The sequence below is a fragment of the Dermochelys coriacea genome, chromosome 2, assembly GCF_009764565.3.
Source record: "Dermochelys coriacea isolate rDerCor1 chromosome 2, rDerCor1.pri.v4, whole genome shotgun sequence".
NCBI lineage: Eukaryota > Metazoa > Chordata > Testudines > Dermochelyidae > Dermochelys > Dermochelys coriacea.
Window position 1 is genome coordinate 246920574 of NC_050069.1, and position 72089 is coordinate 246992662.

The window sequence follows — 72089 nt, forward strand, 5'->3', positions numbered from 1 at the left end:
CCGCGCTGTGCTTTGGAAGTGCCAGCAGCCAGTCTGGCTCCTAAGCGGGGATGGGGGAGCCCCTTCCTGCACCCCAAACTCCTCATCCATGGCCCCACTCCAGAGCCCGCACCCGCAGCCCAGAGCCCTTCCCCCCTCCCACACCCCAACCCTCTGCCCCAGCCCTGAGCCCCTCCCACACCCAAAATCCCTCATCCCCATCTCCATTGGGTCATGGGAATCAACAATTTTCTTCAAGTGGGTTGCCAGAAAAAAAGGTTTGAAAACCACTGGTCTAGATGACTTCTCCATTAGAGTGCTTAATCATTAAAAAAAGTATATCAAAACTTCTTTGGAATACAAAAACTTGACAATTTGATAAAATATAACAAAAGTCTGTCTTAAAAATGGTAGATTTTCCATGGCTGAAGAATCTGGACCTATACTAGCTCATTTAAAGGGGTGGCACAGAGAAGCAAAAGATTGAGGTTCTGTGGCACTTCATTTATATATTTGAGTAAATTCTCTAGCACTTAGTTGCGAGGTTTGGGTAGGACCTTATATATCAACTAGTCATTACAGTTTTTCTTTAAAGGCACTCTTACTCCAAATACAAGACCTTTACAACAATCATGTTATGCAAGAATCCTCTGTTTCCAATGTTCTCCTTCATATGTCTATCATTCTTCTATACATATTTCTGTGGGTCTGCCAGCAGACTATAACCTTGGCTATTGTTTAATATGTTTTTTTCTTGAAACATCCAAAGGCTGCATCATTTCTTTCTAGAAACTGCACTTTAGTTCACACAATTTATTATATATACCTGGGGAGATATATACTTTTCCTTTAAACATTACAGTTTATCCTTTTACACTTCAAAGTTTATTTTGACAAGAGCAAAGACACAACCAATCCCCACTAGAAAACTCTCTTCAAGAGCAAATTCAGAGCAATGTCACTCTTCATATTCAGATTTACAAGAAATTTTGACTCACCAATCTGAACATAGAGCTCTTAACACCCTTTGACCGTACAGGTTCTACCCTTTTCTCAAATTGACAACTAATATTTCAAAGAGAGACATTATTGAGGTTCTACAGAAGAGGACCACTTACAAATTGGTCCTTTTATTGCTAAGCTTTTAACTGTCAACTTGCAAATCAGATTTAATTTTCTCAAAGTGTTCCATTTACTATAGTTACAAGAAACATCAACAATTAGCAAAAGTGAAATGAGGTAGCAAATAGTATTCTCTGTTTTTCAGTTTTACTGTGTGCAATTGAAAAACCATTATTTATTTAATTGCATTAGTGCATAGAGACCCTATTTGCGAATGGGATTCCATTGTTCTAGGCACTGTATAGATATATAATAAGACAGGCTGTACCCCCAAGAGCTTAGGGCCAGATCTTCAGAGATATGTAGGTTCCTACCTGTGACGGGTTCCTCCTGGGGGCCACCTGGGACTGGGCTACCACCGAGCCCCCTGACCCACCAGTCTGGGCTCCCTCTCACACTGTGCTGCTGTGACAAGCTGCAAAGCCCTCCAGCCTGCACTTTCCGTAGCATTCACACAGATAGGGACACACCCAGCTGCAGTTACACACAAGGTCTCTAACCACAAGCTTCCCAGCCTGGAACCCCAAAGCAGTACCATCCTGCCCTGGTCAAATCTAGCCAGTACATGGGTTTAATAGCTGGTTCACCTCTCCTTCAAATGTGAAGAGAATAATGCACCCTTGTGGTAACCAAGGAGAGATTTTCCCCAAGCACTCCAGTCAAATTTCACTGGTTTAGATTAAACAAAAATAAGTTTATTAATTACAAAAGATATATTTTAAGTGATTATAAGTTTTAGCAAACAGATCAAAGCAGATTAACTAGCAAATAAACAAAAATGAAAACTAAGCTTAATATGCGAGATAGATTGGATATAAATTAGTAGAGTCTCACTCTAAGAGATGATACAAGCAGGCTGAAGATTCTTAAGTACTTGCTTTATAACTTGGAATCCCGGGGTATTTCATACACAGGCTAAAAATCACTTTAGCCTGGGTCCAGGACTTCCCCTAGTTCAGTCTTTGTCCTTCAGGTGTTTCCAGGAGTCCTGTAGTGTAGGGAGTGACGAACTCCAGATGATATCACTCCCTGACTTATATAACTTTTGCAAATGGCAGCAACCCTTTGTTCCAAAGCTTGGTTCCGAGACCAGTCTGTGGAAAAATACTGACATCTCAAGATGGAGTCCAGCATCTTGTGGCCTGGTCACATGGCCTTGTATAGTCATAGCAGCCATCACTCTCAGGCTGTCTATAGCATTCTCAGGAAGGCTCACCAGGTGTGAGATAGGGAAAACAAGAGGCCTTAGGAGAAGCCTAATGGCTCATTGCCCTGAATAGGCCCTTCCCAATCAGCTATCTGGACTGACAGCATCTTGTCTAGTGGCCATTACCCAGGTGTAACTACATTTGAAACACAGATACATAGTCAATATTCATAACTTCAGATAAAAATGATATATGCATACAAATAGGATAATCATATTCAGCAAATAACTTTTCCAGTGACACCTTACATGACTTGTACAAAATGCATCTGAATTATGCCATAATCCTATCATAATAATATCACTGTGAGGAATATGGGGTGCAGTGTCACACTACATTCTACTGAAATCAAGTCAAAGGAGGGGAGGGGAAGCAGAGGAATAGAGAGGTGAAGTGATTTTCTCAGTATCAAACACAACAACCAGAATAAAACCTATGTCTCCAGTCCTAAGTATCTGGATAGTGTTTAACCCACTGGACCACAATGTCTCTCACATTTTTTTTTGAGCACACTTCCCTTTTATAGTCCATTTGCCAATTTCTTCCTTGCTGAAAACACTGTAATAAACATCAACAGAAAATAAAAACCCTTCATTTTTTTTTTAAATGGGTAAGTCATTTGGGGCCAGATTTTAAAAAAGATTTAGGTGTCTAAATAGGCAGAGACCAGACAGCCAAGTCCACCAAATCCCCAAGGTGCCTATGTTTCTTCTGGTCAGCATTTTCAAAGCAGTCTAAGAGTTGCTGCCAACTCAAGGCAAAGTGCTGCTCTGAGCGCTAGTCAGAGCTGTGGAATACAATGGTGGCCACTACCACATTCTCAGAATACTGGATGTTTTGGTAGTTCCAGAAACAATGTGGGACCTTGCACTCATGATGTTTGCAAGATCATGCTGGGAGGGGCAGAGCAGTGATCTCTTCAAAATGGTGTCCCCAGGCTTGATACCCAACAGACTACATCCAGTTCTGTATCAGACAAAAGCAGGACTGTCTGGTTTAAGCTGGACTAATGACCTGTCTATCTGGAAGCCTCAAAGCAGGCTTTTTAAACACTGGGACCCAATCCTGTAAGTGTGCCATGAGCACATCTAAGACCTGGTATCTGTCAGATCCTACACAAGCAGGGCAGGATGCATACCACAGAGAGGGGGCAAGGTGGACAGCCTAGGATCCACGCAGACATCTGGGGGCACAGGGAAATGTAGGGTGAGCATGAGGGAGAGTTTAAACTGTTAGGGCATGGGTTACCTAAGCAGCTGACCTGGCTTCGAGGCCCAATTCCAGAAGAAGGTTTGCAGCTGAGGATCGCGAACATCAGGAGGTGCCTATCTCTGGACCATCAGCCACTTATTAGGCCTTGTCTACACTACAACATTTTGATCGCAAAAGCTGCCTTTTGCCGACAACACAGGGAAGGTGTACACACTACAAAACTACTTTTTGTGGCAAAATTCTGCTATTTTGCTGACAAAATAAAACCAGCTCAATGAGAGGCATAAAACCTTTTGCAGCAATGTTATAGTGACAAAGCGTCAGTGTAGACACAGTTGTTTGTTTTGTCCACAGAACTGGCTTCCACCAGTATCCCACAATGCCCACTGTGACTGCTCTGCTCACTGTTTTGATCTCTGCTGCCCTGCAGGCATGTGCCCCTGACCCCCTGCCCTTTCAAAGCTCCAGGAGGTACCTGATAGATGAGCTTGCTGCTCCGTTTGGGAAACAAAGAGCAAATCATAGGAATGCTCCTGTCCTGCCCTGCCCTGCATTAGGAACACAGTAGCTGGCAGACTGCTGCTGCAGGCGGGGAGGAGTCGGGAGGGGAATGGGGCGGGAGCAAACAGACTGCCATGCTGCCTTGACATTTCTCAGCACTGAGAATGCCACTCCCCGCAGCTGAGGATGCTGTAGGAGAACTTGGAGGGAAGCACAGAACCATAGGCAGGCAGGTAGAGCAGGCTGCTTCGGGAGAGACTGCGGTGCAGAGCGGAGCCACAAGCTGATGTGGAGCTGTGTCCCCCTGACCCTGCCTCAGGATAGGTCGGTCAGCCAGCTGTCTCCCCACCTCAGACACACTACTCTCCTCTCCCTCCTGCCACACGCTTCAGTTGAAAAGCAGCTGGCAATCTAGTAGGATATCCATGGAACTATGCTGTTGAGAAACCTGCATCATGTGATGCTGTACATGCCCCATGAGGCACTGCAAAACCCTTCCCAAAGAACCCTGTGGCCAGTTGCATAGTGGGATAGCTACCCACAGTGCACTTGCTAGTGTGGATGTGCTCTGCCGACACAAGGAGCTAGTGTGGACATGCAAGAGCGATTTTAATAAAAGCGGCATAATTTTCACCGACAAAACTTTATAGTGTAGACATAGCCTTATGCACCTCAGCCTCTCTACTTGGGATTTCAATCCAGGCTAGTTTAGGCAGTTATTTGCTCAGCTGACTGACTTCTTAAAATCCCTTAAGAGTTTAACTATCATCAAGCACTCTCTAGGGAGCATAGCTGCATAGCCACCTAAATTTCCAGAAGCAGTGAGCCATCTACAAGTTAGATGTTGCTCACCCCAGCCATGTAACCCCTAAATCCCTTGGAAAATCTGCCTCTGAGTATCTTTGAGCCTCAGTTTCCCATCTGCAAAAGCTAGGTGAAAAGCTAGGTGAGGTGAGTATTGAGAAGTGGCTGCTATAGAACAGGTGACCTATGATTGGTACTGTTGTCATTTTATAGGGCATAACTTTGTAATTTGTAACTAGCTGGCAGTCCCAAAAGAAACAAGATTCATTGGGAGAAACTATACAGTAATAAGCAGTATTCATAGGCATCAAAAATAGACACCAGGTTTGCAAGGAATGCCACTAAAGTTCAAACAAGCTTTTCATTTACCTGCATGTTTTCATCATCGGAGGTTAACCTGGTTGTATGCCTGACAATTTCCAAAACAGCCCTTTTTGAGGTGTTTTCATTTTTTCACTCTTTCCTTTTCCAGTCCTCTGTCAGTTATTGCCCACCTATCGCACTCTCCTTTCTGAGCTAGCTATGGTTAATGAAATGCTGATTGGGGATTCTAGAATACACTTGCTGATGATTATGTGTTATTTTAACAGGAGAATGACAATAATTTCCTGTAATGCCACTTGTTAAGGTAATTATGCTGTAATTGCCTTATCAAGGTGTCATAGAGGAGAGGGGAGAAACTCCTAGATTTCACAGCTGCTGTCATGCTCCTGTTAAGTGTTATCTTGAAAATGTATTATCAGGCATCAAGCTAAATTTCTATCAGTTGTTCTAAATCAGAAAGGATCTGTCCTAGGTGGGGCATATGGCCTCTGCATTTAATGTTTCTCATTCTGATAATTATAGAGGATGGATTACCTTTGTTTGAATATGGAAGCCATACAGTATATTTACATAGGTGGGATAAATAAATGCAGATTTATTTATCTGTGTTTGGGACTTGTGTGAGGTGAGAAAGCTGGTTCTCAAAAAAGGTAGATTTAAAAAATGAGTTGGGTTTTGGAGTAAATATGCCTACTAATATTTGGGCATTGGTTCTGCCCTAGAGAGGGAAAGGGTGGGATACAAAAAAGGAGAATGAGACAGTCAAAATTAGAAAACTGGTAAACTTGTTTTGTCTAATTTTTTCCTGGTTTAAATCCAAGGTAAATTCCAGCAGCCAATATCAGAACATGGAAAGAATTAGTAGAGGGGGCAGGAAATGGTTTTCCATCTGCATGAACATTTTGGAGACTTATTTTTTTTTGCATACTGAATTGGGATGAAAAATTGAAATATTATTTTTTGTGAGCTGAAAATTCAAAACAAAATTGGATCAGACTAATCAAAATGTTTCATTTTGAGAATTATGTATCATTTTGATTTTTTTTAATTCTTTTTATATTTACTGTAAATTAAATTTCAAAACAAAATTATTTTGGACAGAAAAAACTGAACTTTTCCTTTTAAAAATGTTGAAATGGAACTCTTAAGAATTTGAAAACTTTTTCAAAACAGAAAATTCATCTAAATCAAACTTTTCCCATGAAAAGTTTGCTTTGATGAATCTGCATTTTTGATCAACAACTCCTCCACCCCCACAACGTTTTCTTGAAAAATTATGAATCAGCTCTAACAATTAGTTGGGAAACTTATAGAAACCATTAATATTCAATGTGGAAGGTTGCATTTCATACATATGCACCTGAGTCTATTGCTTGGCAGTTTGTGTTGTCCTTTGCACCTGTGCAAACCTAAATGTGTGAGGAAACAGCTACCATTTTGATTTGGTGGTGTTTGACACTCACTTTGCAGAGATGAAATAACAACACAGGGTGGTGCAAGGCTGTGGAGAATCAGGTCCATATGACCTGATCCTGTGAGGCATAGAGCCCCATGGTTTTCACTGATGTCAGTGACAATTGAGAGCACCAAGTCCCTTACTGGACCTAGCTCTATAGAGTGTGTGTTGTTTTTAGAAATGTTAAATAAATGTGCATGTCTGGATATCTGCAGTTGTTTCAAACATGAGAGATGATGCAGCATACTATGCTGATGGTAGCATTAGCAATGCACAGACAGAGATGCTAGTATGATAGCATCACCTCTTTCACCAAGACACTGTTCCAGTTAGAAAACTGAGGCTATGTTTACACTACCACAGTAAGTCGACCTAAGTTACACAACTCCACCTACATAGCTTAGGTCAACTCACTGTGGTGTCTACACTGCACTGGGTTGATGGGAGACATTCTCCTGTCGACTTATCTTATTCCTCTCATTCCTGATGGAGTACCGGGGTCAACCAGAGAGCACTCTGCTATTGATTTAGCGTGTCTTTACTAGACCTGCTAAATTGACCGTTGGCGCATCGATTGCGGGAGTGTCCATCCTGCGGTAGTGTAGACATAGCCACTGAAACTAAATTCAGAGGAGAAAATATCTTTTCCCCTATTTTGCACCCCCCCACACACACACTCCCTCTGCCCAGAGGCAGAGCTTGCCACCAAATGCATCCGATGAAGTGAGCTGTAGCTCACGAAAGCTTATGCTCTAATAAATTTGTTAGTCTCTAAGGTGCCACAAGTACTCCTTTTCTTTTTGCGAATACAGACTAACATGGCTGCTACTCTGAAACATAACATCAAAGGTGTGCTAGGCAGTTAGCAGAGACAAGCTCTGCCTCAAACAGCTTGTAATTTAAGCAAACAACATGCAGATGGAGGAAACAGCAAAGCAGCGAAGCAGCAGTGATGTTTAGGTTTTGTCTTGCTGTTTCCATTATTTTCATTTCTTTCTATTATTTATTATCTATTTGATTAACACTTTCTGCTGGGAAGGACTGGGGTTTGTAGGTATCATTGAAGAAGTGTGTTTTAGTAATGGATAATGTATTAAGAATTCATGCAATATATAAGTGCAATATAGTGAAATGTAGACCAGCAGAGTAAAACTTCTAGAAAACCTTATCTTTCTAACACAATATTTATCCAGTGATTGCTGTATTACCACTATATTTCTATTACATTACAGATGACTGTTATGCTGATATAAGGCGATTCATTCATTTACTTGTCTTGCTTTTGGAATATTTAATGTCCTTCGTGTATGTCAAAGCAGAAAGCAATAACTCTTCCAGGGTTATTTTCATCACTTTGAATTTATTTTGTTGCTTTGAAGCCTCACAAATACATTTCAAGAGTCAAAGGTTTTAAGATGTGAGGGATAGTGGCTGTGGTGGTTGTAAAATAGACTACTAGAATGTGGATATTTTATAACCAGAAGGATAGAAGACCATTAGGTTAGTCAGGTTCCTAGCATCAGAATACCCTCACAAAAAACATCCCTGGGAGATATATGCTCTCTTATAGTAGAAAAGGGCTAAAAATATACAATATCCCAATGAGGACAACTAACAAATACTGACAGGGCTTAGTTTTGTTTGAAGGAAAAACATACAGTGATTCATTTCTGCAGAAACCCTTCTCTGTGTCTGAACACTAATAAGATTTAACATCTCCTTGTGCAGAGCAATGTTCAGAAAAATACCTATTTTGATTTTCCTTCTGTGCCAACATATGAGATTACAGGTACATAGTTCAAAGGCCTGACATGGTTCAGGGGGAAAAAGGTGCTACACATGTTTTTGTGGCAAAATAAATGTCATTTCTCACATACCCAGTTTTGTCTTTCTTATATAAGAAGAGACTGACCATCATCATTCATCTTCTCCCAGGAGCAAGCTATACACATCTGTTAACTAAACAGAACAAAAACTGAGAGGGGCAGAAAGTGTCTACAACAACCAGTGTGTTGCCTTAGGCTCAATGAGTCAATATGAACAGAACTGCTGCACTGACCTCCCAGAGTTTATATGTCTTTGACTTCACCCTTGCAGTGAATAAAAGACATTTAATCTCCTCCCCATTAAGATTTCACTTTTCTCCCATTGTGTAACTTTGTTTCTAAAGTCATATTCAGAAATAAAAAAAATAGAGAAAATATCTGGCTAATGTCATTTAAATGTGGAGAGCTAGAAAAGAGATTGCAGTAGAAGTCTGAAAACAGAATGTGTTATCATGCATTATGGCGGAGATTTGCAAAAGTAACTAATGATTTTGAGCGCCTCAGTGTTTAGGTGCTCAATTTTAGTGACCTTGAAGGGACCAGATTTTGAAAGGGCAGGTACTCTAAAAATCTGGACCTTTTAAGACATCATAAGGTGGACCCAAAATCACCAGTTGCTTTTGAAAATCTTTTCTTATTTCTAGAAGGCGGCCTTAACGAAAACCCCAGCTTGAACCCCTTTGAATTGGTGAAGTCCAGAAGCAAACTCTTTAGGTTTTTGCCAAATCTCTAATATAAGGCTTGATCATTCTTTCTGTTCATTCGTTCGTCACTCCTGGAAACATGACTGAGGTTTATTTTAATGAAGTATTTGGTGTACAGTGAATATACTCATGTGCAACTTCATGGTAGGGAACAAATTTTATTTTGCTATAGCTAACACTGATACACAAAATAGTGAGGCTCCAGTGTAATTTTGGTGACCTCTGTATCTCTTCTTATGCCAGTGAGGTTTATATTTATTAGAGTTATATTTTAGTTTTCTTATGTTAAAGATGATAGCTCCTTTTTTAAAAAAAATTGGTGCTGCGAATGGAAATGCTTCTTCACCAGCAGCCTGCAAGATCAAGTTCCTAAAGCCTTCAAAATGGAAACAAGTGCTACTTGTTTCAAGGGAGATGATACTTAGGTGAATGTTAGATATGCCGATATTTAAAATGTAGCATGTGGGCTCACGAGTTCCAAGGCAGCAAGGAAGTGTTTTTGAATGGAGCAATGTTCTCTGGGAAAATTATTCTCTATGTCTGCCTAAAGGTGTTTCTTTTAGTTGGGCAAATAGAGGACCGCCTACTCCCATCCACACCCACATATACAGGGAGAGCAGAATTTGCTGTGGGTCTCCAAGGCACACCCACTCAAGCCTATTGACTTCAGGGGGATTGCATGGGTATAAATGGGAGCAGAAGTTTGCTAGGAGTCTGTATTAACTTATGCCAGGTTGCCTGCTCATGCTGGGTGCATTGTGTAGAGGAGCTGGAGGCAGCTGTAGTAGGAGGAGTAACTGGAACCACAGTTCTGGGAGGAACCATATATTCCATGGACCAGTGGTGTTGAGCATCTGTGTAGATGCCAGTTTCTTACATGGCAGGGTAAATTTCTTCCACTATGGAAAACTCGTAGGGAACTTTGTTAGCTGAAACTGAGAGTTTCCTGTCCCTTACATGGTTATTCCCATTTAAGGGAAAATGGGACTCATGTTTAGCAAGAAACGGTGGCAGAAATAATAACTGAGCAGTGAACACCCTCGTAAGAAATGACATTATCCAAGACTCCTAAATTCCTAGATGTTTTGCAGTCATTTAGTACATCCTCATATGGTGACATTTTCCACTGAGAATAATTTAGTCTACTTCGAAGTGTTTAGAGGCATACAACATGACTGATGTAAAACAAATGTGTACATTATTTTAAATGTGTTAAGGCTTAAAACCAGAAAGTTAATTAGTAAAATTGAAAAAAAACAAATCTAGAATAAGATTAGGGTAGTTGAGTTTTCTGGCAAATAGAAGAGTGAAATAATTCATGAATTGATTTAATTAAATGTCGATGATATACCCTACCGAAAGCATTCCTCCAACTCAGCTCTCAACACTACACCCACACTCTAGTTCTCAGAATTCAGCTAAACTGTCTCCTACCTTATTCTCCCCATCCCCAGCACATTTTCATGTGTGATGAGAGGGTGGCTGGATTTGTTGGGGAATTCCCAGGACAGGTTTAATTTCCCCTCCTGATCAATCACAGCTTAGTTTGGTGTCCGGCTGTACTAAAGGTCACGAATCTGACTCTGAAGAGCCCTCTCACTGGGCAGGAGTTGTACCCACCCATCCACACTTAGACTGAGCTGTAGAGGAGCAAGGGGCCATTCAAGCTCTCCTGCTGCTGCTGCAAGTTTTTCTCTCCATGCTAATTATACTCTTCAGTGGTCAGGGGTCACAGGTCTTGAAACCTGGTCCCCAGGGCACTTAGCAGCTAGTAAGTTCTGACCTACGCCCAGGGACCTGTTACTAGTTGCTAGAACAGAAACTGAACCCCAACAGATAGAGGACTCCAGTCCTGGAATCTGACTGGCAGAATGCTGGGGTGTACTGACTGGTTCACAGCTTCTGTATAAACCCAGAACAGGAAGAGGAAGTTGTCCATGCAACTGGGTTCTCCCTGCTATGGATGGCTTCCCCGTGATACCTATTCCTACTACTGGCTGCTGATCTCCTGATCCTGCCTGCCTCCTGACACCTCACTCTTGAATTGCGCTCTGGCCTATCTCGGACTCTGACCTCCTGGCATCTGATCCCTCCTGACTCTTGATCCAAACACTAGGTCAGACTACCCATGTCCTAGTTCTGATGGCAGACCAGCATTTAGGGCCAGTGAACAGTCCTTATCCTCAGTAGACTGTACTGGTGTTTAATTTTAGAATGCATGTTGTGATATTGAATAACCACTGAGTTATCTTTTCTGTTCAGATGAATCCAGAACCACACTGAGGTTTTCACATATTCCACTACATTGTTTCTCAACTTGGGGGTGGAGTTTTTGCTGGTGGGCACATGGATTCTGTTGTTTGGGCTGGGTTGATAAGTAGGCAGTATGTATCTCCAAGATTTGCATGATTCATGTTTTAGCTGGGACCAAAAGATTCACTTGCAGAGACTGCCTGGAATCTGTCCCAGCAATGGCTCTGACCCTCTCTGAGGGACGAGAATATGGCTCAGTTCAAGCTGGGTGTGTAGGTGGGAATGGGCTGCATGGCACTGCTGGTTGGCTAGCCTTTTTGACTTTGGGGTCTGCCAATCAGGAAAAAAGGCAGTTCACTCTTGGGTTGAGGGGCTACAGCTACCCTCTGCTGGAAAGACTATGTTAATTTCCCTCCTTCATTTCTTTATGTTCTTGTTGTTTGTTAAAATGAAGTTGCAGCCTTTGTGCCATAAGCTGTCCTGGGAGGGTGAGGTGTCTTGTTGAAATTCTCTGTGCGGTATGTTGACTGGCATCACAGAGTTGAACCAGAATGTGGTTCATTCTGACTGTGCCTACTTCAAATTTTTTTTTCTCTTAAATCAGTGGGTATTGTTAGGGGCTTATTCCTTCACCCACTTACTTCCCTAGTCCTTCTCACATGAACAGAGAGCAACAATACCCGAAGCCCAAAGGTGCAAACAATTCAATGTTTATTGGGGTGAACTTCCAGCAAGCATGATTCCAGTTTCTTTCCTTAGTGTCCCCCTTCCCAGCTCTGACACCACAGAGCCTTACCTGTGTCTCTGTTCCCATTCCCCCCCTTAGCAAAACATGATTTCAGTTTCCCATTCCCTGTTCCCATTTCCCCCCTTACTTCCTGATTGACTGCAGACTATACAGTAAAACTTGAGTTCTGCTTAGCTATACCTTGACCAATCATTTTCCTGAAATTTAACTAACCAATCCTAACATATTGTAACATGATTATTTAACCAATTATATCCCACCACCTTAATTAGTTTACACCCAGCAAAATTAATTATACAGCAGACAGAAACAATCACAGAACCAGACAGAGATCATACAGACAAACAATAGGGAAATGGGGACTACAACAACACAGAAATGAGGATTTCACAACTACATCTATAAAGACAAGGGTTTCCCAGCTGTGTCTATCGATAAGTGAGTTCTTACCAGACAGAAAACTATCAATCTAAATTTCCTTTTACATCTTCTAGGCTCTTCCCTTTCTCTGGAGGTGATAGATCAGATCACCTTCCTAACAGCCCCATATTGACTAGTTTGGAAGGTGACCGGTCGCTTCCCAGCTTATGGCTGCCTCTGTTGCTTAGCCAAAGGCCTTAGCCTAAGCACAGGGCCTCAGACTGTCACAGTGAGAAAAGGCCTTATACAGTCAGACAGTGATTTTGATTCTCTTTTATACCTCTATACCTAGCTAAGTGATAAGAATACACCTAAATTAAAGTATAGGCCTTTACAGACAGGCCTGAATATCTATATCCTAACAGTTGTAACCATGGGTGGGCCAAATTTCAAGTTAAACAAGGAGCAATGAGTTCTGTGTAGTCACCAACCCTCCAGGACTGTCTGGGAGTCTCTATAAGTTAAAGCCTCACCCCTCTCTCATATACGCATTTAAGTCTAGGCTGCAGGGAGGTGCCTATGCCTGTCTACAAATTCACAAATGGAACCTGCAGGCTGGAGTCAGGCAGCTTAGATACCTAAGTCACTTTTTGAGGGAAGTGTGAGGTGCCTGCCTTGCTTCAAGCAAAAGGTCCAGTACAGCAGGAAGGAACTCACCTTATAATTTTTAGATCAATGGTCACAGCACTTATCTAGAGTCGGGGAAAGCCAGGTTGAATTCCCCCCTCTCAGGTGTTTGTGTAGGGGAAGTAAAAGGATTTGCACTGGGGTCTCCCGCCATTCAGGGGACTTCTCTAACCACTGAGCGATGGGATATTCAGATGTGGGGCTCCTGCAGGCTCTTTTGATAAAGCTGTTTCACTCTGAATAAATAATGAATGAGTGGCTGGAGCCTGGGGACTGGACTGGTCTCTCACTCCCTAGGTGGGTGACCTAACCAGTTGGACTACAGAGTCATTCCCATTCTCTCACTCTGGCCCAATGACTGGGTAAGTATTTATCCACAGTGTTTTAGATGCATCATCAAAAAATGTTAATGCTTTATGTTTATATCCTGCTTTTATCTTCTCTAGGTCTCTAAAGCACTTTACAAAGGTGTCAGAGTAGCAGCTGTGTTAGTCTGTATCCGCAAAAAGAAAAAGTGTACTTGTGGCACCTTAGAGACTAACAAATTCATTTGAGCATAAGCTTTTGTGAGCTACAGCTCACTTCATCAGATGCATGTAGTGGAAAATACAGTGGGGAGACTTTATATACATGTAAGCTTATGCTCAAATAAATGTGTTAGTCTCTAAGGTGCAACAAGTACTCCTTCACTTTGTATAAGGTGCACTTTGGTATAGTAAGATATGGGTCTACCACTTCAGTTGCAAATATCCTGTTGTAGCTTTTGGCAAGTCACTTAAATAATTTGGATCTCAGGTACTCCATGCTTAAAATCACCTTTGCCTAATTATCCTCAGCCAATGCAATGGTGGGTACAGGACTGTGCTTAATTTTGCCAGATTTTGGAGTTGTTCATTGGAAAGAGGCATTGCCATGCTTTTTCATTTTTTTCCCCTTTCTGATTCATGTCTAGTTTTCAAACAGCAAATGTGTTTTTTTTTTTTGGTTGGTTGGTTTTTTTACAGATCCTGCCTTTGAAAACTGGCCCTTGCATAGCAAATGTCTAAATCCACCTCCCTTGTGTTTCAGATTTTGTGATGAGGTTTCCTTGAGAGGCTAAAAGGACATACAAATACAATAGGTACTGAAAAAAAATTATGTTCACAGCATACACAGAGAGAAGTTAGATAAACACATAAAATACTCTTTCTGGAAGGATGCAATATAACACTAATTAATATTTTAGAATCCAGAACCCTAACATACAAGAACCTATCAAAGAGAGAGAGACAGAGATAAAGCAGGCTGCTCCCGAAAGCAGAGAGGCACAACTCAACCCACCTTGCTTCTAGGTTGGCTCAGACTGACTGTTGAGGTCTCACGTTGCACACCTGCCTGCAGAGGCCCCCTAGCTTGCAAGCAGGACCAGGTAACCCCTTAGAACTTAAAGGAATAGCTTGTAATTTTAATATAGTTCAATACCCCACAGACTATTATTTATTTGCATTACAACAGCACATAGCAGCCCCAATAAAAGCCTCCTTGTGCCAGATACCATACAAACACACAGTAAAAAAGTCTCTGCTCCCATGAAATTAAAATATAGGTCATGAAAAGACAGAAAAGGGACAAACAAACCAAGGGAAGGATAGAGTTAAGGTGGCAGAACAAAAAAAACCCCATCATCAGACAGTAAGCAGAGGTTACAGCTTTCCCTGCTTAGCCATTGACAATTTTTTTAAAAAAAAAAGCCATTTCCAGAAAAACTTTAAAGTTCAGAAATTAAAGAAATACTTTATTCAGCATGCTCAACAACACCTTTAATTGCCAGTGGCCAGTGACACTTAACCCTAAACAAGTTTTTCCCCCCCCCATTTACAAATAGTTGCAACATCAGTCTGAGAATGATGCCTGGGTCATAGTCAAAAATTTGGAGAGACCAGCGGGCTGCATATAGAGTAGGACTCACACTTGGCTTTCTGCTGGCTCAGGATTGGAAACTGTGCTAGGTTGTCATTGTCATTTTTCATTTTCTTATTAATTTCATTTATATTAGATTGGAATGAGCCAAAAGTCTGGAATGTGGTTACCAATAGAGTGGTCAAAATGAACCCAGGGTTTCCTGAATTTGTAGGAAAGATTTTTTTTTTCCAGTCGCAGAAAGTTAGAGGAGCTTTGAAAGTTTTTCTTGTAATCTTCATAGTCAATCTCACTTTTGAAGAAGAATAAACATCATTAAATAACTCTCTAAATGTTCCTGATTTCTTCATTTGGAAAATTAATAAATCCACTTCCACCCACAAAATAAAACAAACAAGTACAATAAATATTGTCAAAGAAAATCCTTTCTACTGAAGACTCGTTCTCCAGAATGTTCTGTCTTGTTAATGCATGTGGGTATTTTAAATTGCTCAGAAGAAATGAAGGGGAACTAGTTACCAAAGGATGTGTCTTTTTTTTCCACTTATAATTTGTCAGCGGCTCTATACATAATTAGCATATACATAATTGCTGATGCAACAATTATTGAGAAACAAAAGGAGCTTGATTGCTACACTCTTATACCGGGAATGAGGGGGAAATTAATTTTTGAATTTTAAATTCATTATTGAATTTACTAATAAATATTTAATGGAATATTCTGTCCTAACACACTTAAACAATACACTGCATGGGGAGCGGGGTTATTGTTAACATACTTAACAATACACTACATGGGGAGCGGGGCTAAACACATCATACATCAAGTTTTTCTTAACTGCATGCCATTTTTTTTTAATTGGACTTCAGTTGTATATATGACTCAAGTCACAAGTGCTTTACTGTGAATAAACACTCTCTCCAGATCCTAGCTCATACACTTTGATTTGTGGGTTTTGAATCTCAGTATCAGTTGGTGGTGATTTTTCACAGCATCCTGTTTGCTGTAACTTAATGAGTGAGTGAAACACAAAATGGTTCATTTACTTTTAAATGTAACTGTTTTTCTCTTTACCATGCTAATATTATCTTTCAGGATCAATGATCATTAGATAAAGGAACAACACTTTAGAGATACAATTGTTTAAGCCCCTCTTCATGAGAGCACTATGCGTGTGCTTAACTTTAAGCCTGTGTTTGTCTCCTGTCAATGAGACTTAGGCATGTAATTAAGGCCTCTCCTGAGTAGCGCTGCATTCCTGAAGCAGGGCTTAGTTTTGCTACAAGTTGAAAATATTTGCCTCATCTCTTAATATTTAAAGAGAAACTATTTTCTTTGTTTCCTAGCTAGCTGTTTGTTTTTGCAGAAGGGCATGTCTGAAATTTATTTCCATCAAACAATACTTAGAGAAGGGAAACTTAGGGACTTAACATAGAGATTGTGAAAAGAGTGGCCCAGGATAGACAGGGATGGAGGATCCTTGCTCATGCACATTCGGGGCACAGCAAGGATTCAGTTGATTGAAATTAAAGCAACTTTACCTGGTGTTTCCAAAATGAATTTCTCTTGGCTAACAGTTCATTGAAAGGGATAAATAGTCAATGGAAGCATTTGTATTATGTTGTTGCCAAGTCATCCTGATGTTCCATCAGAGGAATAGGAAAATATCCCAACTTCATGGCATCAAGATAAATGTTTCCCTTTTAATATAAACAACTATACCCATCAGTTAAAGATGATTCTTCCCTCTTCCTACCTTTATAAGACATCTTGGATTAGTTTAAATAGTTGTAAACGGTGTGATAGAAATTCATGCCAAACTAGGGCACAGTTTGTTCTAAGAAGTTATATACTTGGTGCATCATCTTGTCACATATTTACAACAAATAAGAAACATAAAGCGATGTACTGTTAGGAGTGGTACAAGTTGGAAAATCTCAAACTATACATGGAAATCAATATGAGAAAAACTAGAGTACCTTTGATTGTATAGAAAATTATGTTTATTTGAAGGGAATAAAGACAATTTGGGCCTGATTCACCTCTCACTTAGGCTGATACAAATCAGGAGTTAAATTCATGTAAAATCAATGAGGAGTCCAGTGGCACCTTAAAGACTAACAGCTTTATTTGGGCATAAGCTTTCGTGAGTAAAAATCCCACTTCTTCAGATGCATGGAGTGAAAATTACAGATACAGGCATAAATATATATTGGCTCATGAAAAGAAGGGAGTTACCTTACAAGTGGAGAACCAGTGTTGACAAGGCCAATTCAGTCAGGGTGGATGTGATCCACTCCCAATAACTGATGAGGAGGTGGCAATACCAAGAGAGGGAAAATTGCTTTTGTAGTGATTGTAGTGTAGTACATCCGATGAAGTGAGCTGTAGCTCATGAAAGATTATGCTCAAATAAATTTGTTAGTCTTTAAGGTGCCACAAGTACTCCTTTTCTTTTTGCGAATACAGACTAACACGGCTGCTACTCTGAAACCTGTATTTCAGTAGAATCTGTTACCAATTTTTTTACCAGCAAGGGTTTTAGTTCGGTTTGAATGTATTTAATAATTTAAGAGACCTCAGATAAGTTAAAGTAATTGGATTTATTTAGATAATTTAGTTAGTTAGACAGTACATAACAAAGAGTATAGTTAACACTGTCTGTGAGAACCTTTTACATAGGTGAGGTTTTTCATAGGAGTGGGTGGGTGAGATTCTGTGGCCTGCGCTGTGCAGGAGGTCGGACTAGATGATCAGAATGGTCCCTTCTGACCTTAATATCTATGAATCTATGAAACCAATCTTATAACAAGTGATGGGTAGCTTGTGCTTTTTGTCTAGTTCTGATAATTGCTTATAATTTATAGTCAGGTTGTTTACAATTTCATTAGTTCTTTTTTATGTTATTGATAAAAATACATATTTTTCTGATAGATTTCATAACATTCCAAGTACATTATTTGGACCTCTGCTGCTTACACATGACCTTACCATTAGCATATTATATTTGTATATATTTCTGTTTATTGCAGTTAAAACTCTGCTCATTAAGTCAAAACAACAGTATACGATGTTAACAGTTACTGCATCTATCTCCTACTTTCAGCAAGCTCGTATTTTTCCACTTCTTAGCCTGGTTGCAAAGCATTACCTTACTCAGAAACAAGTTAATAGGCTGTGACAGTGGCATCCATCCAATTACAAGCAAAGAAGCTATAAGTAAGTTATTCAATAACACTATTTTTTAAAAAATTTACATAAGGGTCAACAAATAAAGCATTTGTTTAAAATTTTTGCTTTTTAACCACATATTTTAAATGCAAAACAATATTAACACAATAGCAACTTTAACTACTTGTAACACAATTAAAGCCTTACAGGTTATCTTTATCAAGGTGTGTGAAATTAATATGTTAAAGTCCCCATTATGTATGTATTTAGATTTTTTTCCTTTTTCATATTATTGCCAATTTGTCTGACATAGGTATTTTTTCAGCGTAATAGGTTTTTAGATTTAAAGTCAAGGGTTTGATATGTACATTAAAAATAGGAGAAAGAACGAGGAGTACTTGTGGCACCTTAGAGACTAACACATTTATTTTAGCATAAGCTTTCGTGGGCTAAAGCCCACTTATGCTCAAATAAATGTGTTAGTCTCTAAGGTGCCACAAGTGCTCCTTTTCTTTTTGCGAATACAGACTAACCCGGCTACCACTCTGAAATTAAAAATAGGGACGACTGAGTTTGTTCTGTTCGTCTGGTTCACTATTAACTGTAGACATATTATTAAATACTGGAATAGGAGTCACAACTGTTTGTCCCATAACAGTGTGTGCCTGTGGTATAAAACAAAATTTGGAATGGTGACATCATTTGTTTGGCTCCCATAGATATATTCTTCTCAGTTAGTAACCATGCAGTTCTGTCTGTTTGTTATAGGTTGCCCTTTCCACTGGTCACCTCAACTTGGTTCACCTCACTAGACGTGGGACATTCGCAGCTAACTCATTTATCTCATTGAGCTGGTTTAGGCAGGCACGGCCACACACTGGTGTGTCTATGTCAAATCCCTTAGTGGAACAGCAAGCCATGTGTGGAAACCTTCTATGACTGTATTGTTATGATAGACCAGTAACTGTGGTAGGTCCAAGCGTTGCTTGTAGATGTAGTTTTCCAGGTAGCCTGTCGAATGGACGGGTGCCCGTATTTCAAACTCTGCAGTGTCAGAGTCCAGTATGAGCAAAGATGCAGTAAATGATGCACAGGGGGAGACTAAGGCTGTATATGATGTAGTAGAGCCTTTATTTGGCTGTGGTGTTACTGATCCCAAATTCCTAAACGTGCTAAAAGACATTTTTTTTACAGGATTGTATACACTGATTTCTTTCTTTATAAAAATTGGAAGTGCACTGTGGCTATACCATTTAAGCAGTTGTTTATCCTTTATAATATCTAGGATTTCCCCTTGTTCAATATGTCTCACAGTGCTGGTTATAGGGTTAATACATAGCTCCCATAATCAGAGCAAAATTTCTTTTCCCACGTGGTGAGGTTTTGCTTTTTCATTATTTGCACTTCATAACTCTTAAGTTTCAACAGTGCAGCAATAATGTGTGCATCATAAATAGTGTATTTTTCTCCTGTAGGTAACCCTTCCATTCCTATTGTTATGGGCTGTAAGACCTTATTTGCCTGTTCATGTTCAAAACAACCAACATGTCTTTTTGTACAGGTATGTTTCACATCAGCCCTGTTCCACATAGACATTTCTGAACCAACCCCCCTGAAATACAGCTAGCAACCCCATCTAACTTTTCAATTTCCCACTTCTAAAAATTCCTGATTTTGATATAATTTCTTTCCCTGCTGTTGGATCTCGAGCTCATTCCTAATAGGATGCTACTACATCTGTTATCAGAAAAATATACACAATGATACATTTACTTTGTCATGTAGCTGAAATTCAGCCATATTTCAGTGAGAAAGATTTAAGACAGCAGGTATATGCATAAATTGTATATTATTGTCCCAAATATTGAGATAACAGTTAAATCACTTGTTGGCTCAGGCTTTATGTCAGGGCATCTTTAAGGAGCAAAACAGTCCCAATATTCTCTAGTGTAATGGGTGTGGGCAGGGTTCATGAGTTGGAGAATCCGTTACTACTAAGGTGACCAAGCCGTGTTCTGTACATGTGTCATGGATTGTATGACCATCAACTATAGAGATTGATAAGGTTACATTATACAGTCCTGCATCAATAATGCTAATTGCTTAAACAGGGGTTGTGATAGCAGAGACTGAGCACTCACGGTATGTGAAAAAGTTTACCGCTTCTCCAGTGGAGCACTTTGTTTTAGCAAGAGAATTAGCTATTACATTTTTATGTATTTTTTTTAAGAGTTAATGTATTTGTTACAGCAATTAAACATTTGTTAATTTTATAAATTTTATTAACAATACTTTAACATAGCATAAAAGAAAACAACAAGTTTGTCCTCAGAGTGTTTATATAAACTTATTAACACTATGTTTTATTTTGTTTTAATTTTTATGACACTCATTTATTCTCGGGAGATAAAGATAGAAATCTTTGAAGAAAACTTTTCGGTTTACTTCAACATTTTATAACATAAGTAGCTAAATAATATAGATTGCTTTTTATATTTTTGAACATTTTGGCTATAACATACTTACAGCTATATTTTAGTATTTAATAAAGGTGCATAAAAATTTACAAAACTTAAAAAAGGTTATGATTTTATTAATATAATTTTGCATTAATATTGAAATATTATGGGAGGCACATTCTGTGGCCAGAGTGAGAGATTAACATTGCCCCCTTAAATACACCTCTATTGAGTGGAGGATTTTGTGATAAAAAAAAATGAAGCCAATTAAAGGTCCTTTTAAGACCTTACTCTTTACTGACAGGTTTCAGAGTAGCAGCCGTGTTAGTTTGTATTCACAAAAAGAAAAGGAGTACTTGTGGCACCTTAGAGACTAACAAATTTATTTGAGCATAAGTTTTCGTGAGCTACAGCTCACTTCATCCAATGAAGTGAGCTGTAGCTCACGAAAGCTTATGCTCAAGTAAATTTGTTAGTCTCTAAGGTGCCACAAGTACTCCTTTTCTTTTTACTCTTTACTGAGGATTTAATTGAGGTTTTCCCTAGATCATCTGTGTTTGAGCTGATTGTAGCCAGAAGAGTCTTTTTAATTCTTATTTAAGCCCTGAAATTGAGGTCTGTTATTGAACCAGGTTTTATTGTTTATCATCATATTCCTGGTAATATCAAACAGTTATTTTTCCAAACATTTGCTTTCTACTATTTCAATGATCTCATTTTTTTCCACTTGCCCTTATTAATATCCACAAACAGATCATCTGTGAGGGAATTGTTAATATTCTCCTTATCAAATAAAGATATTAAGGGACTATGTAATATTTCCACCATTTCTTCTGCGGTAATAAATAACTGCTTAACTTGCTGGCCTAAAAATAGTCCCACTGTTTTTCTTTTCTTTAAGTCCTCCAGTATATTTATAGAATTAGTTGTCATTTATCTTAATATCCTTAGCTACTTGGTCTTCATTTTCTTTTTGCTGTTAGAAGCAACTGTAGAAGCTAATTCTGGGTTGTTGGGTTTTTTTTTTTTAAGGCCATGCTGCAGTATTTTGCTCCTCCGAATTATTTAGAGTTGCTTTTCCCACTAACATTTAAGTTAAGGCATCACTCATTCCCATTAGGTTTAAAATGTATATCTTTAGTTGTGTGTAAATTTACAGTCCTCTGAGCCAGCTCCACCATATCTGTCATCTGTAGCTCATTTTAATTTACAGTAGCTCTTGTTAACAAACTGTTTGTTTCAGCAGTGTTGTTCATTTTAAGAAGTTTAACTTACTTTTATTTGCATCTGGAATTTTGATATTTTCAACTTTATTAAGACTGATTCAGCAAAGCATTTAAGCATACTATTAACTGTAAACCTATGCCTCATTCTATGCCTATTCAACAAAATATTTAAGCTCATATTTTGATTAATAGGGCCTATATTATGAATACTTTAAACCAAAACCCTCCTTCAAATATCACTTATATGTCCTTGTTTGAATATATCCCCTCTGGTGGCCACCAATAGGTGCAACTATCACAACTGATCCCTCTATATTATTATTAGTAGAATAAAATGTACAAGGACTCCTCTCTCACTCACTCTTTTTTTTTTTTCAGGCACTTGATGATTGAATATTCAAAATGACCTGTGAGAGATTAGTTAGGAGTGTGGCTTCTAATCTAACAGCATCAGTGTCTCCTAAGCATTTCAGAAAATGCTTCATCACCCTGGTTCTGAGAAAGGTAAATATGTCATATAAAGGCATTTGGCTCCGTGCCCCACAATATCTCATTATCAACAGGCTGCACATCAACTGTAGGTGGCTTATCGGTCAGGAACAATTATTGCAAATGGAAGCAAAAATGAAGCCTGTGAACCTGTTATACAAACTGATATGTGAATAAAATGGAGAACTGCATGTCACCAGTGGATGTGTATTTTTGGAAATGTGGCATGCAGCTGTCCTACCATTTGGAAAAAGGACCTAATTTTTTACCCCTTTTGTAAAGGAATTGTCAAGAGTGAAAGGTTACCCTAGGCTTGAGAACAAAAAGAACAGCCTTTTTGTTCTCTGTACAGTAGCTAGAAAAATGGGGTCCTGGCCCAGAACGGGGCCTTCTAAGTGCTACAGTGAAACAAATAATAATTTTTCAGTGAAAAATCCAGATTCAGCAACAGTGAAACATTTTGAGAATTCAGGTAGATTTCACTAAGTTGTTTTGGGGGGAAATATCCTAAACAAATTCTGGAAAAAAATACCCCCAAATCTTTTGTTTTAACATATTTTAGATGGTGGTTTTTTTCAGTTTGAAACAACTTTTCACTAAGGAATATCCTTTAATTTTATTTTCATAAATACAAAAACATTTAAAGATACTCAAGGTAAACAAAATGTTTGTTTAGTTTTTTGATTCACTGAATTTTTTTTTTTTTTTTTTACAAATTTATTGTTGGTCCAACTTGAAACAAATTATTTTTCCACTCTTCAAGGTTGCTAACAAACTAAAAAAATCTGTTATTGACCCAGCTCCAATAATAATAATGGACACCATACTTCTACTTTCTGCTACAATCCAAAATGCAGAAGGAAACATTATGCCCATTAATTATATCTTTAATAAAATAGTAGACATTTTACGTAAAGTCACCGCAAGTTGCTCTGTCCAAGTTTGATCTGAAGAAGCAAGCTCCTTTTAGTCTGTACTCTGAGGGTATGTCTACACTGCAAAGTAAGCCTTTGCTTGAGCCCGGGATCAAGCCTCATCCTCCCTTTCACGTACACTGCAATTGCAGTAACCTAGGGCTCGGACCCAGGATCCTGCAGGTCTGGAAGGTCTGAGCTCGAGTTAAACCAGGATCCAGGGTCTGAGCCCTATTGCTTTGTAGAGTAGACACAGCCCTGCTTGACTCAGGTCCTGAGATCAGCTAGAAATATCCCAGAATTCCAGGCAAAAGTTCCTTACTCCTCTGTATCCCAACAATCTGCAATCTATTGAAAACGGAAGTTGCCCCAGCTTTGAAAATGGCAGCAGCTCTGGTCAGAGTTAACCCATTCTCTTATGACCATTGATCTGCAAGCACACTGTCAGAGAGCCTCCTGGGTTTGCAATGGAGAGTGAACGGATCAAGCCTTTTGCAAAGCAAACTTCTTCCTGGTAATGTGCAGGGCAGGCAGTAAAGTTTTACCAAAGCGCGAGAGCTAGAGTAGCCACATTTCAGGGTGGCAGGGTGCTAAGGATGCTGGGATATGGTTACTTTGTCTCAGGTCTGCATACTGCAGCATGGACATCAGAGCCCTAGGTTTGAGCATAGATTGGGAAAGTCTTAACATAGGGTTAAAATACAATGTAGATGCTCAAGACAGGGTTACCAAACATGGGTCAGCTGACTCAAGTCCCACTAACCCTGGGCTTACATTGCAATGTAGACATACTCTAAAGGATCTTGGATAGCATGACCAGGAGTTCTGCTTAGATGCTGAAATTGATAGACTTTGCCACAAACAGTGAATGGGCATGCTGGTCAACATTTTGCTAAAGTAATGTGACACCCTCACAAACAGAAGAAAGAAGGTGATGTTCCTCTAAAATGATAATTGATAGATTTTTCAAATACTTAGGAAATGTGGATCATCATAGTTGTTTGGTTTTTATTTTAGAAACCTTGTGCATATGAATTGGGAGAGGGGGTTGTTTTTGAAAATATATGTGAGGATATGAATGTAGCTGTGGTACACGTTTGACTTGAGGATATAAATGTGGTTGGGTTCATACATCCAGCTTTGAAATGAGCCAAATGGAATATTTGTTGTTGCTGACTGCCCAATTACTGGTATTTCCTATTACTATGGGTCCACACTCACTAAGTGTGGGTCACAGACAGTATGTTATATGTGGCTCTTTATGGGTTGGTCCAATTTGGAAATGGATTTTCAGCAGCTATTTTATGTGGTGTTGTGTTTCTGAAGTCATGCTGCCAGTGCTGATCTCTCTTGGTCTCTGCCCCCATTTTCCCTTTCAGGACTAGAACTCCATGGCCAAATTCTGCCCTTGCTTACACCCATGCAACCTCAGTGAATACAATGGATTTGAATGGGAGTAACTGAGGGCAGAATTTGGGCCTGTGTTTAGACTGATATTTTTCTTACATGTGAATCAGCCAATATGTGACACTCAGATTCAATTTCTGTGGAGTAGATTGGAACTTTATGGCCTACCCTGAATTATCATATAGCTCTAGTGTCCCCAGATCACCCAGAGGATGAACTATGACACAGTTACCATTCCTCCTTTGCTCCCTCCTTGCTCTGGGAAGTAAGTAAGTTTCATCATCTATATTTCTCCCTGAGCTGGTGTTGTAGTAGCCAGGCAAGGTACTAACAAACTTCAACAGGACTTTATTTTTTAAAGTGGAAACCTCTTTTCCAAGCTGCTGCTGCACCCTCAGTAGCTCTCCCTCAGCCTCTTCAACTCCTCCCCACTCCTTCCTGTTTCCATTCAGACTCCCAACAGCGAGTGCTCCCAAGTCTAATAATTACAAGCAACATCTAAACACCACAGCTGGTGAGTAGTGGCCATGGCTCCTCCTACACTGCTCCTCAGCCCTACCCCTCGCCATCCACTTGCTGTCAGTGGTCAGTGTCAGGAAAGTAGCCCCAGAATCTTCTCTGTGTCTGGAGTCCCAGTCTGAGCATGCACGACCATTCCCCTGCATGGCAGAGTAAGGGCTACAACAATCTAGCTTTAGGTTTGTTGAATTCAAACAGAGCTGAAATGCAAGAGAGAAACTTCAATGTTTCATGGCACAGTGGTCGCACGTAAAAAGTTACAGATTCCAGTTGCATTCCCCCATTCGAATACAGGAAATATCTCACACCAGAATAATCTTTATAAACAGAATAAAATTTAAGCATGATCACTGTATTTGTTAAGGTAATACAAGATATCACCATACTAAATTGAATCCAAATCCAGCCAGGTGTCCTACTTTTGCTTAAGGTGTTTTTCTGCAAAATTTTCACATGATCTTCTGTTAAAACAACAAGAATGGGGATTTTTTTTCTGCCTCTTTTGACCTTCCTGCCTCTCACAGATTGCAGAGCCCACTTGATATTTAAAATAATGCCTTGACATCATCTACACCATTATTTCCAACCAGTTAAGTGGGTACATCAACAACGAGGTTTTATCTTTGTTCTGTCATTTCGATAGCAGAGTTCAGCTGGTTACCAGTGACCTCCATAAATCTATATTCCTGTCACCAAATCATCAAAAGATCACAATCTTCTCATTAGCTCATCTTAAAATTCCAGTCCTCAAAATTAACACCTGAACAGAATTCCATGACATATATTGGTTCAGATAAATTAAATTAATAGAGCGGTATTGGCTTGTGCCTGCTTTGCACAGATTGGCTCAGCAATTAAGTTAGCAACGGGTCTTCTTCATTTATCGAAAATAGAATCCTTCTCACCCTATTGTTATTCTACTATGGAGTCCCAGAAAAGTGAATTTTAATCAACAGTATCTTGCTTTTAAATATCCTATTATCTGTGTTATGAGAAAGTTAACCAATATGTGTTTTATAACCTAAATGAAATTAACTAGATTTCTCACTGTTCTTTGAATTGGTTTTCCTTAGTTAAAGAATTATCATAAATGTATGAGTTTTAGGGGCCAAAATATATTTTAAAACAAACAAGTAATTATAGAAAGTGAAATAAAGATGATTAGATGATAGCGTTTACAATGTAAAAAAATGAACTTAACATGGGATGTTACAGTCTAAGAGGCAATAAATCAGTTCAATTAATTCAAGATCTTATCACAATCTTCTTAAAAAGGCAAACTTTTATCCCATTTTTATATTAGTGTGGGCAGGTGATTTTGAAATCAGCGTGGAACTATGGATCCTTAAGTATAGTCCTTATTTACTTCCAATCAAGTTTATTTGCAAATGGAATTATGAGATTGCTCACATCAGTTCAATCAAACAATTCAAAATGGAAGTTGGAAATTTAGACAAATTAATTAACAATGAATGTAAATTCAGTTCAAAATTACGTTGCCCCTGTTATATTCAGCACCAAGTTTTGCCACCTAGTCATGTGTGCATATCACACATTAAACCCAAAATAAAATATGCAGGCAAAATGTTGAAGGTATTCTAATTTCACAAGTTCTGTAAGCTCGTGTCACTTTAAGCAAAAGTTCTAATAGTGGTAAAATCTTTGACTTACAAGCAAGGGTGAAAGTAACAAAAAGACTTACCAGTACGGGGGCGGGGCTCTGGGGCCCCCAGAACAGGCAGGGCCTTGGACTGAAGGGGCGGGGCTGGGGTCAGTCTCCCCCAGCCAGCCCTTCCGCGCTGCCTGGCCTGCGCCGCCCAGACTCCAGCGATGATTTAAAGGGCCCAGGTCTCTGGCTGCTCCCATGGTAGCAGTGGGGGTGGCCGGGAGCCCTGGGCCCTTTTATATTGCTGGGCAGCTGCCCCTTTTGCCCCACCCGTTCCCCCAGCAGCACTTTAACGCCGGCTGCGTACAGGCCCATATCGGCAGCCACTTCTTTCCGGTACGCTGTACTGGCCTGTACCAGCCACTTTCACCTCTGCTTACAAGCCAAAGAAGCTGTCAACTCTCTTGACCACAAAATCTGTGTGATTTTTACACTGAACTCTGAAAAATTAAGGGTTCTTCCCAGTAACTTTTGCTGTAGGGATGCATAGTTTCCTATTACAAATAGCATTAGGCTTTGTTTAGTAGTCCTTTGATTCATTTATTTAATTCATCTTCAATAGGTTACACGATTAATGAAATAAAACAATTGTAACCACCTTTGTATCAGTGCTTGATTATACCCTCACTTCAGTGATAAGATGAATAGGATCACTTCATATGTGAAACTCTGTGCAACTGCCAGTCAGACAGGCCTTATGACTTCATATCATGGTTCACCTTAAATGCTTATATTTCACATTGGCTTCTCAATATACCATTTGACTGTCTCAACTTCTTTAATGCAAAATAAATACCTTTTTAGATATACCTTTGTTAAAGAGATATATATATATAAATGATCATATTTCTATGTAAAATAGACTGCATGGTCTAAACTATTTGTGCCAACACGCTGCTCCGAGCAGTGTGTTAAGGTTGCTGGGCCTGGGCTGAGGGGTTGCATTAGGGGCAGAGGGTCTTGGGGAGCGGTCAGGGGACAGGGAGCAAGGGGGTTGGATGGGTCGGGGATTCTGAGGGGTTAGTCAGGGGGCGGGAAGTGACTATTAATAATGGAAATGCTTGAAGCCAAAGCAAGTTCGATATAATGTGGTTTTACCTATAACACGGTAAGATTTTTTGGCTCCCGAGGACCACATTATATCGGGGTAGAGATGTAATTTGTAGTCAGATTACCTAGGCAACAAAACTTTCTCAAACTGAAAGGTTTTATTACACAATGCCTTTAGATAGCTTTAATTTTCTGATCTAGTTTCTTAAATCATAACGGCTTTTAGATTTTATCTAGTAAATAACATTATGCCTTAGGATGTGGTATCAAATATCTTAGCATGATCAAATGTATCTCTATTACAAAATAAAATTGTATTACTAAATACAAATGTATTTAGCATAAAACATATAAAATAAAAAAGGAAGATAAAAGAGAAAGCTACTTCACAATTTAGCAAGAGTTTGTGGTTAAGTCTACCTACAGGTGACTGTCTTGAGCCAAAGTTTTGAAAATACTGATGTATTGGCAACATAATTATAAAGATTTGATATAGAATATGGTGATAGTTCAAAAGACTAAAAACATATCTGTAATTAGCATAAAGCCAATAATACTTTGTTAAATTTTACCTTTTTCTGTTAGCAGAAGGTCATTATTCAGCTGATTAGTTATTTGAAATTATTTGCAAATTCCATCATTCTTTCCTCAGTATAGATTGTATAACTCTAGACAGCTTGTTTCAGATAACTGATCTTCAAAGTTGGAAATCTACGATGTGTTGATTTAGTCTCCTAACATCCCTGGTATTGTTTCTGTCCCTGACTGATTTCTTTAACAAATACAGTGTTCTTCTCAAATATTACAATCAGATATACAGGCTGAGATTCTCTTTCAGCAAGTTCATTTAGGATCTGCTGTGTTCAAGGGTTATTGCTCGTAAAGCTCCACTGCTCCAATGTTTGCAGGAAGCAAACATGAAGGGTCATGAACAAAGTCAAATAGAGATTCATTTTCAAATTGAAATGAATATTTCACACATTCTTTCCTCATTTGCTCAGCTTTGTTGATGTTCTGAGCCCTGGATTCAGGACATATCCACTACCTCTAGGCTTGTTTTTAAAATATAGCTAAAATTTATATATATAGTAGATTGGTCACCTTAGACTAATTTCTCAGAAAAGAATATGTATATACATGTGCATGCATGTGAGAATCTTCAATGCCACTGCATTTGTATGTACCTCAAAAATATTTTTTGTATTTTTTAAAGCTAAGTCAATAAGCATTTTGCAAAGGAATGATTTTTTAAAAATACATGGGAAAATCTATTCTTCTGGACAAGGTTATACTTGTTTTGATATGTGTGTATCAGGGTGCTCTAAAAATATGGCTTGAAAGACTCATGTACAACAGTAAATTTTTGGAAGTCTATTTTACAGATGAATTGCAAAGCTACCGCAAACAAAGGCTTTTGGTTGTCTGGATAATGGTTCTTTTGACATGTAAATGTTTTTGTTTCCTATTTTGAAATGTGTTTTGCTTTATTTATCTTTAAATTTCCCTTTCTTAGTTGGGTGGTGGTACTAGAGATATTAATGAGGTGCACCTCTCTCCCTTCTCCTAGATTAGAGTGGGAGGAATAGTGATTCTTTGACTATGAAATAGTTGTAAAGAAAGCTGTATATGTTTGTCTAAGTCAGGAGGCTGCTAAAGTAGCTACTGCCTCTTTGTTTGTCAACTATTCTTTCATTTCATTACATTTCAGGCACAGAAATTAGGACCTGTTTCTGCTGCCCTTACAATGAGCAGAGCTTGCCCAGGAGAAGTCAATGGGACTGTTTGCTTAGACCTAATAAAAAATTGGAAATTGCTTCACACCTTGAATCTGGACAAAATTAAAAAAATCAGAACTTTTCACAGAACAAAAATATCTGTAAAGTGTGATTTTTTAGAAATGTCTAACCACTTCATTTCAACCTTTTTTAGGGTACGTCTATACTATGAAATTAGGTCGAATTTATAGAAGTTAATTTTGTAGAAAGTGTTTTTATACAGTCGAGTGTGTGTGTCCCCACACAAATGCTCTAAGTGCATGTAGTCGGCGGAGTGTGTCCACAGTACCGAGGCAACTGTCAACTTCCGGAGCTTTGCACTGTGGGTAGCTATCCCACAGTTCCCGTAGTCTCCACCGCCCCTTTGAATTCTGGGTAGAAATCCCAGTGCCTGATGGGGCTAAAACATTGTCGGGGGTGGTTCTGGGTACATATCATCAGGCCCCCGTTCCCTGCCTCCCTCCGTAAAAGCAAGGGCAGACAGTCGTTTTGCGCCTTTTTTCTTGAGTTACCTGTGCAGATGCCATACCATGGCAAGCATGGAGCCCGCTCAGCTGACCATCACCGTATGTCTCCTGGGTTCTGTCAGACCTGATACTGCATTGCTACACAGCAGCAGTTTATTGCCTTTTGGCAGCAGACAGTGCAGTATGACTGGTAGCCGTCGTCGAAGTAGTCCTGGGTGCTCTTTTAACCGGGTGCCTGGGCAAACATGGGAGTGACTCAGTAAAGTCATTTCTCTTGTTTCATCTCATGGCGATTGAGTCCTACCGGCAGTGCACTGTCTTTTAATCTGCAGCTAGCAGAAGCACCATCTTCCGCTGAGCACCCAGGAGATGACGATGGCTAGCGGTTGTACTGCACAGTCTGCTGTCAGCAAGATGTATAAAGATAGATGAAGCGGCTCAAAACAAGAAATAGACCAGATTTGTTTTGTATTCATTTTCTCCTTCCTCCCTCCCTCTGTAAAATCAGTGGCCTGCTAAACCCAGTTTTCAGTTCTATCCTTGAGGCGGCCTTTCTCGCAAAGCCACCCCCTTTGTTGATTTTAATTCCCTGTAAGCCATGTTGTCAGTCGCCCCTCCCTCCATCAGGGCAACAGCAGACAATCGTTCTGCGTCTTTTTTTCTGTGCAGCGACAAGCATGGAGCCCGCTCAGATCACTTTGGCAATTAGGAGCACATTAAATACCACACACATTATCCAGCAGTATATGCGGGACCAGAACCTGGCAAAGCGAAACCGGGCGAGTAGGCGATGTCAGTGTGGTTACGAGAGTGATGAGGACATGGACACAGACTTCTCTCAAAGCATGTGCCCTGGCAATGTGGGCATCATGGTGCTAATGGGACAGACACATGCGGTGGAACGCTGATTCTGAGCTTGGGAAACAAGCACACACTGGTGGGACCGCATAGTGTTGCAGGTCTGGGACAATTCCCAGTGGCTGTGAAACTTTTGCATGCGTAAGGGCACTTTCATGGAACTTTGTGACTTGCTTTCCCCTGCCCTGTGGCGCAAGAATACCAAGATGAGAGCAGCCCTCACAGTTGAGAAGTGAGTGGCAATAGCCCTGTGCAACACCAGACAGTTACCGGTCAGTCGGGAATCAATTTGGAGTGGGCAAATCTACTGTGGGGGCTGCTGTGATGCAAGTAGCCAATGCAATCAAAGATCTGCTGATATCAAGGGTAGTGACCCTGGGAAATGTGCAGGTCATAGTGGATGGCTTTGCTGCAATGGGATTCCCTAACTGTGGTGGGGCCATAGACGGAACCCATATCCCTATCTTGGCACCGGAGCACCAAGTCAGCGAGTACATAAACCGCAAAGGGTATTTTTCAATAGTGCTGCAAGCACTGGTGGATCACAAGGGACCTTTCACCAACATCAACGTGGGATGGCTGGGAAAGGTACATGATGTTCGCATCTTCAGGAACTCTGTTCTGTTTCAAAAGCTGCAGGAAGGGACTTTCTTCCCAGACCAGAATATAACCGTTGGGGATGTTGAAATGCCTATAGTTATCCTTGGGGACCCAGCCTACCCCTTAATGCCATGGCTCATGAAGCCATACATAGGCAGCCTGGAGAGTAGTCAGGAGCTGTTCAACTACAGGCTGAGCAAGTGCAGAATGGTGGTAGAATGTGCATTTGGACATTTAAAAGCGCGCTGGTGAAGTTTACTGACTCGGTTAGACTTCAGTGAAACCAATATTCCCATTGTTATTACTGCTTGCTGTGCGCTCCACAATATCTGTGAGAGTAAGGGGGAGACGTTTCTGGAAGGGTGGGAGGTTGAGGCAAATTGTCTGGCTGCTGGTTACACACAGCCAGACACCAGGATGGTTAGAAGAGCACAGGAGGGCACGGTGCGCATTAGAGAAGCTTTAAAACCAGTTTCATGACTGGCCAGGCTATGGTGTGAAAGTTCTGTTTGTTTCTCCTTGATGAAACCCCGCGCCCCTTGGTTCACTTTACTTCCCTGTAAGCTAACCCCCCTCCCCACCTCCCTTCGATCACCACTTGCAGAGGCAATAAAGTCTTGTTGCTTCACATTCATGCATTATTTATTAATTTATCACACAAATAGAGGGATAATTACCAAGGTAGCCCAGGAGGAGTGGTGGAGGAGGGAAGGACAAGGCCACACAGCACTTTAAAAAGTTTAAAACTTTAAAACTTATTGAATGCCAGCCTTCTGTTACTTGGCAATCCTCTGGGGTGGAGTGGCTGGGTGGCCGGGGGCCCCCCCACACCGCATTCTTGGGCGTCTGGGTGAGGAGGCTATGGAACTTGGGGAGGAGGGCGGTTGGTTACACAGGGGCTGTAGCGGCAGTCTGTGCTCCTGCTGCCTTTCCTGCAGCTCAACCATACACTGGAGCATATTAGTTTGATCCTCCAGCAGCCTCAGCATTGAATCCTGAATCCTCTCATCATGCTGCCACCACCTTTCAACTTTAGCCCTCTCTTCAGCTCGCCACCTCTCCTCCCGGTCATTTTGTGCTTTCCTGCACTCTGACATTGTCTGCCTCCACATATTCATCTGTGCTCTGTCAGTGTGGGAGGACAGCATGAGCTCAGAGAACATTTCATCGCGAGTGCGTTTTTTTCACCTTCTAATCTTCGCTAGCCTCTGGGAAGGAGAAGATCCTGTGATTCTTGAAACACATGCAGCTGGTGGAGAAAAAAAAAGGGACAGTGGTATTTAAAAAAACACATTTTATAGAATCATAGAATCATAGAATATCAGGGTTGGAAGGGACCCCAGAAGGTCATCTAGTCCAACCCCCTGCTCAAAGCAGGACCAAGTCCCAGTTAAATCATCCCAGCTAGGGCTTTGTCAAGCCTGACCTTAAAAACCTCTAAGGAAGGAGATTCTACCACCTCCCTAGGTAACGCATTCCAGTGTTTCACCACCCTCTTAGTGAAAAAGTTTTTCCTAATATCCAATCTAAACCTCCCCCATTGCAACTTGAGACCATTACTCCTCGTTCTGTCATCTGCTACCATTGAGAACAGTCTAGAGCCATCCTCTTTGAAACCCCCTTTCAGGTAGTTGAAAGCAGCTATCAAATCCCCCCTCATTCTTCTCTTCTCCAGACTAAACAATCCCAGTTCCCTCAGCCTCTCCTCATAAGTCATGTGCTCTAGACCCCTAATCATTTTCGTTGCCCTTCGTTGTACTCTTTCCAATTTATCCACATCCTTCCTGTAGTGTGGGGCCCAAAACTGGACACAGTACTCCAGATGAGGCCTCACCAGTGTCGAATAGAGGGGAACGATCACGTCCCTCGATCTGCTCGCTATGCCCCTACTTATACAACCCAAAATGCCATTGGCCTTCTTGGCAACAAGGGCACACTGCTGACTCATATCCAGCTTCTCGTCCACTGTCACCCCTAGGTCCTTTTCCGCAGAACTGCTGCCGAGCCATTCGGTCCCTAGTCTGTAGCGGTGCATTGGATTCTTCCATCCTAAGTGCAGGACCCTGCATTTATCCTTATTGAACCTCATTAGATTTCTTTTGGCCCAATCCTCCAATTTGTCTAGGTCCTTCTGTATCCTATCCCTCCCCTCCAGCGTATCTACCACTCCTCCCAGTTTAGTATCATCCGCAAATTTGCTGAGAGTGCAATCCACACCATCCTCCAGATCATTTATGAAGATATTGAACAAAACGGGCCCCAGGACCGACCCCTGGGGCACTCCACTTGACACCGGCTGCCAACTAGACATGGAGCCATTGATCACTACCCGTTGAGCCCGACAATCTAGCCAGCTTTCTACCCACCTTATAGTGCATTCATCCAGCCCATACTTCCTTAACTTGCTGACAAGAATGCTGTGGGAGACCGTGTCAAAAGCTTTGCTAAAGTCAAGAAACAATACATCCACTGCTTTCCCTTCATCCACAGAACCAGTAATCTCATCATAAAAGGCGATTAGATTAGTCAGGCATGACCTTCCCTTGGTGAATCCATGCTGACTGTTCCTGATCACTTTCCTCTCCTCTAAGTGCTTCAGGATTGATTCTTTGAGGACCTGCTCCATGATTTTTTCCAGGGACTGAGGTGAGGCTGACCGGCCTGTAGTTCCCAGGATCCTCCTTCTTCCCTTTTTTAAAGATGGGCACTACATTAGCCTTTTTCCAGTCATCCGGGACTTCCCCCGTTCGCCACGAGTTTTCAAAGATAATGGCTAAGGGCTCTGCAATCACAGCCGCCAATTCCTTCAGCACTCTCGGATGCAATTCGTCCGGCCCCATGGACTTGTGCACGTCCAGCTTTTCTAAATAGTCCCTAACCACCTCTATCTCTACAGAGGGCTGGCCATCTCTTCCCCATTTTGTGTTGCCCAGCACAGCAGTCTGGGAGCTGACCTTGTTAGTGAAAACAGAGGCAAAAAAAGCATTGAGTACATTAGCTTTTTCCACATCCTCTGTCACTAGCTTGCCTCCCTCATTCAGTAAGGGGCCCACACTTTCCTTGGCTTTCTTCTTGTTGCCAACATACCTGAAGAAACCCTTCTTGTTACTCTTGACATCTCTTGCTAGCTGCAGCTCCAGGTGCGATTTAGAACAACGGGTACACTCTTTCACGGTAAACCTTGCTGTTAATATTACATACATAGCACATATGCTTTTGTTACAAGGTCGCATTTTGCCTCCTCCCCCCCCCGCCATGTGGCTAACAGCGGGGAAAATTTCTGTTCAGCCATAGGTAAACAGCCCAGCAGGAACGGACCCCTCTGAATGTCCCCTTAAGAAAAGCACCCTATTTCAACCAGGTGACCATGAATGATATCACTCTCCTGAGGATAACACAGAGAGATAAAGAACGGATGTTGTTTGAACAACAGCAAACATACACTGCAATGCTTTGTTCTACAATGATTCCCGAGTACGTGCTACTGGCCTGGAGTGGTAGAGTGTCCTACCATGGTGGATGGAATAAGGCTGCCCTCCCCAGAAACCTTTTGCAAAGGCTTTGCGAGTATATCCAGGAGAGCCACGAATGCCAGGGGAAATTAATCATTAAACATGCTGGCTTTAAAAACTTTTATAGTATTTTAAAAGGTACACTCACCAGAGGTCCCTTGTCCGCCTGGTGGATCCGGGAGGCAGCCTTGGGTGGGTTCGGGGGGTACTGGCTCCAGGTCCAGGGTGAGAAACAGTTCCTGGCTGTCAGGAAAACCGGTTTCTCTGCTTGTTTACTGTGAGCTATCTACAACCTCATTATCATCGTCTTCCACGTCCCCAAAACCTGCTTCCGTGTTGCCTCCATCCCCATTGAAGGAGTCAAACAACATGGCTGGGGCAGTGGTGGCTGAACCCCCTAAAATGGCATGCAGCTCATCATAGAAGCGGCATGTTTGGGGATCTGACCTGGAGCGGCAGTTTGCCTCTCTGGTTTTCTGGTAGGCTTGCCTCAGCTCCTTAAGTTTCACGTGGCTCTGTTTTGGGTCCCTGTTATGGCCTCTGTCCTTCATGCCCTGGGAGATTTTCACAAATGTTTTGGCATTTTGAAAAAACTGGAACGTAGTTCTGATAGCACGATTCCTCTCCCCATACAGCGATCAGATCCCGTACCTCCCGTTCGGTCCATGCTGGAGCTCTTTTGTGATTCTGGGACTCCATCATGGTCACCTTTGCTGATGAGCTCTGCATGGTCACCTGCAGCTTGCCACACTGGCCAAACAGGAAATTGAAATTCAAAACTTTGCGGGCCTTTTCCTGTCTACCTGGCCAGTGCATCTGAGCTGAGAGTGCTGTCCAGAGCGGTCACAATGGAGCACTCTGGGATAGCTCCCGGAGGCCAATACCATCTAGTTGCATTCACAGTACCCCAAATTCGACCCAGCAAAACCGATTTCAGCGCTAATCCCCTTATCAGGGGTGGAGTAAAGAAATCGATTTTAAGAGCCCTTTAAGTCAAAAAAAAAAAGGCTTCGTCATGTGGATGGGTGCAGGGTTAAAGCGATTTAACATTGCTAAATTCGACCTCAATGCCGAGTGTAGACCAGGGCTTAGTTGAAATGAAACCTTCTGATATTCACAAACTGAAGCACTTCTTTTTGGAATCTTTCTGTCCACCTAAGCCACTAGAGCGACTCATAGGATTTGCAGTTTCAGATCCCTCTTGTCCTTTCCCTCTTCCATGGAGCCTTCTCCACAGCCAGGACTACATCTCCCATGATGCACCAGAGTGCCTCCTTTTTGCTGTACTGCCACACCATGCACACAATGGGAGATATTGTTTGGCTAGGGAACAGGGCCCCCAGGGAAGAATGTGGGTGTGAGGGACCTGGGACTTCCATGAGACACCATAATAGCTCAGGTGGAGATTAATGTTGACCCAACTTGAAACAAAACATTTAGTGTGAGATTCACAAGGGAGATTTAGATGCTTAACTGCCATGGTAGATACCCAAGTCCAAGATTTATTTTCTCAAAACCCAATATCACCTGCCACCTAATTGTATAGGTACCTAAAGTCCCTAGGCATCTAAGTTTTTATTGGTAAAGTCTCCTAAAGTTTCTGCTGGTGATCATGCCCACAGTCACCTCAGTCCCAACACAAGTGAACAGATTAGCTCCTTAACTCATGGAATCATAGAATATCAGGGTTGGAAGGGACCTCATGAGGTCATTTAGTCCAACCCCCTGCTGAAAACAGGAACAATCCCCAACTAAATCATCCCAGCCAGGGCTTTGTCAAACCTGACCTTAAAAACCTCTAAGGATGGAGAGTCCACGACCTCCCTAGGTAACGCATTACAGTGCTTCACCACCCTCCTAGTGAAAAAGTTTTTCCTTATATCCAGTACTCCCAATTTTCCTAATACTCGTGCCTAAACCCTAGGGGGATTCATAAAGTTTCCTTCTTCTACCTTACCCTGATCTGGTAGATGGATCAGGGATTTGAACCAGGTTCTCCCTTCTCCTAGGTGGGTGCCCTACTCACTCAAGTGAGCTATAGAGTCAGTTTCTTTGTCAGTGGTCCAATAACTATTTAAATATTTTGTACAAAGTGGAACAGCTTCAGCAGGAGAGATTAAGAGAGGGCCACCTCAGAAAACCCTATAGCTCAGGGTTAGAGCACTCACCTAGGAAGTGAGGGAGAACCATGTCAGGCTGAGGAGGAAGCTGAACCCAGGTCTCCCACATCCTGGATGAGTTCTCCAACTACCAGGCTAAAGGTTAAAATGGGGGAGGTCAGGGTCTTCCTTCCTCTGTTTCTCTTGAAAAAAAGAGATCACCTGGCTTATGTGCCTAACTCTGGGAGCAGGTTCCCACGTGTGACTCCCAGATGGAGGAAGGTGTCTCCCTTCAGCTCAGAATTAAGTGCTTAAATATTTTTGAAAGGTGGGGTTTAGGCCACACCCCTCTCCTTGGCATTTCCTAAGTTTAGGTGGCTCCGTGATCAGCATTCTGGCTTTTGTGAATCCCATTCTTAGGCACCTAACTCTGTCCATGCTTTGTATAGGGAGCCTGGCCACCTAGCTTGGGACTACGAATACCCCTGGGCAGAGGGCATGGAAAAGTTAGGTGCTGCCATCCTCCATCTTCGTGCCTCTTGTGAATTGCCCCCCCTTAGTTATTACAAAATTGATTGCTTCCTTCAGAAAACTTTGCTTTTGATGAAATCCCATTTTTGATGTGAAAATATTTCATTCAAACACTTTTGACCAGCCACAGTAACTACTACTCTGTATGAGGAGAGATTAATAAGATTGGGACTTTTCATCTTGGAAAAAGAGACGACTATGGGGGGATATGATTGGTGTAGAGAAAGTAAATAAGGAAGTGTTATTTACTCCTTCTCATAACACGAGAACTAGGGGTCACCAGGCACAAGTTTAAAACAAACACAAGGAAGTCTTTCTTCACACAACACACAGTCAACCTGTGGAACTCTTTACCAGAGGATGTTGTAAAGGCAAAGACTATAACAGCATTCAAAAAAAGAACTAGGTAAATTCATGGAGGATAGGTCCATCAATGGCTATTAGCCAGGATGGGTGGGGATGGTATCCCTGGCTTCTGTTTTCCAGAAGCTGGGAGTGGGCGACAGAGGATGGATCGCTTGATGATTACCTGTTCTGTTCATTCCCTCTGGGCCACCTGGCATTGACCATGGTCAGAAGACAGGATACTGGGCTAGATTGACCTTTAGTCTGACCCAGTATGGCCGTTCTTATGAGTAAAGGCTGTCGGACCTGGACAATAGATATTTATAATGCAGTGTAGTAATTACAAAACCCTTTACATTATATTCCTTTAAGGGATGTTTGCTTTTCATGAGACAGATTTTTTGAGCTCTCCCAGCTCTACTTTTAGATTAGCATAATACAAAGTGTGGGGAAAACCTAATATGCATTTCTGTGTAGTAATAACTAGTTAGTATTGGGTAAGAAGAAATACCAAATAAACACAGGTCCATTCCTATTCCCATTGAAACTAGAGGGAGTTTCATGATTAAGTGTAATAAAGGGACCCTGGCCTTTGTGAACATCAATCTACATTGGTAACATCAAAAAGGACATTGTGGTAAGGAAGGAAAATAGTGATCAAATGATATTTAAATAGGTGCTGCAGAGTAACACACAGGAAAAGAGAACTTGTAATCATTTCCTTAACAGCTAATAATTTGGGACAATGCACCAACAACATGATGTAATACACCGGATCTGTTTTATCTAGTTTATTCAAGAGAATTTTTATTTTAAAATAATACTTTTGGGTTGCAATTTTTATTTCAAAGTCACTGAGTCTGGGGCAATGGAGGGATGGATCAACAAAGGTTCTTGCTAAAGGAAATGGCCAAGATTTTTTAGCCTCTAATATTTCTCACTGCTGTACATGATGTAGATTTTCCTGCTCGTTAAAAGCTTTAAAACTACATTGTCAGATGGTGAACTTCTGGCCTTTAAACTTAGCAATTTAGGATAAGGTGACCAAGTTCACTTGAATGATGCAATCAGTTTCAGAGATACCTGAGGATTGCCATGGTAACACAGTAATAAATGTGAGAATTTAACTTAGACAAATTTCACACAGGTTTCTAAGGGAACTGATGTACAGTGGGCATTACTAATCCCACAGAAAGCAGCATCTGTGACTGCTTTTCCTTGGAAATGATACAGGACTCCCACTAAAATACATCATAAGCTGATAACTGTTCAGATGGGACGCTATGACCTTGGTAGCAGACACATAATAAGCCATCAGGGTGTGGCCTCCCACAATTAACTGCATTCCAGGAGATCTCACTTAATTGTTCTATATCAGGCTCATAATTCTGACTCATGGGTATTGGATTCATGAGTATTAAACATGGTCATACTGCATATACTTAGTACTTCTATTATTAACAAAAGGGTTGAGTGCTTACTTAGCTAAATAGGAGAGAATTTAAAAAGGTCTTTGTGGCCTAAAACTCAGTGCAGCTAGAGAACAGAGCTGGTTTGTCAAGAGAGACTAGTCTGCTATAGGAAGTTGTGACATGCAGGAGACAGAAAACTAATTCATCTAATGCTTTTATGCTTTGGAGCTCTGAAAAGCAAAGCCCAGGGAGGGTACTGACAGGGGGCTGTTACAGACCACCACATCAAACTAGAGAAGAGGGTCAATTACTCCTTAAGCACCTGTCTGCAATGTGGGGAAAAATAATTTGCATTATTATGGGGGACTTCATTTAGGGAAATTCATGCTGGAGGTTTTGTGCAGCCAGTAGCAATCATCATTTGAGTCTCTAAAAGGTATGATTTTCTACCACAAAAAAATTATTGTAACCAGTGTTCCCTCTAATTTTTTCCACCCAGTTGTAGAATGAATTTTTTTTATGTGCACCAATATGAAGGTGATGTATGACACATCACCTTCATATTGGTGCACATAACAACATTCATGTGGTGAGGGTGGGGCCAAGAGGTTCGGAGTGTGGGAGGGGCTCAGGGCTGGGGCAGAGAGTTGGGGTCGGGGGGGAGGGCTTTGGCTGAGGGGAAAGGGCTCTGGGGTGGGGGCAGGGATGAGGGGTTTGGGGTGCAGGAGGGTGCTCCAGGGCTATGTCAGGGTGAGAGGACTCTCCCCGTAGCAGCACCTGGGTTGTGGGGGGAGAGGCACCTCTCCCCTCTGCAGCAGCTCTGTGGCTGGGGCCGCAAGATAGGTGCCCCTCCCCCAGCTCCCACAGATCTGGGCCGGGGTTTGGAGAGAGGTGCCCCGGCCGTGACAGATGCAGGTTGGGGCTGGGTTCAGGGAGAAGTGACAGGTCTGGGCGAGACTGTCTGGGCCACTCTGGCTGCGGATGGAGCCAGGCTCCACTGCATTGCCCAGGCTGGATTTGGGCAGGTTGGCACAGCTGGGTCCAGGCCAAGCTGCCTGGGTTTGGGGCCGGGGCCAGGCCATGGCATAGTTGGGGCCACCCCGGCCAGCCATGGCAGGTTGGGGGCTGGACTATGTTGGGCAGGTTCCCTTAACACCTGTGCGATGCTAAATAGGGTGCTGCACGGCCACACAGCTTGCAGGGAACTTAGATTGCAAGCACCAGGAGGTAACTATTTTGGACCTCATTATATCAAAGAAAGTTGAACTCAGCACTGGAATAGAAGTTGATGGTTGCCTAGAGACCAGTGATCATGATCTGATTATACTCAATATGACAAACAGAGACAGAGCGGGTGCTTCTCATCCTGGAATGCACCCTCTGTGGTCAGGTTTCAGAGAAGCAGCCGTGTTAGTCTGTATTCGCAAAAAAGAAAAGGAGTACTTGTGGCACCTTAGAGACTAACAAATTTATTTGTGCATAAGCTTTTGTGAGCTACAGCTCACTTCATCGGATGCATTCGGTGGAAAATACAGTGCAGAGATTTATATACACACACAGAGAACATGAAACAATGGGTTTTATCATACACACTTTAAGGAGAGTGATCACTTAAGATGAACTATTACCAGCAGCAAGGAGGGGGGGAAAGGAGGAAAGCTTCTTGTTTCGTGTTCTCTGTGTGTGTGTATATAAATCTCTCCACTGTATTTTCCACTGAATGCATCCGATGAAGTGAGCTGTAGCTCACAAAAGCTTATGCTCAAATAAATTTGTTAGTCTCTAAGGTGCCACAAGTACTCCATTCCTCTGTGGTCAGGCATTTGGTAACAACAGTCTTGCCTCAATTTTACTTTTATCTATTCAGAAATGTGGCTTGGCCTCTCTTTATGACTCCAGCCCTCTGGCTAGGTTGTTTGAGTCCCTCCCATTTTGAGATGGTAAGGAATATCATGACAAAGTCCTAAGGATCCTGTGATCAGCTTCCAACTGCTACTCCTGCGGCCCACTCTCTCTGTCCATTATTCATCGGGGAGCAATCAAATATAATCCAAGTGTCTTGTATTAGGACTACCACAATGATGCTGGAGCTTTGACTGTCTCTGCCCCCTTCTTTGTGGAGGGGAAGAATTCTAGACTCTCTGCCTGTGAATGGTGGTAGGGGATGTAGGCCCACCCACCCCTCTGGATCTCTACTCAAAGACCCTGTGTTAGGCTATCAAGGACTGTTTGTTCAGATCTCCTGCTGCCTCCCTGGGCTGCTTCTTACCAATGGCCTTTACAGGCATCTTCTGCATAGCAACATTCCCTGGATCATTTTACCTTGGAATGCATCTTGGACGCACCTCTTCTGTGTCTGCTATTTTAGAGTTTATCCTCAGCAATTATTAGTCTCTGTAGCAGACAGCCTGCTCTTCTGGGGTGCAGCTTTTTATCCCAACTGTTCCTAGCTAGTTTAGATGCAGCTGGGAGAGTGATTTGTTCTCTGCATTAGCTCTTTAGTGTCTGGTCTATACACCCCTTCTGAAGAAGACACTCCCAACCAGTAATGTGTATATATACTTGGTGCTTCAAAAGTGCTAAGAAAATTTCCTGAAATGGGAGGGAAATTATGAGGGAAATTGAGTGGGGGGGAGATGAGAGGGGGGAGAAATGTAGCCCAAAGAATGTGAATGAAAATTGGGAGTTCTTTATTCAGATGGTCAAAAAATCCACAGTGTCACAATGACGAAAGAAGAAAAACTAAAAACTAAATACGGGTCTAATGGCGAAGTGAAGGCATCAATTAAAACAAAAATAGAGTATATAAAAATGGGGGTGGGAGCAGAAAATAGCAATTTATAAGTTATAAAGTGTAGAAAATTGATAAGACATCAGGGAAAAATCCATATCTGGCAGAAGGACAATAAGGAGGGTTTTTTTAAGTATACTAGGAACAAAATAAATCTTAGCAATGTCAAAGGCTCATTACTAGATCAAGATGGTAAAATTGTTACTACTAATGCAAAAAAGGCAGAAGTGTTTAATAAATATTTCTGTTCTCTTTTTGGTTAGAAGCAGGATGATGTTTTTGTATCACATGAAAATCATGAAGTTCTTTCCAGTCTGTTAGTAACTAAGGAGGATATTAAACACCATGTACTAGAATAAACATTTTCAAATCAGTAGGCCCAGATAACCTGCATCTGATTGTCCTAAAAGAGCTGGCTGAGGAGATCTCTGGCTTACTGGATGTTAATTTTTAATAAACCTTTGAATATTGGGAAATCTCCAAGAAACTGGAAGAGTGCTAATATTCCAAAGGGCAAGTAGGATGATCTGAGTAACTATAGGCTTCTTAGTCTCATATCAGTACCACGTAAAATAATGGAAAAGATGATATGGGATTCAGTTAATAACCAGTTAAAGAACAGGAATATAAATAATGCTCGTCAACCTAGTTTTACTAAAAATATATCTTCAAGGAGAATACAAGCTTGCTGATTAACGTAACTGTTGATGTAATATATGTAGACTTTTAAAAGGTGTGATACTCTTATTGATAAATGTCACTATACAGTATGAATAAAGCACAAATAAAATGGATTAAGAAGATCTCAAAGTAGTCATCACTGGGGAAAATGAAGAGTGACCAGGACAACCAGAGTGACCACGGGGAGGCTCCTGCTGTCCCTGTGGTGCATGGGGAAGGACACAAGTAATGTGCCAATTATACTGACATGGTACCAAAATAAAGGCACCAAAGGAGAGTTGTTGGAGAGCAGGACAAACTTTGGCCATCATCACACAGAGAATTGTAACCGATCTCCTTGATGACTGGGTCCACTCAGCCCTTATGGAAGTGGTGGGACCCTATCTCCCTAGTACCCCTCTGTGGGTATGGAGAAACAGAATCAATGAGAGTCCAAAGACCAGTTTGGATAGGTCACAGTATACTCTTTAACCTTTTGGTACCTCTGGGAATCCCTCATTTACAGGGAGCCAGGATGGTGATCTCCCTGCCAGTATGGAGAAGGTGTCATGTTATTGAGATAGAAGGCATTGCATACTCTGAGGTCACTGGGAGAGCACTGTATCCTAGTGAATGTTGCACCTACTCTGATAAGGAAATTGTGTACATGCCCATATAAGGTTCAAAGTGGCCATCACTGAGAACTGGCGCACACAGAGCTGGGCCAGATAAACGGTACCTACTAGTGTGTGACTGCCCCAAACCACTCCATTGAGCTAAATAGAAAGCCTTGCCCCTCGAGGCATCCATCCCTGTGCATGACGGTTCCCCGAAGGGCAACCCTGACTGTTGACGGGACGCGGCTCCCCCGTACTCCGCCAATGATGGGATCCGGAATGGGCATGTACACAATTTCCTTATCAGAGTGGGTGCAACATTCACTAGGATACAATGCTCTCCCAGCGACCTCAAAGTATGCAATGCCTTCTATCTCAATAACATGACACCTCCTCCATACTGGCAGGGAGATCACCATCCTGGCTCGCTGTAAATGAGGGATGCCCAGAGGTACCAAAAGGTTAAAGAGTATACTGTAACCTATCCAAGATCGGGGAGTTGGTGGCCAAGGCCCAGAGGCATATTAGGGAAGGCTGTCTGAGGTACACCCTGATAGGGGAAACCGTGGACCAGGCTGATGTGAAGCACTCGAAGGCACGGAACCAGGCAGTGGAGGTTAAAGCGATAATCATAGGCGATGCCATCTCAGGTGATAAGGTCCCTTGGGGATGGATCTGGGTGCTATTTTGTCAAATTATGTGGGGAGTGTCTATCCGACATTCCTAATGGTATTGGTGCTTTACTGGTGACTCCGAAATAGACTGGGTACATTAAAATTGGTATATTTGACCTGGTGGGTTAGGGAACCCTAGTGTCAAGAGGAGGGACTGAAGGGTTAAAATCCATTGCTGATAGAATAACCTGATATATGGATTTGTGTACAGGCCCAAAGTCCAGCGTTTGGTCAAGAAGTCAGAGGCCTAGCAATAGATAAGAAAAAGCAAAATAACCAAAAATAACCTTGCTTTTGCTAAGATATGCCTGGTCAGCAAAACACCAGATGTTGGGGGGCAATAGTTGTGTCTTATTCAAAGTTACAAATAGAACAAAGAAGCCCTGTTTCTGTTTCTTCTGTAGGGAGATGTTCTTCCCACACATCCAACCCGAGTTTATGAAAGGTTCAAGCATGTCAGTATAAGATATGGCCTCCTCCCACCTCCCTTTCCCAGGGACCAATGCCTGCCTGAAAACACAAATAAAGCAACTTGAAAGACAATCTTTGTTGCCATATACTTTCACTGTTTCTTTGCTTTTACTTCTAGATATGTATCTGTTGGACAATCAAAGAAGCTACTTCATTCCTCTAGACCCCAAAATCAGAATACAACAAATATATTTTATACATTATTATACATACATACATACATAATTAAATACATTAATTAACAGTGTCTCTGAGCCTAATAAGCAAGGTGACACTCTGTCAGCGCTGTACGTAATAAACTCCTGTGCTTGACCTCTACACAGTGTAAATTTATGTCTTTCAGGAAACATCAAATAGGAGTGCTTCTAATGGGTGCTGCAGGGATAAATAATAGTGTTACCCAGGGTTCTCTGAACCCAAAACTCTTGGTAACTTTTACCCTTGGAGAGGGGGTGCCAGGAATTAAATAAATGGGGACACGGCTGTCCTATCGATAGATGGTTGGAACAAATAGTACAATACAAGAGTGCTATCACTTAGAGCTACACTTTGAGGGTGGGGATGTTTTGCTAACCTGTTGCAGACCATTATAAATGCTTGAGACTAAATAATTATCAAAGTCTGGAGCGATTTTTGAGTGGTACAGTGACAGACATCCAATGGCCCATCTTCCATTTGTCATTGGGAACCCTCAGCTGTGTCGGTTAAGTGATCCAACTAACACAAACTTCTCCCTCTTTATTTATTATTAGTATGGACAACATGTCAGTCAAACAAAAAACAAAATAAAAAAAAAACATACTTGTTAAGCAAGCAATTTCAAAGATTAAGCAAGAGGTTTCCTCAGACTGTTAGACAGATTTATTTTTACAAAGTCCTCATGCTTGATGGTCCTGATAAACACATCTCAGAGGACAAATTTAGATAAGCTTCCTGTTTTCTAAAAAACACATTTCTCAACCATTTCAATAGAGATCTTTTCCTATATCCTTCCTGAGAAATGTCTTTCCCCCCCCAAAATCCTCCCCAAACCCTACACCCCCTTTCCTGGGGAAGGCTTGATAAAAATCCTCACCAATTTGCATAGGGGAACACAGACCCAAACCCTTGGATCTTAAGAACAATGGCAAAGCAATCAGGTTCTTAAAAGAATTTGAATTAAAGAAAAAGTAAAAGAATCACCTCTGTAAAATCAGGATGGTAAGTACCTTACAGGGTAATCAGATTCAAAACATGGAGAATCCCTCTAGGTAAAACCTTAAGTTACAAAAAAAACATGAAATATATATTCCATTTAGCACAGCTATTTTATCAGCCATTTAAACAAAACAGAATCTAACATATCTAGCTAGATTATTTAAAGTTCTAAGACTCCATTCTTTTTCTATTCCCGGCAAAAGCATCACATAGCCAGAGAGAGCCTTTGTTTCTCCCCCCTCCAGCTTTGAAAATATCTTGTCTCCTCATTGGTCATTTTAGTCAGGTGCCAGCAAGGTTATCCTAGCTTCTTAACCCTTTACAGGTGAAAGGGCTTTTCCTCTGGCCAATAGGAATTTTAAAAGTGTTTACTCTTCCCTTTATGTTTATGACAGCTCCCTTCTTGTGATTGCTCAAACCCACTCCCTTCCTGGCTTAGTTATGCTAAGGTTGCTGCATCGGCTGGCTAAAGGCCTGCTGACTTGGCTGTTTCTGGCAATAAGTATGATAATCGATAGTCCAGCTACCAGTAATGGTCCAGGCAGTTTACTGATCCACCAAGATTTCCCCATGTAGAACACCTGATACCATTCAACATTTTTGTCAAGGATCTGGAAATAAATATCACGTCACTCTTGACGCACAGACTGGTAAATAACAATGAGGACAGGGCAGTCAGACAGAACGATCTGATGAGCTGAGGCCATTCAAACAAAATTCATTTTAACATAGTCAAATACAAAATTATATGTCCAGGAACAAGGAATGTAGATCATAGTCACCCATTCTGGAGGTATCTCCTGAAAAGCTGTGACTCTGGGAAGGATGCAGTGGTCAGTGTGGATAAGGAATTCAACGTGAACTACCAGTGTGATATTGCATCAAACAGGGCTAATGCAATCCTTGGACATATTAACAGAGAACTACTGATTAGGAGTAGGGAGGTGATTTTGCCTCTGTATACATCACTGGTGACCTTGATACTGGACTAATGTGTACAGTTCTGATGTCCACATTAAAAAAAATGGGAAAGGATGCATTCAAGAGTCGTAAAAGCAATTCAAGAACTGGAGAAAATGTCTTACAGTGAGAGATTTAAAGAGCTTCATCTGTTTAATTTATCAAAAAGAAGCTTGAGATGATTACAGTGTACAAGTATCTTCACTGGGTGGAAAAACTGGGTATTAAAGGGGATCTTTAGTCTAATGGAGAAAGGCATAACAAGAACCAATGATTAGAAGGTGAAGCCAGACAAATTCAAATTGGAAATAAAGCACAGATTTTTAACAGTGAAGGTGATTACCGTTGAAACAAGCTATCAAGGGATGTGGTGGATACTTCAGGTTATGATGCTTTTGAGTGAAAACTGTAGATCCCTGCACGGATACAAAATATATATCCACAGATGCAGAGATGGGGTATCTGTGGAGCTGCAGGGCTCTACTAGGAACCACAGTGGTGAAAGCAGCAGCATGTCAGGCCGCTGCATGCAGGAGCCAGCACCCTGCACAGGCAGCTCCTGCGGCATGGCTGTACTACCCCCAGTCCTGCCCACTCGGGTGGGCACCATGCTCACCTGCATCAGTCTCTGGTCATGCTAGTGTGGGCAAGCAGCTTGCACTCTCCCAGACAGGAGATGCAGACCACTGCATGGATGGGACTCCTGTCTGGGAGCATGTGAGCCCAAACAATAACATTTTGTTCATTTTATTTCACAAAATAATCATACCTGTGTATAGCAGACTCTTAAGTCTTCTTTCTTATAAATATAGATTTATTAAGTAAGAACCTCCAATTTTCAAACCAGGGCACCTAAATTAGGTGCTCAGATCAGAATGTGGGTAGATGTTTAGATACAGAGCGACGCTCATTTTGCCCTTGTACGTGGCTGAAGGAAAGTATCTGCCATTATTTGGCAGATATTGGTTTTAGAAGCTGAAGGTGAATTGTACCAAGGTCAAGGCAGTGCTAAAGCATCTAGAAATCTTCAATAAATACTGAAAAAGAGCTTGGATGGATGAGCAATGGGCCAGTGAAGCTCACAGTTAAGTCTGACTATCAGCCAAAATATTGCAAGCACAGAATTGTGCCTTATTCTCTGAAGACTCTGGTGAAAGCGGATTCGGACCATTTAGTGAACGTTGGAGTCTTGTTACCAGTTTCATACAATGACTGGGCTATGTCTATCATACTAGTGATTCAGAAGGATGGCTCAGTCTTAATTTGTGGAGATTTCAAAGTGACACTGAATCCAGTTTTAGGTGGAGATCAGTATCCCCTACCTCATATTGAAGATTTGTTTGCTACTCTTAGTGGCTGACACTATTGCAGTAAATTGGTTTTGCTCAGTGCATACCTAAAGATGGAGATTGATCCAGCATCTTGCAAATATCTCACAATCAACACACAGAAAGATTGTTCCAATAGGCTCCTTTCAGTATCACATCCGCAAGTGCTTTGTTCCAGAAAGCCACAGATGAGCTTCTGAAGGGACTGAATAGAATTCAGTGCCCTTTGGATGATATCCTAGTTACAGAAAAGGATCAAGAGGATCATCTTTGACATTTGGACTCTGTCTTGCAATGTTTGGAAGACAGTGGATAGGGAGTAAGTCAAGACAAATGAGAGTTTTTCAAAACCTTCAGTTCAATACCTTGGACGTATATTTGATGCCATGGGCTTAAGGAAATCACTAGAGAAAGAGGAGGTAGTTCTTCAAATGGCATTGACAGAGAACATCTCACAGTTATGTTCATTCTTAGGACAGCTTTACTATGGTAAATTTCTGCCTAATCTGATGACATTATTGGCACCTTTACATGAACAGTACCAAGCAAAGAAAAATATGAAAATGGACTAGAGAGCATGAATGTGCATTTAAGGAAACAAAGGAACTGTTGACATCGGCCAAAGTTCATACACATTTTGATGCTTTGCTACCATTGCAATTGGTTTGTGAGGCTTCACCATACTGAGTGTATGCAGTTCTTTCCCACGTTTTTCATAATGGCATGGAGAAACCAATTCCTTTGCATCTTGAACACTCACCACTCCTAATAACTACACACAAGCAGATTGAGAAGTCCTTGGCATTATCTTTGGAATTTGGAAATTTCATATTTTATCTTGCTGATGGATTACTTGTAAAAATGCACAGGACCTGTTTTGTATGCTGTAAAACTATCTGATGTTTTATCAGGATGACATATGGAGCAGTTGCAGCCTTGACTAATAGTGAAGTTTGAGGCTGTCCCAGTAGGATTTTCCTGTTCCTCCAGTAGAACCTCCTTCCGTTATCACTCCTAATTTTGACAACTTGATGGAAGAAACTTTTGGTATCAGAGGGGGGATACTCACGTCTCATGAGCACCTCCTGTCAGTTGCGTGTAAACCTGCACTTTCTCTCTCTGTTCCCATTGCCCCCATCAACTGTTAACAGCATGAGTTTTCAGTGGCCCAGCCCTCTGGTCAAGTCACACACAGTCAATAGGCATGAACAAATGCCTTCCTGGTAGGAAGTCCAACAGGGCCTGTCCCTGTGCCCTTGTTAAAGTCTTTAGCCCCATCTCTGGGCTCAGTCCTAAGCCCCTTCTGGGCTAGCTTTAAGTCCATGCCTGCCCCAGTATAGAGCAGTGCCCCCAAGACTGTCTCTATGGAGACTCTTTGTCTTATCAGTTCTTATTGCCCCAGCTCTCCAGCCAGGCTGTTCCTTCATTTTAGTCCCCTTCCAGGGGAGTAACAGAGTTAAACAAATAGTTGGCCCACTGCAGTCTTCTGCCCTGTCCTTGAGCACTTGAAATTTCTGCCCTGTGCTTGAGCTTCAAAACTAAACATATCCCCTTCTTGGGGCTTTGGCCACTTCACCACTGGGGTGAATGGGGCCAGCCCACTATTCTGCTTGTCCCAACCCAGTGACCCTACAAATAGCAACTATGGGCTGCTTTCTGTAATAGTTGCTACTGTTATTTTCTGGGCTGCTTCTCATCTAGCCCCTTCCTCTTTACCCTTACCTCATGGCTGAAAGTCTCCACTCTTCTCCCTTACCAAATGCTAGTGCCACCAGAACCCATCTTCTGGTTCTCCCTGAGCTCCAGCAAGGAGCACCCTTCCTTACTGTTCTGGTCCCAACCAGGAACTGACTTGCTCAGTCCCTGGAGCTCCTTTTATCTGAGACTGCTGTGCTCTGGTTGGCTGCTTCCCTGCAGCCTTTCTAGGCAGATCTGGAGGACCCACCTTCACTGCTCCTTTTCTGGGGTGCGGTGTGGTAGGACTGTGAGACCTCCAGCAGGGGGCCTCAAAGGGCCTGGTACACCCTGTCACACTGCTGTACCACGGTCACCACATTATCCCAAAAGCGTGTGAAAAACAGTTGCAAGCCTGCATTTATAAATTGTTTAGTTAGTGAGTTGCTATTCCAGGGCAGAATAATCCCTTTGCAATTTAAGAGTCTGTGTTAGTCCACCCACACATTTTAGTTAGTCTATATAGTGTTTCATGGTAGCCATGTAAACGATAATGTATATGTGTTTGGAAAGTTTTTTTAAAGTAGGGTGGAGGAATGTGATGTCCTGTCCCTTGTTCAAGGAGGTCTGTACTCTCCCCACTCCACAGTGCAAAGCCTCACTTTTGTGTTAGTTTCAGATTTTCAGCCAGAATAATAAAGCCACAACGTAAGACAGCTGTCTGTCCATCAGCTCCCTCTGTAGCTGTCTTCTCTGCTGGTTCCAAAAATAAAACAATACCAAATACATCATCTATTTTTTTTTATTTCAGTGTTTCGACATATAACAAGATTGCTATGTTTGCATGTAGCATTGTACTACAACTATGTCTGAAACTTTAGTGATAGCATTGCTTTTAGCAGGTGTGCACTTACTGGATTTCACTGTCAAGCATTGACAGTAAGTGACTATCTTTTGCAAGATGCTACAAAGTAGCGGATAATGCGTATCTGTTGGAAATATATAAAATGCATCTCTTTTTTCCTTAATATCTTCAAATGCTCTTTAAGTTTCCTCAATAGATGAAAATTAAATTTTTCATAGAAAAGCAAACTTGAGTCGAAAGAATAGTAAATATGGCAGGCGACCAGCTTGGCTTAATGGTGAAATCCTAGCGGATCTTAAACATAAAAAAGAAGCTTACAAGAAGTGGAAGGTTGGACATATGACCAGGGAAGAGTATAAAAATATTGCTCGGGCATGTAGGAAAGATATCAGGAGGGCCAAATCGCACCTGGAGCTGCAGCTAGCAAGAGATGTCAAGAGTAACAAGAAGGGTTTCTTCAGGTATGTTGGCAACAAGAAGAAAGCCCAGGAAAGTGTGGGCCCCTTACTGAATGAGGGAGGCAAGCTAGTGACAGAGGATGTGGAAAAAGCTAATGTACTCAATGCTTTTTTTGCTTCTGTTTTCACTAACAAGGTCAGCTCCCAGACTGCTGTGCTGGGCAACACAAAATGGGGAAGAGATGGCCAGCCCTCTGTAGAGATAGAGGTGGTTAGGGACTATTTAGAAAAGCTGGACGTGCACAAGTCCATGGGGCCGGACGAATTGCATCCGAGAGTGCTGAAGGAATTGGCGGCTGTGATTGCAGAGCCCTTGGCCATTATCTTTGAAAACTCGTGGCGAACGGGGGAAGTCCCGGATGACTGGAAAAAGGCTAATGTAGTGCCCATCTTTAAAAAAGGGAAGAAGGAGGATCCTGGGAACTACAGGCCGGTCAGCCTCACCTCAGTCCCTGGAAAAATCATGGAGCAGGTCCTCAAAGAATCAATCCTGAAGCACTTAGAGGAGAGGAAAGTGATCAGGAACAGTCAGCATGGATTCACCAAGGGAAGGTCATGCCTGACTAATCTAATCGCCTTTTATGATGAGATTACTGGTTCTGTGGATGAAGGGAAAGCAGTGGATGTATTGTTTCTTGACTTTAGCAAAGCTTTTGACACGGTCTCCCACAGCATTCTTGTCAGCAAGTTAAGGAAGTATGGGCTGGATGAATGCACTATAAGGTGGGTAGAAAGCTGGCTAGATTGTCGGGCTCAACGGGTAGTGATCAATGGCTCCATGTCTAGTTGGCAGCCGGTGTCAAGTGGAGTGCCCCAGGGGTCGGTCCTGGGGCCCGTTTGTTCAATATCTTCATAAATGATCTGGAGGATGGTGTGGATTGCACTCTCAGCAAATTTGCGGATGATACTAAACTGGGAGGAGTGGTAGATACGCTGGAGGGGAGGGATAGGATACAGAAGGACCTAGACAAATTGGAGGATTGGGCCAAAAGAAATCTAATGAGGTTCAATAAGGATAAGTGCAGGGTCCTGCACTTAGGATGGAAGAATCCAATGCACCGCTACAGACTAGGGACCGAATGGCTCGGCAGCAGTTCTGCGGAAAAGGACCTAGGGGTGACAGTGGACGAGAAGCTGGATATGAGTCAGCAGTGTGCCCTTGTTGCCAAGAAGGCCAATGGCATTTTGGGATGTATAAGTAGGGGCATAGCGAGCAGATCGAGGGACGTGATCGTTCCCCTCTATTCGACACTGGTGAGGCCTCATCTGGAGTACTGTGTCCAGTTTTGGGCCCCACACTACAGGAAGGATGTGGATAAATTGGAAAGAGTACAACGAAGGGCAACGAAAATGATTAGGGGTCTAGAGCACATGACTTATGAGGAGAGGCTGAGGGAGCTGGGATTGTTTAGTCTGCAGAAGAGAAGAATGAGGGGGGATTTGATAGCTGCTTTCAACTACCTGAAAGGGGGTTTCAAAGAGGATGGCTCTAGACTGTTCTCAATGGTAGCAGATGACAGAACGAGGAGTAATGGTCTCAAGTTGCAATGGGGGAGGTTTAGATTGGATATTAGGAAAAACTTTTTCACTAAGAGGGTGGTGAAACACTGGAATGCGTTACCTAGGGAGGTGGTAGAATCTCCTTCCTTAGAGGTTTTTAAGGTCAGGCTTGACAAAGCCCTGGCTGGGATGATTTAACTGGGACTTGGTCCTGCTTTGAGCAGGGGGTTGGACTAGATGACCTTCTGGGGTCCCTTCCAACCCTGATATTCTATGATTCTATGAAACTGTTCCTTATATCATTGACTAGACAGACAGTATCTTTCCAACTTGACATCCAACGGATGAGAAAAGAAGACAAGTATAAAATATTGATATGTAAGATTTAAACTTATCTGGCTGGTGAATCTTGCCCATATGCTCAGGGTTTAGCTGATCACCATATTTGGGGTCAGGAAGGAATTTTCCTTCAGGTCAGATTGGAGAGGCCCTGGAGGTTTTTCGCCTTCCTCTGTAGCATGGGGCACGGGGCACTTGAGGGAGGATTCTCTGCTCCTTGAAGTCTTTAAACCATGATTTGAGGACTTCAGTAGCTCAGACATAGGTGAGGTTTTTCGTAGGAGTGGGTGGGTGAGATTCTGTGGCCTGCGTTGTGCAGGAGGTTGGACTAGATGATCAGAATGGTCCCTTCTGACCTTAGTATCTATGAATCTATGAATCTATAAACTGTATTAATGGTAAGATTATTACTGTTTAGTCCCTGATTGTACAAATATTTTTGCACAGGAGTTACTTTACCAATGTGAGTAGTCTGCAGTACTGCTCGTATGTATAAATCTTTTCAGGATTGGCACTCTACAGCTTGTCTACATGAGGATACTTAGGAAAATTCGTCTGAATTAACTAAAGGTGTGAATTTAAAGTGCATTGTTTAAATTGTATTAAACACCTTTGTGGATACTCTCATTCAGAATGAAAGTGATCTGAAAGTGAACTAAGATAAACCAAATAAGGCCACTCATATTCTGAATGGAGGGATCCACACAGGGATTTAATGCAGTTTAACTAATCCATTTTAAATTCACACCTTTACTTAATTCAGATTAATTTTCCTGAGTGTCCTGAGTCTTTGTTTGCTAATCTTTTTCTGATTCTTTTTATCATTTTACTAGCACTTACAGCAAGAAATCCGCACAGATGTGTAAGAAGCGGGATTTGTTTTTTTTCTTTTAAAGCAGCTGACACTTTAAAACTGTAAATAGCTTTATTTCCTGTTAATGGAGTAATTTATATAGGACCTACTATCTACATTGACAGCACTTTTTATCCACTAGCAAATGTGAAGCATTTACTGAATCAATTACTTGAGTTATGAAGAGGAGCACAAAGCCTCATTGCCACTCCATTCTTCTCAATAACAAAGGAGAAAACACATTAAAAACTAGCATTGACGGGTTGTTGTGAGATTCAGTCAATGAGCACTCCCAGAGTTAAAATTAAAAGGCAGTTAGGAGAAAATTGTTTCCCTGGTCATCAGTCACAATGTGAAAGGCCTTTTTCACAATGATTAATTAAAAGCAGAAAAAAGTCTGAGCTTTAATAAAGTATCTGGATGTTTTTTTGGTAGCATCATGAGTTAATGGACAGTGGCTTGCCTTGACTAAGTGTTATTGCTCTAGTCCATAATTTCATTTTGAAAATGGGTAAGGGAGTGAATCTTCCTCTTAGTAATTGAGTATTGATTTGAAAATAAATGGCACTGAAACTCCCACTGAACTGTCAGGATATATTCTGGACAGCACTGACAATAAATGGTTTCTGGTTGGTGTGAAAGTTATAGATCAGCTTGATACTTAAACACATAGAGCTCTCCTCCAATCTGTCTTCTGATTTATCAAGTTTCGGATGGTCAATATCTGACACCATATTTGAAATAACATTTATATGATTGAAACAAGGATAGGGTAACATTATGGCTTTTTAAAAAAAGTTTCCTTTTATTTGTGAAGCTATCTAAAAAAATAACAACAAAAGTTTGGTTGATACTTCAAATAATCATCCCTATATATAGATAGTGGATTTAGAACTCATTTAAATATATTTTAAATGAAAAGGATGTAGGTATTCATTTTACATATTTACCTTAGTTTACAATGGCTTCTTTGTATGGAAGCTGCTGCAGTACATTCTGTGTGATCGGGCAGATCACGTTCAAAGCATAAATGCTGTAGTTTTGTTCATTATATTAAAAGGTATATAGCCAACACTACAGAAAGTCTTCAAACTTTCACAAGGAACATTGGCTGCAAAACTAAAATACCACAATGAAATATTATGGAGAAAAAATACATATGGTGAGCTTTTCTTTGTACCTAATATGTTAGTCTGAAATGTGCCCCTTTTAAAGTAAAGACTCTTGATTGATGCTGTATAATATATCTTAGGAATTCTTTCTCATGGTTTTTTTTAATGTCTTAAAATAGGAAAAATTCTGAATTATAACTGTATTCTTTACACTGAAATAATATTTCTATATTTTTAAAGACACACCTGAAAACTTTATTTCCAACTTCAAAAGTAGGACTAGATCCTCAGCTGGTATAAATTAGTGTAGCTCCTTTCATGTTAATGGAGACACCTCAGTTTACACCAGGTGAGGAGCTAGTTCTTAAAGCAAAAATAATAATTCCAGATTAATACTATCATGACTTACCTTTAGTTGTTTGGCTTAACTGTAGTTTATTTATTCCATATGGAACAATGCTACTTTCGCACCTGAACAGGTCTGTACGAAACCCCATTGACTTTACTGTGAGTTGTCCAGCTCTGACTCAGTTGCAGGGTTAGGGCCTGATAAGGCATACTTATCACCTGAGCTTGCAAACACTGTGCACATAAGTAACTTACTCATGTGAGAAAATACTCACATGCACAGCTGAGTATCAGCTCAGACTCTTGTACCTTGCACTAGAATTTCATGTTTGTTATTAGCACTTCGAATTGTGGCGGGGAGGGAGAAAGAATTTCAGGTCTGCTATTTATATTGGTATACATAAATGGTATTGTCAGGACTATATTGCAGCTTATTCTCCTTTCTCATTTATTACCAATCAGCACATAGCAGAGAATGTTTTATCATCAGCACAGGGGTCCTATCTAATCTACTCTTTGATTGTTAAAAAACTTGGCAAGTTGCTAGTATGTGTCAGGGTTGAAAGGAAGAGCTGCTTTACCATGTTGATTTAATGAAAAGTAAGTTACTAACACAAAATGTCTGTAAATGTGCTTTGTAAAGTACACCAGTTAATTGACTCCTGGTGATTACCACAAATAATTGGTGAGGATATAACAGAAGATACTTTATTAATGTCAACATGCTAACAAAATAGGAATAAAATATAAACTTTAAATTTGTTTATCAAGATGATGGCTTTTGAAGTGTGTTTAACCTTACTATTGTATTTCCAAATACCTTCTAATAAACTGAGATGTTGTAAAGGAGGACAGAATAGCAGAGATCCTCTTCTCAGAGAAATATATAGAGCTAAGAGAATTATTTCTTTTGCACTAGGTATGACTTATTCTATCTAAATTACTTATAGGGCCCCCATTACCGTAGTATTTGAATGCCTCACATTCTTTAATGTATTTATTTTTATAACAGCGAGGTAGGGAAGTGCAATTATTCCCATTTTGCAGATGAGGAACTGAGGCACAAAAGTCTAAGGGATAGATTTTTAAAGGTACTTAGGTATTGAAGTCAATAGGAGTTCAAGACTAGATCTTCAAAGTATTTAGTTGCCTAAACTTCCATTGAAATCAGTGGGACTTCAGTGCCTACAACCTTATGAAAACAAGGAAAATTAGGCATCTAAGTTGGAGCCCCTGCAACCCTACCCAACCCAATGGGATCCAACTACAAGTGTCAGGTCAGGTGGAATAAAAACAACTGGAAATTCTCAGGTTCAGGTCAGGTCACCTCTTTCCAACCTGCCCATGGGGTTGGTGCGTTGACAGCTGACGAAGGAGCAGGGCACACAGACCACTCCTATGCTGACCCCACAGGCAGGAGTAGGAGAGCCAGCCCTACAGGAAGGAGGGCCAGTGGCATGGCGCTTACTCAACTTTGAGGGGAAAGGTCACAATCAGATCAGAAACATAACTAGACCCTCTCTGACTCAGATTGAGTCAGGCGGGCTTGAGTCCAGGTTTGGCCTAAAAACTAGGCCCAAGCAGACCTCTAGCTAAATATCTTTGAGGATCGGACTTTGGGTGCTCTTTGAAAATTCCAGTGTGGTGCTCCTTTGCACCTAAAAACACCTGCCTTAAGTGAATTGTCCAGGGTTCATATAGGAAGTCTGTGGTAGAACAGAGATTTGAATCGAAGTCTCCCCAGTCCTGAACTATTGATCTAAATAATAGAGCATTCCTTTGCTCTTCTTGAGGGTATTGAAAATATTTGAGTTTCTTTAAGACAAATAAATGAAGAAGAATTTATTTTTCTTCATTTATCATAAGGGGGAAATGGAACAAATTGCGCCCTGATGTAATACCACTAAAGTCACTGAGTTACACCAGGAGAGTAATACTAGTGAATTAATCCAGAATATCCCTAGGAGAAACCATGTGGAATTGGAAACTTCCCCCTTTGCAAGCTGAAGACATCTTAAGCACAGCTGCATTAGTATGCTATGGTGCCTCCTGTTAATTCAGGTTTTGTTTGCAATCACCACTTCATTTGGATTTAAGAAGACAGACATTTGAAGACTGCAATAATGTAAATGCAGTTCTTTGATAGATTTCCTGCCAGATCCATAAGGAGAAGAGGTACAGGGTTCACTTTACCCACTCCAGTCTAATGGAGGGCACCAGTGGTTCCCGGTGTGCTTCTCTGGTTAGCTGTCAAAGGCCATGGGGCTTGTATCGTGAATGGAATAGGCACTTCCAGGAATTACTTCAATCCATTAAGTCCACAGTTTGCTTTGGTAAGTGGATGGTGACAATAAATGTAAGAGGAAGGAGGCAAAATAGATCAGGGAGCCCAGAAAGACTTCTGTTTCACAAGAGCCTGGCAAGATTTCCTATCAAATTGTCAATATTTTAAAGAGACCTAAGATTGCAACTGACTTTTTCCATTATTGCCTGTTCTTACTGCAGCAGAGCTGTGATCACAATACAGAAATTTCAGGTTTTGAAACCATCACTGGAAGGCTAGTTCTTATTATTGAACAAGTGGCTAACTGAGCAACAGGAACCATAAAGCGTGTTTTCTGCACTCATGTAATACTTACCCATTTCTAACAGAGGTTTTTATTGCTAGCTTTGATTTTTGCAGATTTTTTTTAACTTCCTTGTAAGTCAGAACGTCTAGCAATATCAGAACTAGGCCCCAATTCTGCAAACACTTATCACAGGCTTAAATGTACTCCCATGAATCACCTTAATGTTCGTAGGCTCCAGAGGCTTAATTTGATATTGTCTTTCAATATACTGTCAGGGCTTCAAATTCTATTTCTGCCTTTTAAAAAGTAAGGATGGATAATGCATTAAAATTAACTTAGTTGACCTATTTAAAAACCTCTATTATTAATTCGAGGTGAGTTTGTAATTGCTGAATAGGTTCTAAGGAAAATGGTGGAAGTCCCATGTCTTGGGACTTTTGGATCTAGGTAAAACATTAAGTAAACACTGTAGGGAACAATCTTATACTGGAAAAAATGATATATATAATTAGTTTTTAGATTTTCTGTTTTTTTCCCTCTCCCTCTCTTGCCCTTCCACCATTTTTGGTGGCAAAATGGGGGCTGGGAAACGGAGGGAGGAACAAAAACTCAAAAAATGAAGAAAAAAAAGAAAAAGAAATTTTCTGCAAATGTTGAAAGATTCTGTTGTGAGTTAGGTGTGTTTGTGTGTGTGTGTTTGTGATTTTTTTTGTGAAATATGTCTATATATTTTTCATCCATCGTACCCCAGAATCCAGCAGGTGTAAAGGGAGAGAGCTGCCTTTGTATTTCATAGAGATAGTTAAGAGAACAGTTCAACATTTTTCTTCAAAATGTTTCAGGTTCTCCCCCCGCATCTTTTCAACAAAAATTTGTGTTGAAAATTTTTGGCTAGCACTGGTATTTGAGCCAGCTGTCCAAACCCAGAATGTTATGAACGCATAAAATTATTTGCTCAGTAAGTGAGGTTCCCTGGCACTTGTATGAGAAAACGATGAGCCCTTGCTCTATCGATGAATGAATATCCTGCCCAGGTGCCACAGTGAATGGGTGCTTTATGAATACTTAGATTCTTACTTAGATTAACCCTTGTATTGAGGGTTTAGTAGTGACTTAAGTAGCACAGAAGCCCTCTGCACAGATATGAATTTCATTATTCAGAGGTAGTAAAATTTTTGCAGGTTAACTGTCATCATTTCTGTTGTCTGCCAGCTAGTGGCCAGACACTACAGCAGATTTAATCAGATATCAGTGTTCCCCATCTGGTGCCCAGAATAGCTGAGTACCTTCTGTGCTACTCACTTCCATTGAGGCTTGAACAAAGAGGCTCTTGCTCTAAATGAAACCTCCCACCAACTCAATTAGGAGTTTTGCTAAGCTCGTCTCATGCAAGTTTCACTGTGCATATCTTACATTTGTTGTGCAAAAAAACAAGAAATTTCAATTGTTTTTATATCAGGCACGTGTTACCTGGAAAACCACTGAGGGTTTCAATTTTTTTATTTATTTATTTTTTTTTAGTACCTGCCAGCATCCTATTTTGCCATGTCACCTGCATATTTCTAATAAGTGAACGTCTTCTCTGTACTGTAATTAACTTCTGTTGGGCGGCTCAGCATCACAGTAACTATGCTCGCCCCTTGAATTGAGATACCTTTTTTGACAAATGCTTTGCTAATTGCTTTTGGCACCAATCAGCATCTGAAATGAAAAGTTGCCATATGTAACTTTTCACTGGCTCAAAAAGACAATAAGCTGTTGTTAATATGTAGAAAAATAAGGCATGAAAACGTATGGGCGCCGTTCATTAGTCACTAAGATTACAGATTAAACAAAAAACATAATCTCATTTCAGACAGGAAACCACTCCTTCACTTTACATTTTCCAGTCCATTTTAATACTTGCAAAATTCACAGGTAGTAACTGAACTTTCGCATTCCTAGGCTGTCTCACAGACACAATTAAAAAGAAATAACTCTCTAGTGGATAAATCAATCCTCTTGTAAATCTCCTCTCACTTGTTTAAAACTTTGTTTCCAGAACAATACTCAATGTAAAGACAAATCCCTTTCACAGTTGTTTTATGACTAGACTACTTTTTTAGGTGCCTAATTTTTCTGAAAGACTGAATGTTGACAATAAAAATATACAGAATTTGTGACAGAAACATCCAGAGAGTGACAAAATCTTGATTTGATAATCATAAAACCTATGACTGAAACTTTTGCAATGTTTTAAACCGCACACTTCTTGGAACTGCAGGTGAGCAGTAAAATAATGCATAAATGCATTTTGTGAAAAGGAAAACAACCTTATTGCTTCATCATTATCCTTTGCCTTCTTTAATGCATTGGAGATTCCATTAAACAAGGTTATTCTTTGTGCTAGCAACAAACTACACTCAATGGTCAGGTCACATCTGACAATGCAAGAAGCCTACAGAAAATACAGGAGCACCCAAACCTTTCCTAAGCAAGGCCTGCACTGGGACTGACCAATGTCACACCTAATTTGTTTGCAGTGTATTTGTAACCATGTTGGTCATAAAAATAAGCCTGGGGGCTTAAATTCATAACTATGTTAGACACTAAAAATCACAGACTGAGGGCATGGCTACACTTGCAGATATAGAGCTCTGAGGGTTAAACCAGCCCTCAAAGACTGCAGAAGGGAAAACATTGCAGTGTGTTCACACTGTCAGCTACAAGTGCAGTGGTGTGGCCACATTAGGAGCTCTTGCAATGCCACAGAGAGCAGTGCATTGTGGTAGCTATCCCAGTGTGCAAGTGGCTACAGCCTACTTTTTAAATGGGGGTTGGGGGTGGAGTGTGACAGGCAGTGTGTTGTGTGTATGTGGGGGGAGAGGCTGTGTTTTGGAGGGCAGAGAGTGTGTCAGCATGCTGCCTTGTAAGTTCAGACAGTGGCAGAGGGAAGGGGGAAACCCCATCAGCCTCCAACCTCACCTCTCTCTCTCTCTCACACACACGCACAAATGCCTGCCTCTGCAGCAGGAGCATTCCACAGTAATGGTTGCTTTATCCAGGAGCAGATAAGCATGCCAGCTCTCAGAAATGGAGCTTTGAAAGGGGATATCCGCATGCCTGCAACAGAGTACAAAACAATGACAAGAGTGGCCACTTGACTTCAAGGGATTATGGGACATTTCTGGAGGCCAATTACAGCGTAGTAATGCAACACGTCATCCACTGACAACAGGGCATTTCAGCCAGGGCGCAGCAAGCTGTATGCTTCTCGTGGAGGTAGATTACCAGGAGCGCTCCAGCTGCAGAGTCCAGGTGCTCTATGTGCCTTGCCAGTGTGGCCACCTCAGGAGTTTGGGCACCTGGGGCTGATTTAATGTGTTCTAACTTGCAAGTGTAGCCAAGGCCTCAGTAAAGACAGTGGATTTATGGCTCATTATAATAATCTGGAACCCACTAACCATCTTTCATCCTGCAGCTATGGAAGTGTTAACTGCCTGCTTCAGCTTGAATGGTCTCTTACATGTTAACTTCTTATATGAAATGATCTGTTTCACCTTGTATTTAGCTATGACACTCTGCCTCCCTTTCCCAGACCTGAAGAAAAGCTTGTCTCTTTTACCTACAGTAGTTGGTCTGATAAAAAAGATATTTACCACACCTTCCTTGACACCTAATTTAGACAAACTGTAGTACATTACAGCCATCTTTATACAGAGGGACGGACTATAGAGACCATATGTCCCAGAGGGCTGCAATTTAGAAATCCATGAGGCATTTGGCACCTCCGCCACAGCTTGGCTGCCAGTGACGTGAAAACACAAGGTCAAGCTACCCAGGAGCAGAATGATTCAAACATGCTGGACAAGAATATAAAATTACAAGTTGCCAAAGTTTACAAAAGAGAGCTTGATAATAATAATAATAATAATTAATAATAAATCCTTTTGAAAATAGATAAAATAAATATGCTTAAAATAATTGAATGTGCATTTCTATCTCCATTTTCATTATAAATATATTTAGCAATTCGAGTATATTTACAGCCCAGCCTGATAGCTGGCCACATTAGCCACAGTAATGTTGTCTTCTTCTAAAAGAAATTGTGCAGTAACTTCATGTGTTACATAGAGGTTACTGAATTATGCTTCCCACCAGGGAAAGCACATGAGAAAGCAAATCCTGTCTTTGACATGCTTTGACCTACAACTTGTCAAATCAAGAATTCTTGATCTGCTGTCTGATGTTGCTACAAATCAATCTGCACTCATTCAAATGGAGAGATATGTATGCTGGTTTCCTGATATGATAAAGCTTAAATATGCATGGCCACCAGGCTGAGGGATGGGGGGTGGGGGGAGGGGAGGAAGGTTTTCAGATCATTTGCCCACAGGCTGCTAAAACTTCAAATCTGGTTGTCCAACAAGCTAACCTGGTTGTTCCAATTTTCAGGCTGTGGACTTATTCTCTCAAGTAAATGAAAGTAAAACATGTTGCTGCTAAAATCGCCTTAAGGCATTCCTCTGCATCATTGTGCTTGGTTCCCCATTTTTATTCTTTTGTTTTTTCTTTGTCTGACTGTCACTTGATCTTATGTGTAATTGTATCCTCACTTTAATATAAATGAAGATACCACTGCCACTAGCAGTCTGAGACTGTGTGCTGGAGTTGAAATTCTGTAATAATGCATTTTAATTTCAAGTAAAAATTCCAGCACCTAAATTAGTGTCTAATTAGTTTGAAATGCGATCATACAAAATAACACTGGCCTACTCCTCCATAAGTGATGCTTGCCGTTGTGCTGTCATGGTGACTGTCAGTGACTACTAGAGCTGATCAAAAAATATCTAATTTTATTGCCATGAAAAATTTCCAATGAAATCATTCCTTCCCAACTTTTGTGAGATATTCCAATTATTTTCAGTATTTTTAAAAAATGAAACATTTTTAATCTCATTTTGTTTTTAACTGACATTTTCATTTCATTCTGTTTCAAAAAAGAAAAATGAAAGTGTCAATCGGAAATGAGAATTTCAATGTCAGTTCATTTTTTTCTTTTGAAAATTAAAAAAATTCATTGCAAACAAACTCCTTTTGCAAAACATTTAAATGTATGTGAACCTGAATTTTCTGAAAAGCAGGAATAATGCTACTTGAATCAATGATATAAAGCCAGTAAGAAAATAATGAGGCCACATGGCCCTAGTATTAAAGAATACAACCTCTCTGTGGGGCACCACTAGAGGGCAATATGACTCTAGAAATTGGAACAGGTCTAACCCCATCCAGCAGAGAGCACTATTACATACACATGAAGCAGTATGTTGCACAATGGGTGTATAGATACCTTTACAGAAATTCCTTATAGTAGAGGCTTTCTTACACCTAAATGCCATGGATAGAATTGCTGTATGTGCAACAAGAAAAGGAGTACTTGTGGCACCTTAGAGACTAACAAATTTATTAGAGCATAAGCTTTCGTGAGCTACAGCTCATTTCATCGGATGCAGTTGGTGGAAAAAACAGAGGGGAGATTGATATACACACACAGAGAACATGAAACAATGGGTTTATCATACACACTGTAAGGAGAGTGATCACTTAAGATAAGCCATCACCAGCAGCAGGGGGGGGAAAGGAGGAAAACCTTTCATGGTGACAAGCAAGGTAGGCTAATTCCAGCAGTTAACAAGAATATCTGAGGAACAGTGGGGGTGGGGGTGGGGGGAGAAATACCATGGGGAAATAGTTTTACTTTGTGTAATGACTCATCCCTTCCCAGTCTCTATTCAAGCCTAAGTTAATTGTATCCAGTTTGCAAATTAATTCCAATTCAGCAGTCTCTCGTTGGAGTCTGTTTTTGAAGCTTTTTTTGTTGAAGGATAGCCACTCTTAGGTCTGTAATCGAGTGACCAGAGAGATTGAAGTGTTCTCCAACTGGTTTTTGAATGTTATAATTCTTGACGTCTAATTTGTGTCCATTCATTCTTTTACGTAGAGACTATCCAGTTTGGCCAATGTACATGGCAGAGGGGCATTGCTGGCACATGATGGCATATATCACATTGGTAGATGCGCAGGTGAACGAGCCTCTGATAGTGTGGCTGATGTGATTAGGCCCTATGATGGTATCCCCTGAATAGATATGTGGACAGAGTTGGCAACGGGCTTTGTTGCAAGGATAGGTTCCTGGGTTAGTGGTTCTGTTGTGTGGTGTGTGGTTGCTGGTGAGTATTTGCTTCAGGTTGGGGGGCTGTCTGTAAGCAAGGACTGTCCTGTCTCCCAAGATCTGTGAGAGTGATGGGTCGTCCTTCAGGATAGGTTGTAGATCCTTGATGATGCGTTGGAGAGGTTTTAGTTGGGGGCTGAAGGTGATGGCTAGTGGCGTTCTGTTATTTTCTTTGTTGGGCCTGTCCTGTAGTAGGTGACAATTTCCATCCCACCATCAACCTCAGCCTGGACCAGTCCACACAAGAGATCCACTTCCTGGACACTATGGTGCTAATAAGCGATGGTCACATAAACACCACCCTATATCGGAAACCTATTGACCGCTATTCCTACCTACATGCCTCTAGTTTTCATCCAGATCATACCACTCGATCCATTGTCTACAGCCAAGCTCTACGATATAACCGCATTTGCTCCAACCCCTCAGACAGAGACAAACACCTACAAGATCTCTATCATGCATTCCTACAACTACAATACCCACCTGCTAAAGTGAAGAAACAGATTGACAGAGCCAGAAGAGTACCCAGAAGTCACCTACTACAGGACAGGCCCAACAAAGAAAATAACAGAACGCCACTAGCCATCACCTTCAGCCCCCAACTAAAACCTCTCCAACGCATCATCAAGGATCTACAGCCTATCCTGAAGGAAACCTACTATGAAACCTGTATGTGCAACATGTATCTCACCACAGCAAACAATTCAGATGTCAGTGCCTACCGTGTGGCCTATCATGGAGAGACTTGGAAATGTCTTCTCTTCAGATTTGTGTGTGGATTGATTTAAATCAAGGCAATTTAAATCACCAAGTGGAAAGCCTCGATTTAAGTATTTGATTTTAATGAATGTTTCTATTTGAACTTCAGTTATATTCTAAGAATGTCACCCAATCAGAATATGCCTATCATTAAAACATGTTGATTTTACAACTAAATAGACCCTTTACAGTAGATTTTGGTACTTTTTGCTACCTAGCAGGGTACACTACATACATTTATTTAAGTAATTATATAGCTTAATATTTTCAGATTCTTATTAATTGTACATTTTTAGTATGTTAGAAAATGGTGAATGATACATAGTTTGTTTACTAGATAAACTTTTTGCTCATAATTTGTGTCAAGTTGAATAGGATAGTAACTGAAATATAACTGAACACACAAAACAGCATATGCAGTTTATTTTTCTTAAACAAAACACACTTAAATGTTTTGGATACATAAACTTCTCTTATCAATACGTGTTTCACATTTACAACTACATGATTTATTAAACAGAAGATTAGTCAGTGAATTAAATTGATTATTTCAGGTCAATGTGGGAAAATTACCAAATACACCCAAGTGAAAGTGAGGGGATCTTAAGTTCCTAATCACCTAAGTCTGTTGAAAATGAGACACTGGCCCAAGTTACTTAGACTGTCCTTCAAACATTTAAAACTTGTCAATCTCATCCTCTCCATTCTCATTTTTATTCATTTATTTCAGAGAAAGACAATTCTTCCTGCTTTTTTACCTCCCAATTGATTTCTTAACTTTGAATGAATTAGTCAAATGAAGAAAGTATACTTTCTGTGCCTGCCAATGAAGCTACTGTTGTCAAAAGCTGATTTAGCTCTTCATCAAACTCTTGTTCCAGGTGCTTATCTAACAATTCAGTAATGTGACTTAAATCATCATCAGCGAACTTGTGCTGCTTGAATGGGTCACCTCTAGCTCTGAAATATATTATGGTTGGCATGACTGACAGGTGATTATTAGATGCCTATGTCATGGCAGCATCTTCTTCAGCAGTTAGGTATCTCCTCTGCTACTGGGGGATATGTCTTTTGCACATCAGTATTTTATTTGTTTAGGGACAGAGAAGGAGGCAGTTGAGAAATCAATAGATTTCTGTTTGTTTGTCTCTCTGTGTACACATGCAAGACGCTGGAGCAAGGTCATTTACTTGAAATGCTTATAATCATCCAGAAGCAAGGGCTGGTAGTTACTGGGTAGCTCAGTGTTTTTCCATGAGCTGGAAAGAGTTTCCAGAGTGGGTGGAGTCATAAATATTTATTATTTGAGAACTGAGCTCAGGTAGGGAGACAGTATAAAATAAGAGGAAGATATCACGCAGATGGGCTCAGTGGATCATCCTGATGAGATGCATGATGGTGTCTCTTGGAGTCAGAGGCTGGGTCTCAATGCCTGTGATGATTTTCCCAGTCTCTTGCAACCAGTAGCACAGACCATGGGTCCCCCCTGGATCAAGCCCTTAATACAATACGTGATCTCTTGTGACATATTTATAAAGCTTGACTTCAAAAGTTAGATATTCCCTCCTAATTCTTCCTTTATATAGAAAAACAGCCTTTAACCTAAAGTGTTTGATAAAGGCTCATGGATTTGGCACTTTTATTTTTTATTTAAATTTTTTAAGAGATTATAATAAATTTAGGCCTTAACATATGTTGTGTTAAATTTCAAATTTCATTTTAAACAGGTTTATTTTTTAAAAAAGAAAAAAATATATAATTTTAATAATAAAACTTTTTTTTCCAAAAATATCATTGATTTTTTATAAGATTGGGTAGATAGACCCCACGTTTGGCTCTTTGCAGTTCCATTGAAGTCAGGCTTCCAGGTTGCGCGGGTTGACTTTTTTCTATCTAAGCTGTTTTTGAGGGAACTTTGGGTTTTCCATTAAACAAACTTTTTCAGAGCATCTGCTTTCTCTGGAAATTTTCAGTTTTTAGTTGAAAAACTGAAATATTTCAATTTGAAAATGCTGCCCCAGTGCTTTGTGGGAATTTATGTTCATGGCATATAAACAGAAGTAAGAATTTTTTATATTTTTTATCTTTATTAAAAGTTATTTAATTATTTAAAGTTCTTTAAGAACTTTATTTCTTAAAATACAGAACATTAGCACACCAGAATCAAAAACAGAGAGACAAAGCAGGCTGCTCCCTAAGGCAAAGAGGCACAGTTCTCTCCACCTTGCTCAAGACTGGGTTTTTGCAAACTGACTGCAATGATCAACTGCTGACAGACTCAAATTGCACGATTTCCTATAGAGCTCCTACCGTGCAATCAGGACCAAGAAACCCTCCTGAGAAATTACAGTGACAGCCTACTGTTCTAACAGTTTTTTAATACACCACAGAGTTGCAGTTCAGTTGTATCATGTCTCCATTTTCAATGGGCCAAGTTTCCAGGTTGAATTACATCTCCCATGATGCTCCATGGCCAGGCAATCCCATGATGGGAGACTGTGTTGCATCATCATGGGAGATGTAATCTGATGCAGGAGTCCAGCCCATAGAGGAGAATAGGAACACAAGACAATTGAGCTACAACTCCTATGAGCCTGCACAGCTGCATTTCCAAATTGAAGTATTTTGATGTTTAGCTAAAATAATTAGGCATTTGAATATCTGTGTGTGTGTTGGGGCGAAGGGAGTGGGAGAGAAGTTTTATCTCTGACCATCCCTACTTCCAATGTCATCTTCCAGGCTGTAAAAGACTAACTGGTACCGCACCATAGGGTATGCCATTTCTCGTCCCCTACCACACTGCAGATACAAGTCTAAATGGAAAGAGTGCCTCAGGGTTCAGGTAGAGGGCAGACGGGGTGGTGCTTTGGTGGAGGCATCTCTTCTAGATTTAGCATGTGAGTGGAGGCATAAAATGAACTTTGTCTTTGTTAGTTTCACTTACCTTTCCATTTCTCCTTCTCACTGGTGCTGTGTTCCTGTAGGTATTGTGAAAATATCACATCTCCCAATTTTGGCAAATTCACCTTTCAAAGGACTAAAAATGACTGTTTCCAACTGTTGCAGTAGGTGTTATGACTGGGACAAGGACAGTCATAGCTAATGGTCAGAACAGGAGTCGGGCACAGGGAAGTCAGAGTCTGAGACAGGCCAGAGGGCAAACAGAAAATCTGGCATCAGGAGGCAGGCAGGGTCAGGTTATCAGGAGATTGGGATCAGGCACCAGGTTACAGGCAGCAATACAATAGTGAAGTTAAGGACAAACCGGGGTCAGAAGCCAGATTCTAGAGGCTATCACACACAGGGTCTAGAGCAAGACAGGCAGGTAGTCTGTGTTGTTGCTCAGACAGCTTCCCTGCATCTCTTTCTGGTTTAAGTACTGGTATCCTGGTGTAAGCAGAGTCAGGATGAGCTCCACGCTGACATCTGGTGGTGAGTTGTGGCAAGTTGTGGAAAAGAACTTCAGGGGCTGATCTCATTTGCATAGGCACACCCACCCCGCCTAACATGAGCCCATAGCTGCCCAAATGGTCACTTTGGCTGCTGTGGGATCCTCAGTTTCTCTGTTATTGGGGCAGGAAGAGTAAATTGTTATTATCCTGATTATGTGAATCAAGGACAGTGGAACTGTACTTGGCCTTTTGTTATGATGGAGGGACTCACCATCAACTAAGTAGCACTCGCTAGGCAAGAGACATGGGTTCCAAAAGTCAGTGAATGGAGAGAGGCTGGGGATAGATAGTAAGCCTGGTGGTATGGGCCTACCTGGTGAGGGCCCTACATGCTAATTATATCCTCTTCCCCACTGTGGAATATCAGAGCTAATTTTGTTTCTACTAGGAGTCTAGTTACAGGCTGTTGAGCTGAATTCACTTTGGGTCAATGGTGCACCAGCACTGAGGCTCCTCTACTACAAGCTGAAATCACAGAAGAGCTAAACTTATTAAGAGCTGAAATCACTGAGTGTTGTGTTAAGTAGTAGGGGGGGCTATATTGTGGAGCAGTTTGCGGGGACAGCTGGAGTGGCTCATGAGACAGCTGGCAGAGCAGAAGAGCTGGTGGAGCAGAGCAGTTTGTGGGGCAGCTGGCAGAGCAGAGCAATTTGCGGGATGGCTGGTGGAGGGAGCGGAGCCCCATGGAGAGGTGGGGCAATCGAACCACGTAATGTGCCCCTTAACCCCCGCCCCCCATCTTCACCCAGGTTGGGAGGTAAAACTGCAGATAAACTTTCAAACTCTGACACTGCACTGACCAGGGACAGAGACTTTTGGGTTGTTGGACTTTGGGTTGCTGGACTCAAGAACCAAAGGGAAAAGACATGCCCCAGTTTGCTTGGGGTGGGTTTTTGCTCATGGGTTGTGTTATGAATCCTGTTGGTGGTGTTTCCCCAACATAATACCACATTGTTTCTCTCTGTTATTAAAAGGCTTTTGCTACACTCAGACTTTGTGCTTGCAAGAGGGGAAGTATTGCCTCTTGGAGGCGGCCACCGGGGGTGGTATATATTTGTCACTGGGTGGGGGCTCAAGCTGGTTTTGCATTGTGTTATTGGAATGGAATCCCTAGATACTGAACCTGGCCCTTGTTGCTGCCAACTCTGACGGGCAGAAGGGTTACACTGGTAATAGCTTTCAGAGTAGCAGCCGTGTTAGTCTGTATTCGCAAAAAGAAAAGGAGTACTTGTGGCACCTTAGAGACTAACAAATTTATTAGAGCATAAGCTTTCGTGAGCTACAGCTCACTTCATCGGATGCATTTGGTGGAAAAAACAGAGGAGAGATTTATATACACACACACAGAGAACATGAAACAATGGGTTTATCATACACACTGTAAGGAGAGTGATCACTTAAGATAAGCCATCACCAACAGCAGGGTGGGGAAGGAGGAAAACCTTTCATGGTGACAAGCAGGTCGGCTAATTCCAGCAGTTAACAAGAATATCAGAGGAACAGTGGGGGGTGGGGTGGGAGGGAGAAATACCATGGGGAAATACAGGTTTCAGAGTAGCAGCCGTGTTAGTCTGTATTCTCAAAAAGAAAAGGAGTACTTGTGGCACCTTAGAGACTAACAAATTTATTAGAGCATAAGCTTTCGTGAGCTACAGCTCACTTCATCGGATGTGAGCTGTAGCTCACGAAAGCTTATGCTCTAATAAATTTGTTAGTCTCTAAGGTGCCACAAGTACTCCTTTTCTTCATGGGGAAATAGTTTTACTTTGTGTAATGACTCATCCATTCCCAGTCTCTATTCAAGCCTAAGTTAATTGTATCCAGTTTGCAAATTAATTCCAATTCAGCAGTCTCTCGTTGGAGTCTGTTTTTGAAGCTTTTTTGTTGAAGTATAGCCACTCTTAGGTCTGTGATCGAGTGACCAGAGAGATTGAAGTGTTCTCCAACTGGTTTTTGAATGTTATAATTCTGATATTCTTGTTAACTGCTGGAATTAGCCTACCTGCTTGTCACCATGAAAGGTTTTCCTCCTTCCCCCCCCTGCTGTTGGTGATGGCTTATCTTAAGTGATCACTCTCCTTACAGTGTGTATGATAAACCCATTGTTTCATGTTCTCTGTGTGTGTGTATATAAATCTCTCCTCTGTTTTTTCCACCAAATGCATCCGATGAAGTGAGCTGTAGCTCACGAAAGCTTATGCTCTAATAAATTTGTTAGTCTCTAAGGTGCCACAAGTACTCCTTTTCTTTTTACTGGTAATAGCCAATCAGTGGGCTGAGAGGCCACCAATCAGCTCCTGCTGGATGGTACATCCTGCCAAGCCCAGCCTTGCAGGACCCTCCCCTAGGAGCCTTACCTGAATATCCAGTGGCCATGCAGCGGTGTCAGGGGCACACAACCCCTAGGATCCTGGGTTCCAGCCCTGCAGGTTCTAGCAGTAGGTACTCAAAGGAATATGTTGAAGGAAACAAAGCAAAGGTTTATGGATCTGAAATTAAATACATATCAGCACTGCCTAGTTGGCATCCACCATCCAGTGCCTCTCCTATGTATCAGTGTTATCAATGACATAGTATACCCCAAGGAAATGCAATAGCAAAAGATAATTAACCTACAAATTAGTGCCTCCATTTTGCCTCCAGGGAAAGACTAGTGAAATACCAAGCAGCACTCTCTTTAAGGATCTGTTTGATTGCTGCTAATGATTATGCCAAAGGGGACTGCATCTTTAAAGATGGAATTATTAGGCTGCCGTACTTAAAAGAAGTTTACGTAATCACGGTGAAACTTTTCCTGGCTCCTAAACATTTTAGATCTTAAGACAAGTTATTGTTCAACTATAAATAACTAAAAAAAAAAAAGCCATCAATAGAGCCACAGAAGAAAACAGTCATTTTAAATGGTCAGGTTAAATAAAATCTGACTTTGGTTTGCTTTGTCTTCCCTATTTCAGAGCTGTCATGTCTGGGTTTGTGAAACTTCTAAAACAAACAAAAAAACTCTAGAGGAAAGCAAAGTTATTTGCCCTTGCGGGGGAGGCATCCATTCCTCCAATGTTACACTGGTACAAATGGTACTGCTTAACATGTTTGTTTCTTATCCATTTCTATACCCAGGAAAGTCTTTATGAACTCAAAGGTGCTCCTGTAATAATATTATTATAATATGTCCCAAGAATGTTCCAGTTAATAAAACCTAAGTCATCTGTCTGGATGACATAGATAAAGATTGCAAGCTCTTCAGGGGAGGGATTGTCTGTCTGTTCTGTGTTTGTACATCGCCTAACACAGTGGGGTCCTGATCCAAGGCTGGGGTTCTTATGTGGTACTTCAATACAAAAATATTAATAGCTTTCATATTCATGGATTCCTAACCTAAGAATATAATATTTATGGTCATTTCCATATGTTCCAGTACTTCTGATGTAATTGTTTTTCCATAAGAAGTAGATTATTTACTATGGCAACTTGAACTGCCAGTTAAAGTTTTTGAGTTTTAGATGGGCGCGATACTGCTGAGGATGGAACTGCCTAGAGCTCTTGCCAAATTCCAGGCACAGAGGCAGCTAAATAAGTCGGCTAAAGATCTTGCAGCCCCTTCACAACTGTGTGCATTTCGAACTCATAGTAACACAGGTCTCACCCTCTAATGGCTGGTTCACA

The 72089-nt window shown here is 41.2% G+C and overlaps 1 long non-coding RNA gene across 2 annotated transcripts; it reads left to right on the forward strand.

Moving 5' to 3' along the window:
- Positions 1–5646: 5646 nt before the first annotated feature.
- Positions 5647–29833, forward strand: LOC119851989. 2 transcript variants are annotated; one of them, XR_005291487.2, is made up of 5 exons: positions 5647–5800; positions 18191–18303; positions 19731–19816; positions 22319–22444; positions 29694–29833. It is a non-coding gene; the product is annotated as an uncharacterized LOC119851989 (long non-coding RNA). The 2 variants fall into 2 exon arrangements; XR_005291486.2 differs by having other exon boundaries at positions 5648–5775.
- The last annotated feature ends 42256 nt before the right edge of the window (positions 29834–72089 follow it).